This window comes from Podarcis pityusensis (assembly GCF_964106645.2).
Source record: "Podarcis pityusensis genome assembly, chromosome: 9".
Classification (NCBI taxonomy): Eukaryota; Metazoa; Chordata; class Lepidosauria; order Squamata; family Lacertidae; genus Podarcis; species Podarcis pityusensis.
In genome coordinates this window covers 51,203,884-51,275,517 of record NC_138034.1, presented here as the reverse complement: position 1 = coordinate 51,275,517, position 71,634 = coordinate 51,203,884, and the positions used below count along the sequence as shown (strand labels likewise).

At 43.7% G+C, this 71,634-nt stretch overlaps 1 protein-coding gene and 2 long non-coding RNA genes across 11 annotated transcripts; 1 reads left to right on the top strand and 2 right to left on the bottom strand.

Moving 5' to 3' along the window:
• Window positions 1-13,352: 13,352 nt before the first annotated feature.
• LOC308485917 lies at window positions 13,353-32,137 on the bottom strand. 3 transcript variants are annotated; one of them, XR_013990857.1, is made up of 3 exons: window positions 31,971-32,137; window positions 21,367-21,468; window positions 13,353-13,916 (listed from the first exon to the last, which is right to left on the bottom strand). It is a non-coding gene; the product is annotated as an uncharacterized lncRNA (long non-coding RNA). The 3 variants fall into 3 exon arrangements; XR_013990858.1 differs by lacking the exon at window positions 31,971-32,137 and adding an exon at window positions 21,702-21,877; XR_013990859.1 differs by lacking the exons at window positions 13,353-13,916; window positions 31,971-32,137 and adding exons at window positions 19,523-20,235; window positions 21,702-21,877.
• A 213-nt stretch (window positions 32,138-32,350) lies between these two features.
• UGT8 (UDP glycosyltransferase 8) lies at window positions 32,351-67,551 on the top strand. Of its 4 annotated transcripts, none has more exons than XM_081021988.1 (6): window positions 32,351-32,880; window positions 51,501-52,324; window positions 63,723-63,865; window positions 65,575-65,651; window positions 66,523-66,742; window positions 67,071-67,551. In XM_081021988.1, exons 2-6 carry the CDS (start codon window positions 51,503-51,505, stop codon window positions 67,432-67,434), a joined length of 1,626 nt encoding a protein of 541 aa, XP_080878114.1. In that variant the 5' UTR covers window positions 32,351-32,880; window positions 51,501-51,502; the 3' UTR covers window positions 67,435-67,551. The 4 variants fall into 4 exon arrangements, with proteins under 4 accessions (XP_080878114.1, XP_080878115.1, XP_080878112.1 ...); XM_081021989.1 differs by lacking the exon at window positions 32,351-32,880 and adding an exon at window positions 42,100-42,180; XM_081021986.1 differs by lacking the exon at window positions 32,351-32,880 and adding an exon at window positions 42,254-42,388.
• Window positions 39,924-44,941, bottom strand: LOC308485895. 4 transcript variants are annotated; one of them, XR_013990828.1, is made up of 3 exons: window positions 44,765-44,922; window positions 41,996-42,380; window positions 39,924-40,158 (listed from the first exon to the last, which is right to left on the bottom strand). It is a non-coding gene; the product is annotated as an uncharacterized lncRNA (long non-coding RNA). The 4 variants fall into 4 exon arrangements; XR_013990829.1 differs by having other exon boundaries at window positions 44,786-44,922; XR_013990830.1 differs by having other exon boundaries at window positions 41,996-42,372; window positions 44,786-44,920.
• Window positions 67,552-71,634: the final 4,083 nt, after the last annotated feature.

Here is a 71,634-nt window from a genome sequence, read left to right as displayed (position 1 = left end):
TCTCACTGCCTCCATTTCTTCCCCTTCTATTTGCCAGGAGGTGATGGGACCAGTGGCCATGATCTTCGTTTTTTTGATGTTGAGCTTCAGACCATATTTTGCGCTCTCCTCTTTCACCCTCAATAAAAGGTTCTTTAATTCCTCCTCACTTTCTGCCATCAAGGTTGTGTCATCTGCATATCTGAGGTTGTTGATATTTCTTCCGGCAATCTTAATTCCGGCTAGGGATTCATCCAGCCCAGCCTTTCGCATGATGAATTCTGCATATAAGTTAAATAAGCAGGGAGACAATATACAGCCTTGTCATACTCCTTTCCCAATTTTGAACCAATCAGTTGTTTCTTGTCCCACATAGAGATTTCTCAGGAGACAGATGAGGTGATCAGGCACTCCCATTTCTTTAAGAACTTGCCATAGTTTGCTGTAGTCGACACAGTCAAAGGCTTTTGCATAGTCAATGAAGCAGAAGTAGATGTCTTTCTGGAACTCTCTAGCTTTCTCCATAATCCAGCGCATGTTTGCAATTTGGTCTCTGGTTCCTCTGCCTCTTCTAAATCCAGCTGGCACTTCTGGGAGTTCTCGGTCCACATACTGCTTGAGCCTTCCTTGTAGAATTTTAAGCATAGCCTTGCTAGCATGTGAAATGAGTGCAATTGTGCGGTAGTTGGAGCATTCTTTGGCACTGCCCTTCTTTGGGATTGGGATGTAGACTGATCTTCTCCAATCCTCTGGCCACTGCTGAGTTTTCCAAACTTGCGGGCATATTGAGTGTAGCACCTTAACAGCATCATCTTTTAAAATTTTAAATAGCTCAGCTGTAATACCATCACTTCCACTGGCCTTGTTATTTGCAGTGCTTTCTAAGGCCCATTTGACTTCACTCTCCAGGATGTCTGGCTCAAGGTCAGCAACCACACTACCTGGGGTGTACGAGCCATCCATATCTTTCTGGTATAATTCCTATGTGTATTCTTGCCACCGCTTCTTGATGTCTTCGCTTCTGTTAGGTCCTTACCACTTTTGTCCTTTATTATGGTAATCTTTGTACGAAATGTTCCTTTCATATCTCCAATTTTCTTGAACAGATCTCTGGTTCTTCCCATTCTGTTGTTTTCCTCTATTTCTTTGCATTGCTCGTTTAAGAAGGCCTTCTTGTCTCTCCTTGCTATTTTTTGGAAATCGGCATTCAATTTCCTGTATCTTTCACTATCTCCCTCGCATTTTGCTTGCCTTCCCTCCCCTGCTATTTGTAAGGCCTCGTTGGACAGGCACTTTGCTTTCTTGCATTTCCTTTTCGTTGGGATGGTTTTTGTTGCTGCCTCCTGTATAATGTTGCGAGCCTCCACCCATAGTTCTTCAGGCGCACTGTCCAGCAAATCTAAATCCTTAAACCTGTCCCTCACTTCCACTGTGTATTCATAAGAGATTTGGTTTAGATTGTATTTTACCGGCCCAGTGGTTTTTCCTACTTTCTTCAGTTTAACCTTGAATTTTGCTATAAGAAGCTGATGATCTAAGCCACAGTCAGCTCCAGGTCTTGTTTTTGCTGACTGTATAGAGCTTCTCCATCTTTTGCTGCAGAGAATATAATCAATCTGATTTCGATACTGCCCATCTGGTGATGTCCATGTGTAGAGTCGTCTCTTGTGTTGTTGGAAAAGAATGTTTGTGATGACCAGCTTGTTCTCTTGACAGAACTCTATTAGCCTTTGCCATGCTTCGTTTGATCTCCAAGGCCAAACTTGCCAGTTGTTCCTTTTATCTCTTGATTCCCTACTTTAGCATTCCAATCCCCTATAATGAGAGGAACACCCTTCTTTGGTGTCACTTCTATAAGGTCTTGTAAGTCTTCATAGAATTGGTCGGTTTCAGTTTCTTCAGCACCAGTAGTTGGTGCATAAACATGGATTACTGTGATGTTAAAAGGTCTGCCTTGGATTCGTATCGAGATCATTCTATCATTTTTGAGATTGCATCCCAGTACAGCTTTTGCCACTCTTTTGTTGACTATGAGGGCCACTCCATTCCTTTTACGGGTTTCTTGCCCACAGTAGTAGATATGATGGTCATCCGAACTGAATTCGCCCATTCCCGTCCATTTTAGTTCACTGATGCCCAGGATGTCAATATTTATTCTTGCCATCTCATATTTGACCACATCCAACTTACCCAGGTTCATGGTTCTTACATTCCAGGTTCCTATGCAATATTTTTCTTTACAGCATTGGACTTTCCTTTCGCTTCCAGGCATATCCGCAACTGAGCGTCCTTTTGGCTTTGGCCCAGCCGCTTCATCAGCTCTGGATCTACTTGTACTTGTCCTCCGCTCTTCCCCAGTAGCATGTTGAACGCCTTCCGACCTGAGGGGCTCATCTTCCAGCATCATAACTTTTTTATCAGTCCTAAATAGAAGGCCCATATTGTTAGATCTGCACTTAAGAAGACCCAGCCCATACAGCTGTTCTTTTTGAACTGATCTCCTTTAAATTTCCCTTATTGGTTTTATTCATCCATTACCTATACTTAACCAACTATTCTGTGTATATGTTTTAATCTACGTTTGGTTCTTGTTCCCAATTAATTTAATAATTATCCACTTAGAGATATTGTGATGCTATTTATTTAGATGTTTTGTTTATGCTGGTCTGTGACCATAATAAAGTAAATTCATTCATTCATATGAGCAGACATGTTTAGGATTGCAGAGTCGTTCACGACTGGACCTAATGGTCAGGGGTACCTTTACCTTTATTGATTACATAGGGGTTTGTCCACACTTCCACTTGTCCTGCTGCTTTTCCTTGGGATAAGTGGAAGTGTGGACAAGCCCTAAATAAAGGTCAAAGCTGACCTGTTGTGTTAATTAAACATACATGTGTTGGTTTGGTTATAAAATGGGGGAAATGTCATTTTTTTGAGGTTAAATGGAGCATGCAGTCTATTTAGCATAACCCCAACTCTTATTTTATACCCAAACCAGTGCATGTGTGCAAGAAAGTTGTGTATATATGCTTTGATTCTAATATTGCAGTACACAGTCTAGACTTCAACATGATAATCATTTGTAAGGAAGAGGCTGAAGTTCCATGGTACAGCAACAGGTTCCATCCCCAGCATCTCCTGCTAAGGCTGGGAATGTTCTCTGCTCCCATAGAATCATAGAATCATAGAGCTGGAAGAGACCACAAGGGCCATCGAGTCCAACCCCCTGCCAAGCAGGAAACACCATCAGAGCACTCCTGACATATGGTTGTCAAGCCTCTGCTTAAAGACCTCCAAAGAAGGAGACTCCACCACACTCCTTGGCAGCAAATTCCACTGTCGAACAGCTCTTACTGTCAGGAAGTTCTTCCTAATGTTTAGGTGGAATCTTCTTTCTTGTAGTCAGTCAGCATAGACTAGTTAGAGTATTTGTCCTTTCAGATGTTGTTGAACTACAACTCTCATCATCCTTGACCATTAGCCATGCTTGCTAGGGTTGATGGGAACTGTAGTTCAGTAACATCCAGAGGGTCAAAGGTTCCCCATACCTGGTGGAGACATTGAGCTAGATAGACTAATGCTCTGACTCAATAAAGGCAGCTGCCTATGCTCCTGTTTAATCACTTGAATACTAGCAGTAGACATCATGTTGCAGGTGGAGTCTCTTTTACACAATACAAAGATGTGTAAATTATATAATCATAATCTTAATAGTTATATAATCTTAATCTTAATAGTATAATCTTCTGCAAATGTGTTAATCCTAAATATAGATCTCATAATCTTCTGCAAATGTGTTTATCCTAATAAACACATAAGGTCAGTTATTATTAGGAAGAGAAATATTCAGATACTGCAGCCCAGACATCTTGATGACAAACTTCATTAGGCATGACAGTAGCTGAAACTAAACACTTAATGCGGGTAGGAAGTTTGATAACATCCACCACCTAGGCCAGCAATGGCCAAACTTGGCCCTCCAGCTGTTTTGGGGCTACAACACCCATCATCCCTAGCTAATAGGACCAGTGGTCAGGGATGATGGGAACTGTAGTCCCAAAACAGCTGGAGGGCCAAGTTTGGTCATGCCTGACTGTCAGGGAACTGACATCGGAGCGAGAGGCGAAGGGGAGACTCCTAGATGATGCTGGAGAAGGACCCAGCAGCAGGGGGAGAAATAGCTCAGTGGAGGGGGAAGCATTTAAGCGCAACACCAGGGATAAAGGTGGGCAGATGGGGGAATCGGAGAGAGGGCTCCAGGACTCTTCACTGGAACTCAGTGAGGAGGGGACAGGTCCTCCGCTACCCACGCCCTCCCTGCGCAGAAGACTCCCGCGCAGTGAGAGGAGGAGGAGACTGGGTGTCAGACAACTTTTATGTTGGAAGAGGTTCAAGAAACGCCCACTGACGGATTCTGCCAGTGACTGATGCAGTCACAATTAGAAAGGGCTGTGCAGTCAGAAAGGTTTAACAAGGCAAATTAGCCTAGAGAGGCACCAGTTTACGCACGAGTAACTCATACTCATCACAGCAAGCCGTCAGTCCCTGAAAGTTGCTCGTGCGCAGCAGCAGGCAGGCAGCATCATGAGCAAACCCGGAGAAGCCAGCACCCAGGGGGGAGCAGCTGGAGGGCAAACGCTGGTGGAGAGGAACCGAGAGTTGGAGCAGCATGTGGCCATTCTGACGGCGCGGCTGGACAAAAGGCGGTCTCAAGATGCACAGGTCAGACCCACCCCCATAGCAAGGAAGGTACCAGGGCTGGTGCACAAATTTGGGGGAAGGCGCAGGAATATAGTGCGTTTCGAACGGAAATAGAGTATGCATTGGAATTGCAGCATGACGATTTTGAAGACGACGCGGCGCGGATGGCATATATTGTGGGTCACCTGCAGGACGGGGCCAGGGAATGGGTCAGGCCCCTTATGGCGACGCAGAATGCTGCCATGCAGGACCTGAGGAAATTCTTCCAAGCAATGGACGCAATGTTTTCCAGTGATGTACAAAAAAGTGTGACAAAGCGGGAACTGATGAACTGTAAACAGGGGAGCCAGTCAGTTAGGGACTACTGGTCGCGCTTTGCCATGATAGTTCACCGCCTCGGGTGGCAACTGGACTCTGAACCCATACAAATGTTATTCGAGGAGGGGTTGTCCCCAACAGTTAAGGATGAACTTTCCCGCGCACCCCGCCCACAGGGGATGGATCAGCTGACCAAGGCTGTGCTTGCGATTGGTGTGTGGCAGGAAGCGCGGGCCCAGGAGAGGCGGGAAGGGAGAGAGCAACGTTGCCATGACTACCGCATTCCTGAAATACCAAGGCAGCCTTCCCCGCCAGCAGAGCCAATGGAAATAGATGGGGCACGCGCGCGGGAAGTTTCAAGCGCCAGCGAAGGGCGCAAAAGGGAGGGAAAGGATTGGAAAACCTCCAAGAAGTGTTTCCTTTGCCAGCGGCCAGGACATTTTGCCAGAGCCTGCCCTCAAAGAAAGGCCTGGCAAGGAATGGTGGGAGCCGCAGGGGGTGAGGAGGAGGTGGTAAAGGAACAGGAACAGGGAAACGGGAACGCTTGCCTGCCAATCAAGGGGCACAGCAGCCAGGCCAGCCACCAGTAAAAGTGCCCCAACCAGACCCCCCCAAGGCGGCAATAGCCATCGAAGTGGTGCTAGAACTCCCGAACGGGCACCCAGTCAAGGTGAAAGGGATGCTGGATTCAGGCAGCTCATGTAATTTCTTCAGCAAAGACTTTGCATTAGAGCACCAGCTCCACTTACTGCCTTTGGATTTTCCCTTGCAAGTGACCACCATTGATGGCAGGGAGCTTCTAGGAGGGGAAGTGGCACACCAGACCCCACCAATGAGAATGAGGGTGTCCAGGCACTCGGAGACCATCGCCTTTCACGTCACCTCACTAGCAGGGCCCTCAATAATATAGGGATGAGCTGGCTAGCACAACATGATCCAGTGGTGGCGTGGCATCAGAGGACAGTCACCTTTGGGTCAGCTTACTGCCTGGAGCACTGTCTAGGGGGGGAAGCCCCAAGAATGACCGTGGCCAGGGTGGCTGGGGTGGCTGTGGAGCGGAAAGGGGAGGTGCCGCCGCAATACGCAGATCTGCGGGAGGTCTTCAGCGAGAAGGAGGCAGATAGACTGCCACCCCATAGGCCCTTTGACTGCCAGATCAACTTGCTTCCGGGGGCTCAGCTGCCAGTGGGTAAGCTGTATGCCATGTCTGACAGGGAGATGAAGGAGTTGCGAGAATTTATTGACAAGAACCTGAAAAGAGGCTTCATAAGTGAATCAAAGGCGGTGGGGGGCAGTCCGGTGTTCTTTGTGGACAAAAAGGACACAAATAAACCCAGGCTCGTAGTGGACTATAGGGCTGTCAATTTGGTGTCAGAACCCGTGACCTTCCCAATGCCCAGGATTGACGACATTTTAATGCGAGTGAGGAAAGGCAAAATTTTTACCAAGCTGGACCTCAGGGGCGCATACAATTTGATCAGGATGAGGGAGGGGGACGAATGGAAGACCACAATGTTCACACCCCTAGGTGCCTTTGAGTACTTAGTTATGCCTTTTGGATTACAGTCGGGCTCCGCCTGTTTTCAAGCTTTCATGCACCACGTGTTGGGGTCTCTGCTGTACCAGAACTGCGTAGCCTTCTTGGGCGACGTCTTAATTTATTCGGACAATGAGGAGCAACATGTTAGAGACGTCAGGGAAGTGTTACAACGACTGCAGAAGCACCAGTTGTGGGTCAAGCTGGAAAAATGTCAGTTTCACGCCAGAGAAGTCGAGTTTATGGGGTACAAGTTGTCTGACAAAGGCTTAGCGATGGACCCAAGCAAGGTGCAGGCAGTGCTGGAGTGGAAGGCTCCCAAAACACGGAAGGACGTACAGAGGTTCCTAGGGTTCAGCAACTTCTACAGGAAGTTCATCAAGAACTTCGCCCACTTGACAGCGCCCATCACGGATTGTCTCAGTAGCAAAAAGAAGTTTGTGTGGACAGAAGAGGCCCAGCAATCCTTCGAAAAACTGAAGAAGGCGTTCGCATCGGAAGAGCAACTCCTGCACGTAGATCTGGAGAAACCCCTGAGGCTAGAGACCGATGCGTCCGACAGAGCCGTAGGGGCGGTCCTTTTGCAGCCAGGGAGGGGCAAGCAGGAATGGAAACCGTGTGCCTTTTTCTCGAGAAAACTGAGCAAGTCGGAGCAAAACTATACAGTGTATGACCGCGAACTGCTGGCAATCTACGCGGCCTTTCGTCGTTGGCGTCATCTACTGATAGGGGCGCAACAACAGATCCAGGTTTGCACAGATCACAAGAACTTGGAGTACTGGAGAACCGCACGAGTACTCAACCAAAGACAGATTCGATGGGCACAGGAGTTCTCCAAGTTTTTATTTGAAATCCGATACTTGCCTGGAGAGGAAAACGTAAGAGCACATGCTCGCTCGCGTAAACCGGAGTACCTGGAAGGAGAGGGGCCGCCGGAGAAACGACACGTGATCCCCGAGGACCGATGGGTGTGTGGGGGAACTTTGGTGGGGAAACGAGAACTAGCCGGGCTGACCAGAAACGACGTGTTCGCTCAAACTAAAATCCGGGAACTACGAGACGGAAGAGGGACCCAAGAAGGGTTTGAGGAGAAGGAAGGGGTACTGTACTATAGGGGAGCGCTGTACGTACCGGGGGAGACCCTGAGGGGAAAGGTACTCAAACAACTCCACGACAACCCCACAGCAGGGCACTTTGGACAGCACAAAACCATGATGCTCGTGACCAGGCAGTTCTGGTGGCCCAGGGTGAGGGAGGATGTACGGGAATATGTATGGGGGTGCGACCGCTGCCAAAGGGCAAAGGGGGAGCGGGCTGCCCCCACAGGATTACTGGAACCCTTACCCACGCCGGGGAAACCCTGGGAGGTGGTATCCATTGATTTTATGACAGATTTGCCCAAGTCCCGGGGAAAGACAGCAGTCATGGTAGTGGTCGACCTACTGACAAAAATGTGCCATGCTCACATGCTATAACGGCAGAGGAAACAGCCCGGTTGTTTGTGGAGCACATATTCCGGCTGCATGGCGCCCCCTTGAGGGTTATCTCCGACCGCGGAAAACAATTTACTTCCCGGTTCTGGAGGAAGCTCATGAGCTTGCTGCAGGTGGAGGTGGGTTTCTCGACGGCGAGACACCCAGAGACCAACGGGCAAGCAGAAAGAGCGAACAGTATACTCCAGCAATACCTACACTGCTACGTCAGCGAGAGGCAGAACGATTGGGTAGAAAAACTAGCGCTGGCTGAATTCGCGTACAACGCAGAACACGTGTCCACGGGAATGAGCCCATTCATGGCCAACCATGGGTGTCATCCCAGGGCCTTCCCGGGGAGTGGGGAGGAAAGCTGGAGCGTACCCGCTGCAGAGCAGTTTGTGGAAGAAATGGAGGCCCTACACCAGCAACTTAAGATGAACTTGGAGCGGGCCAAGGAAACTTACAAGAGGCAGGCAGACAAGCACCGCAGGGAAGGGGAGACCATACGGGTGGGGGACCGGGTGTGGTTGTCCACCCAAGGGCTACCTTTCAAAGGGGGGTGCAAGAAGTTGCAGCCCAGACGGCTGGGACCTTTTGAGGTAACACAGCAAGTTAATCCCGTGGCATTTAAGCTCAAGTTGCCTGATAGCATGAAAATACACCCGGTTTTCCACAGGTCCCTGCTCTCACCGCATAGGGAAGGGCGGGAATTCCAGGGGCAAGAGGGAGAAGTCACCACACACCCACAGGTAGAAGAAAGGGAACACCACCACAGGGCCACGGAAATACTGGACTCAAGGTGGCAAGGGCACCGGGTGGAGTATTTGGTAGCATGGGAAGGGGAACCCAGGTCCGAAAACACGTGGGTCCCCACGGAAGCCTTCGAGGACAGGTATCTGGTGGAGGTGTTCCACCGCCGGTTCCCGGACAAACCCAAACCCCTGGAGAGATTCTGGGAGGAGCAATTTGGAACCACAGATGAGGAAGAGGTTTTTGAGGGATTTTCTGACTCCGAGGAGGAGGGAGGAGAGATTTCGGAGGAAGAAGAATCAGACTGGGAGGACCACCCCGTTGGCAGGTGTAAGAGCGGGTGGGAAGTGGGTTTCGAATCCACAGAAGATGGTGACAGTTCCTTCCGGGGGTTCCCCGCCTCGTCGGCCGATGAAGGGCACGAAGTTGGTCCCACAGGTCGGTCCAGGGGTGGAGGGGATTCTGGGGGGGAGGTGGATGTCAGCGAACTGACATCGGAGCGAGAGACGAAGGGGAGACTCCTAGATGATGCTGGAGAAGGACCCAGCAGCAGGGGGAGAAATAGCTCAGTGGAGGGGGAAGCATTTAAGCGCAACACCAGGGATAAAGGTGGGCAGATGGGGGAATCGGAGAGAGGGCTCCAGGACTCTTCACTGGAACTCAGTGAGGAGGGGACAGGTCCTCCGCTACCCACGCCCTCCCTGCGCAGAAGACTCCCGCGCAGTGAGAGGAGGAGGAGACTGGGTGTCAGACAACTTTTATGTTGGAAGAGGTTCAAGAAACGCCCACTGACGGATTCTGCCAGTGACTGATGCAGTCACAATTAGAAAGGGCTGTGCAGTCAGAAAGGTTTAACAAGGCAAATTAGCCTAGAGAGGCACCAGTTTACGCACGAGTAACTCATACTCATCACACTGACCTAGGCAAAGCATAGAATCCAGACCATTCTAGGGTGTGACTTTGTAAACATATTTTATCTGGTAGATGTGGAAGATTAAGTATTCCAGCTAAGTGTTTTTCAGGACACTATGTTGTCCTGATGAAGGAGTCATTCCAAGGCCCTATTATAGTTGAAGGGAAACTTTCAAGGGAATTATTTGATCTCAACTTGGGGAAAAATTCCATTTCTTTCAGCCGCTTGCAATAAATTCCTCAGAAAGACATAGTAGAGTTCAGTGAAGCAGGCACATAGTCCTTGAAAACTAGGAGCTTGATGGAACTATATCGATTCCCCAATATGCACCAGAGCAGGGCCTATGTCTAATTCAGGGGTAGCAAATGTGGTGCCCTCCAGACTACAACACCCATCAGCCCCAGCCAACACAACACATGGTCAGGTTTGATTGGAGTTTTTGTTCAACAACATCTGGAGGGCACCACACTGGCTACTCGTCTGATTCATATAGCACTGGAAATCCACTGTGACATGGTAGCCATTCCAGATTACACAGTGTTTTTATGTAAGCAAGGAATATGGAGGGGGGGGGGGAGTGCATGCAGCACAACTGCAACATAGTGATGCAGCTGGGCACCAGTCTAAGCTGATAGAAGGCACTCTGCACCACCAAGGCCACTGTGAGATTAATATGGTTTTGATACCCTACAGTCTGCCAAGCCATAGTATGAGTATGTGACTGAGGAATCAGGTTTGTATATAGTCTCACTTCTTCCTGCTTCAATTCAGTATTAGCCTTCCTTACCTTCTTTCACATTCCTTGGATGCTTTTAAAGTTGCAAAGAACACAATAAGGGATGCGAGTGGGAATGAACATGAGGAACTCATTGCTAACAAAATTAAGAGCAACCACACAATTTTCTTTGAATACATCAGAACCTGGGAGGAGGGTAGACCATTAGATGATGAGCAGATTAAAGCTACATGAAAGCACTGCAGAGGCTACAGAAAAGCTATTAAAAAACATAGCCTTGTGTTTGAACCATGGAAGATGTGAGACAGATCTTATTATAATTATTGGCTTCCGCCCTGTGGAACGCCCTCCCACCAGATGTCAAATAGAAAAACAACTATCAGACTTTTAGAAGACATCTGAAGGCAGCCTTGTTTAGGGAAGCTTTTAATGTTTAATAGGTTATTGTATTTTAATATTCTGTTGGAAGCCGCCCAGAGTGTCTGGGGAAACCCAGCCAGATGGGCGGGGTATAAATAAATTATTATTAATAATAATAATAATAATATTATTACAGATACCCAAGCGTGAACTGACAGTTTCCAGCAAGGGGAATATACGAAGAATGGAGCAAACAGTAGTGACAAGGAATGAAGTGCTTCATCTTACTGAACTGACAAATAAAAAATTAACAAATCACCAAGTCCAGATGATATATAGCTATGAGTTCTTAAAGAACTCAAATGTGAAATTGCTGGTCACGTGAGACAAATTACTATTATTTATTTATTTCATATAATTTATATACCACTTGATAATAGAGGAAGCCTCAAAGAGGTTTGCAAATAAGATAAAACAATAAAATTATCACACACCAGAATTACATTCGCAATTTAAAGCATACAGAAGGTTAAAACCACTAAGACAGATTAAAAGGAAGGAACATTTTATCATATGTGGTGGGAATACTGGAAGATGGAAGAAATACCATCAAAGGAACAATGGAAAGAAAAGCTGGTGAACTATGCAGAATTGGCTAAGCTAACAGACAAACTATGAGAGAAGGACAAAAAGGATTCAAAAGAGTCTGGGAACCATTTACAGTTTATATGCAGAAACAACAGAATGGACTGGATTCACTGGCAGGATTTGAATAAACTTCACAATTTCATTTGAGTAACAGTGGTTTTTGCAACAGGCATCTGAAACAGAGATTGCCAGGGTGATGGGGAGGATGCTGGAAGCGGGAGGGGAGGATTTGTTTTCTGCAAAGGCTGCTACCGCAAAGGAGGAGGAAGTAGGCAGGACTTGGGAGAGGCTGCACAGAGAGAGGGGGGCGTGATACTCTTGGGGTGTAATGTTCTGCACCCCCTCCAATGAAGGTTTCAGGTGTAATATGTGTAAAATAAACTATTTCTTAAAAACACTAGTCTCTGCTGTGCCTCATTCCAAAGGAACATAAACTCAGATTAAGTGCCAAGATTCCAGAGGTTTTGGGCACTTAATCTGAGTTTGCGTGGCGATTCCCGCCCCCTCCCACAGATGGAATAAATAAAGACACAGGACACCAGAATTTAGGTTAATGGGTGAAAAATGGCCACAACTTTATTGATTACAGGTAAGAGCGGTATTGGCTTTAGGCATTGGCCCTATCAGACTAAGCGGTATAACCGGGAAGGGTTAAGCACCAACAGGGGGAGCCCCCAAGATGCACATCCCTAGGCGCTCCCCGAGGGGTTACCGCTCGGAAGCGCGCTTTAGGCCCTAGCCTCCGTAGGTTTCGGACGAGGCGACGCCCCCCGGAGTCCTTTAACAAACTACCCTTCAACATTTGGGGGAGGTGATGGCGTTCCTCCCCCCCAACTCATTTGCATAATAACCCTGCCAATGCCTAACCGCCACACGAGCCAGGCTCGCCGCCAATACTCTCAGACCTGTAACCAATCCCTGATCCCTTGGAAAATGTCAGCAAGCCAAATATCGTTACCAGCATCGGAGAGATGCACGCCATCCCCGCGGTAGAGGGCCTCCTCGCTAAAATGGATGCCAGGGTGCTCAATGACCCGCCCACCCATCGCGGCCACTCTACGTGCTCCAGGATCCTCCTGGCTCTATTCACAGCCACAGGGTTTTTGGAATCCCTCCGCACGCGCCTCTCAAGCAAATATGACCAGATAATTGTTAGATTCGGATAGGAGGCCCGCAACTCCCCCAGGTCATTGAGAATATGCCACATTAAGTCCACCCCCTTTCTGTAAGCTAGGTCGTTCTCGTCCAGTTGGATGACCACCGCCTCCAGTGGGCCTTCAACAGCAATTCTTTTAGTAACTGCTGGGAAGAATTCTTCCCAACGCATTCCACGACACGTGATCCAGGAAACTTCAACATTGTTTGGAAGCTGCAGGTCGCACCAGCCCCTGGTAACCACACGCACTCTTGCCCAGTGGACAATGCTGTGCCCAATGATCCACAGACGAACCGTCCCGACACCTGAAAATAAAAAGAGCAAGAGAACCGGGTCAGGGGGGCCGATGGGGGAAGGAACGTTAGCATGTCTTCCGGATGTATTCCCTGTAAGCGTTCGACTTCCACCGCTCCATGTCCATTATCCTCTCCGCCGGTAAACCCATGTGCACAGCGGTGGTCGCAGCCCCGATGCGGAAGGAATGTGCAGCGTAGTCCTCAGATGGGAGCCCAATGGCAGCGATTGCCTTGCGCATAACCCTCGTGAACTGGTGCTTTGACAGGCAAGAGCCATCTGCGTGTATGAAGAAAGGGCCACAGGCTTTAGGTCTTAAACACAGGAACTTTATTGCGTCCTTTACTGGGCAAGGGCCAGCCTTCTGAGTAGCCTGCAGGCGGATTAGGGCCCCTCTACCAAGCTGATCAGTCTTTGAGCTGCGAATTTTCAAGATTACCTCAGAGCTAGACAAGGTCACGTCCTCCAAGAGGAGCCCCTGTTATTTTTATCTGGTTGGTCCTCACAGACCACCTTGCCTATGCGCAAGGTGCCAAAGAAGGCGAATGAAAAAGCTGTGGAAAATAACCTGGCCTCATACCTAGACCAGCAGATGACCCTGAGCTTCTTACGCATTTGCATGAGTATGTCATAAGTTATGGGTCTTCTGCTATCAGAGCTAGGAGGTTGTGACCTACGTCAGCCCTCCAGAAACTTCCGTACCACAAAGTGTTCGCAGGGGTCGACTGAGAACAGAGCTTTGGAGAAGAACGATATTGCTGCGGAATGAATATTGAGGGTTTTGGGAGCCCGCCCTAAGTCGCGGAGGCACACTAGATATTCTAAAACCTCCGACTTGGCCGGGGGCCTGCCTGGCTTAAATAGGCCTTTCTTCTGGCGAAATGATGTGAAATCTGACCACGCCTTATTATAGGATCTTAGGGTTGAGGGAGCAACTGCTGACAATACTCCCTTTATCACTTCTTGTTGCCAATACTCCAGAGGTGCTCCGGAAACGGCTGAGGCAGCTGCTGCGCATCTGGTGCCAATGAGCGAAAGCGATCCATCTGGAAACGAGGCAGAGCATCCGCAATGTTGTTATCAATACCCAGTACAAATTTGGCTGATGCATATAAGTTTAGCCGAAGGCAGGAAAGGACAAAATACCGTAAAAGCGACGCTACTCTAGGCGAACGAGAAGATTGCTTCTTTAAAACAGACACCACTGCTTGGTTGTCTGTCCAAAAGCAGACCCTGTGGTCTTTAAATTGCTCGGCCCATAGATGAATTGCAACTACTATAGGGAAGAATTCTAAGAATGTTAAATCGAGAAGTATGGGTTTTCCCTGCCATGAAGAGGGTCATCGCTGTGCGCACCACTGCCCTCTAAAGTAGACGCTGAAACCCAGAGAACCTGCTGCGTCTGAATGCACCTGGAAATTGGATTGCAGGGCCATGCTATCCTGCCAAAGTGATATTCAGTTATAGTCGTCTAAGAATTGCAGCCACACCCCGAGATCCGATTTTACTGCCTTCAAGAGACGCACCCTATGATGTGGCAACCTTAAACCTGCTGACAATTTTGCCAGTCGTCCACAAAAGGGATGACCGGGGGAAACCACTTGGCACGCGAAGTTAAGGTGACCCAAGAGTGATTGAATTTGCTTGAGGGTAACCTTCCTTAATGGCAATAGCTGTGAAACAAGCTCCTTTAGGGCAACCAACTTCTCAGTAGGTAGACGAGATGTTTGGGCAATTGTGTCAAGCTCAATGCCCAGGTAAGTCATAGTGACTGGGCCCTTGGTCTTTTCGTTTGCTAAAGGGACGCCCAGCTTCTCAGCCATAGACTTGAAGGCCTGCAGCAAGGCCAAACAGTCATTTGCATTACTTGCGACCAGAATAAAGTCATCCAAGTAATGCCCCACCCCTTTGGAACCAGTTTTGAACTTCAGCGCCCAGTCCAGGAAGGTGCTGAAAGTCTCGAAGGCAGCGCAGGCAACTGAACACCCCATGGGCATCGCTTTATCGATGAAATAAGCACCCTGGAATTTAAAGCCTAACCAGCGATAGTCCTCAGGGTGGACTGGGAGAAGGCAAAAAGCGGATTCGATGTCACATTTTGCCAGGAAGGCGCCCCTACCGAAACCCCGGACCAACTTCACTGCTTGATCAAAGGATGCATACTTCACCGTGCACAGCTCCTGGGGGATAGCATCGTTAACAGAAGCGCCCTTGGGGTAAGAAAGGTTATGAATCATACGGAATTCCCCCGGGGCCTTTTTGGGGACGATGCCAAGCGGTGAAATATGCAGCTGATCAATGGGAGGTTCTGCAAATGGACCAGCCACCCTGCCGGCCAAAATTTCCTTCTGAATCTTTTTCATGGCAATGTCTGGTCTCTCCAAAACTGACTTTTGATTGGGGGGGCTACTGGAATTGGGGATGAAGGCGACTGGAATTCTGAACCCTTGGGAAAACCCTTCCCACAGAAGAAGGGCGGCTTGCCTATTGGGATATAGATTTAAGAGTGTTTTTAAGGGATGGAGTTTAATAGGAGAGTGAGCTAGGTCGAGGGACAAATTAGTAGCGGTTCCCCACTGTGCCGCGGGAGGGTCCTGACGCGCCTGAGGGGGCACCCCAGTTTCCCTGGTGGAAGTGACCCCTGCCGCCCCAAAAGGGCTGCTGCTTATTCTTGTAGCAGGTCGTTGCAGGGTGGCCACCTAAACACATCTCACACAACTTTTTAATTAAACCTATGAATTATTTAAAGGCGAAGACAGCTCCTTCAGCAATAACCCCTGAATGAATTATTGGTATCAGGCAGCAAGATGATATAATTTGTCTCGGCCCCATAAAGAATTATTAATGCTTCAAGCAACGCCAAGGAATTAAATGGCTCCAGCAGCACAATGAATGAAGGAGTAACGCTATGATCAAGAAAGCAAAGGTACCTTGTGACAACTAAGCAATTTAAACTGATCAGAATTGCAGGAACTGCCAGCAGCTGCTGAAAGAAAAGAAAGGGGCGAGCGTGGGCTGCCCCGACCTTAAATGCCCTCTACAAGTCCCACCCCCGCCGCCAGCCAGTTGGCTGGCACGGTGAATGATGAATCCTAATGAATCCCGGGATTCCCCAAGTCCCGCGGGGCTGCAGCCAGCCCCGCAAGGGTGTGAATGGGGCGTGCGCCCACAACCCCTCCCCTCCGGATGTCGGGAGTGGCTTTGTGTCCTATAACAATACAGTAAAGGTAAAGGTAAAAGTACCCCTGACCGTTAGTGTACTTAGCAAACTGGAGCACGTTTCTTCAGTGCCTGGACTCAGCACTTGAGTAGATATAACAATACTAATACAAAAGAGAGTATATCTGAGCATGGGTTTCTACTCTGTACTCAAACACAACTGGAAAGGGTCTGGCTTCCACCATAGCATTTATTATTATTTTTAAAGTAATTCCTTCAGATTATAAAAACACCCAGGATTAGATCAATTTGATGTTGCCATCACCGTTCAATGTTTTCACCAGGAACTATACTATCTATCTCACTGTTTATGATGACAGCTCGATAGATTTGTGGCAAACGTGCATTGCCCTTTAACAGAACGTAGCTGTATGTTGCCCTTTAAGAAACCACAGTAAGTCCAGTGAAATTAATTGGCATAACAACAGAAATAGGGGGAGAAAAATAGCTAATGAAATTCATGATTTTGAATTTTGCTCTTCTTCATACATATTTTATCCAGGAAAATTTTCTTCAATTTTGTTAAAACTACTGACTATGTGGGCTGAAATCCCCCACACATTTACCTGGTCTAGGGATGACTCCTATTGACTGAGACTTACTTATGAGCAGACACTGGGCAGGAGGAAACAACGGAGCATGCCCTTCTTTATTGCGAGTATTACACAGATATTCGAACTAGGTTTATCCACCCCATCCTATAGACGTTCCCTGGGTGTTCAGAACGTCTCCCTATTATTACAGGACAAAAGCCCAGAAGTCACATATTTAGTTGCCTGATTTTCATCGAAGGATGGTTTATGCTACAAATCAGTCCTAAATAGAAGGCCCACATTGTTAGATCCGCACTTCGGAAGACCCACCCCATACAGCTGTTCTTTTTGAACTGATCTCCTTTAAATTTTCCTTATCAGTTTTATTCATCCATTACCTATGCTTAATCAGGTATTCTATGTATATGTTTTAATCTACGTTTGGTTCTTGTTCCCAATTAATTTAATAATTATCCACTTAGAGATATTGTGATGCTATTTATTTAGATGTTTTGTTTATGCTGGTCTGTGACCATAATAAAGTAAATTCATTCATTCATATGAGCAGACATGTTTAGGATTGCAGAGTCGTTCACGACTGGACCTAATGGTCAGGGGTACCTTTACCTTTATTGATTACATAGGGGTTTGTCCACACTTCCACTTGTCCTGCTGCTTTTCCTTGGGATAAGTGGAAGTGTGGACAAGCCCTAAATAAAGGTCAAAGCTGACCTGTTGTGTTAATTAAACATACATGTGTTGGTTTGGTTATAAAATGGGGGAAATGTCATTTTTTTGAGGTTAAATGGAGCATGCAGTCTATTTAGCATAACCCCAACTCTAATTTTACAGCCAAACCAGTGCATGTGTGCAAGAAAGTTGTGTATATATGCTTTGAGTCTAATATTCCAGTACATAGTCTAGACTTCAACATGATAATCATTTGTAAGGAAGAGGCTGAAGTTCCATGGTACAGCATCAGGTTCCATCCCCAGCATCTCCTGCTAAGGCTGGGAATGTTCCCTACTCCCAGTCAGCATAGACTAGTTAGAGTGTTTGTCCTTTCAGATGTTGCTGAACTACAACTCCCATCATCCTTGACCATTAGTCATGCTTGCTAGGGTTGATGGGAACTGTAGTTCAGTAACATCCAGAGGGTCAAAGGTTCCCCATACCTGGTGGAGACATTGAGCTAAATGGACTAATGCTCTGACTCAATAAAGGCAGCTGCCTATGCTCCTGTTTAACCACTTGAATACTAGCAGTAGACATCCTGTTGCAGGTGAAGATCTCTTTTACACAATACAAAGATGTGGCAACAGTTATACAATCTTAATCGTATAATCTTCTGCAAATGTGTTTATCCTAAGAAACACATACGGTCAGTTATTATTAGGAAGAGAAATATTCAGATACTGCAGCCCAGACATCTTGACGACAAACTTCATTAGGTATGACAGTAGCTGAAACTAAACACTTAATGTGGGTAGGAAGTTTTATAACATCCACCACCTAGGCCAGCAATGGCCAAACTTGGCCCTCCAGCTGTTTTGGGGCTACAACTCCCATCATCCCTAGCTAATAGGACCAGTGGTCAGGGATGATGGGAACTGTAGTCCCAAAACAGCTGGAGGGCCAAGTTTGGTCATGCCTGACCTAGGCAAAGCATAGAATCCAGACCATTCTAGGGTGTGACTTTGTAAACATATTTTATCTGGTAGATGTGGAAGATTAAGTATTCCAGCTAAGTGTTTTTCAGGACACTATGTTGTCCTGATGAAGGAGTCATACCAAGGCCCTATTATAGTTGAAGGGAAACTTTCAAGGGAATTATTCGGTCTCAACTTGGGGGAAAATTCCATTTCTTTCAGCCGCTTGCAATAAGTTCCTCAGAAAGACATAGTTCAGTGAAGCAGGCACACAGTCCTTGAAAACTAGGAGCTTGATGGATCTGTATTGATTTCCCAATATGCACCAGAGCAGGGCCTATGTCTAATTCAGGGGTAGCAAATGTGGTGCCCTCCAGACTACAACACCCATCAGCCCCAGCTAACACAACACATGGTCAGGTTTGATTGGAGTTTTTGTTCTACAACATCTGGAGGGCACCACACTGGCTACTCCTTGTCTGATTCATATAGCACTGGAAATCCACTGTGACATGGTAGCCATTCCAGATTACACAGTGTTTTTATGTAAGCAAGGAATATGGGGGGGGGGGGAGTGCATGCAGCACAACTGCAACATAGTGGTGCAGCTGGGCACCAGCCGAACCTGATAGAAGGCACTCTGCACCACTGGCAGGATTTGAATAAACTTCACAATTTCACTTGAGTAACAGATATTTCAGAGAAATGATAAGGGATTTTATTTTTGTGTAGGAAAAGCAGGATACGATAAATAAAACCAAATAACTCAGCACAGGGGGAGTTGAGGTAGGTCCAGAAGAGGGGAGGGAGAATAATTGTAAATAACTTGATGAATGAGATTTGTATCATCAATTGTTATAAAATTAAAAAAAAAATCTAAATAAATAAATAAAACTCATCCAAACTTCCAAGCATCTGGGTAGGCTTGTCTAAATAATAATGTATTCTTATGGTAACTTGTCCCTCATGGGTGTGGGTATGTGGCCTCCTTACCAGAGGACTGGAAAGCACTCCATGTAACACCAGATCCATAGTTAAAATACAATCTTTGCTAGTGCAAAACATGGTGTTGGACATCAAATTAAGATGGCTCTAAAGGTAGATTGGACAAATTCATGGAGAATAAGGCCATCAATCATTATGAGTTATGAAAAGCATATTGCTGTCTCAAGGATCAGAAGTAGCTTGCACCTGAACATCAGGGACTGAGGAACAATGGTCGGAGGATTCCACTGTCCTCGTGTTTCAGCTTTTGCACTTCAAATAAGCATCTGGTTGGCCACTAAAGGAAAAAGCACACTGAACTAGATAAAAGCCAAGAAGTCTTTTAAAAAAACCAATCATGAGATCCAGCAAAGTAACAATGGTGGGTTTTTTAAATTACGCGTTTTGTGTTGTCATTTTGTATTTTTATGTTGTGAACCACCCTGTGATCTTCAGATGAAGAGCACAATACAAATTTAATTAAACAACAACAACAAGTATGATCTCAAAAACATAACCACCAAAAATCTGGGTAAACAAAATGTTTCAACCTCAGGGGCGACCAGTCCTATTCCCCATCTGAGGTAAAATGGGAAGATGCTCTTCCCTGCTGCAGCTGCACTTGCTTGGGTCACATAGCTGCTTCCAGCGAGATCTTACTGCAAGCCACCATTGTGCAACCCTGGCAGTAGCAGGCAAGGCACTCGCAGGGGCATTGCTCCAAAGGATTCTGCCACCTGAGGTGACTGCTTCAATCTGCCAGCCCTGCTCAGCCTGGTGCTTAAAAACTGACCGTGGTATGCCAGGCATGTTTCCTCATAGAGAGCATTTGTCAAATGTGGAGGCAGAAAGACACCACTGAAAAAGCCTGTTCTTGTGTTGCTCTGCTCTGCTTATCCCTTGGATGCGGCATATGGAGAAAGGCTTCTGATGAACTTCAGGTTCATGTAAGGAAAAGCAGATCTTGAAATTCTGGTGTCCTAAACCACACAATATTTACCAGTCACACCATAAAGTTGTATATAATATGAATAAGCCATTAAAAATGTAATTGTTACTTAGCTTTGCTTTTCACCCAAGCATTTCCTTGTTATGGTAATTATTACATAGGTACTAATTGCACATGTGAAACAAGCCTTAAGGCTCAGATAATTAAGAGTTCTCTATTCTCAGCAAATATATAATCATTCTGAATGATATAATCATTTTTTAAAACAAGGAAACCAGGAAAAAACAGTAGCAACAGTAAATGAAGTGCTGCTTATTTTGTTGAGAATAATATCAGAGAATAAGCTTGTAACCGTCTTCTTATTGGCACAAGCTGGGGATCTGGGCGCCATAAACCTTACAAAATGCACAATTCACTTGTGATGCTCACTGTCTAAAAATATAAATTGATGCCCAAGAATCTCCATGCTAAACAGAATCTCTGTGAAATTAGATTGGATTGACATTCCCTGAAAATGATGCATACTTTGATACACAAATAAAGCTCTAATAGACATTATTATTTAATAAATAATCTTCTCCACATACATCATTATGTGATTGTCACCAACAGGGTAGATTTTCATATAAAATAGTGGAGGATCAGATATTTGAGTTTTCAAAATTAGGATGTTTTTAAAGAAGTTTGATTTTTGTTAGGACTGAAATAAGCATCATTTACATCTTGATTATTAATATTTTTGGGAAATGCAGAACTATTAGTTATCACAGAATATATTTCTCTGTGTTTGCTGATTGAGTGGCTCATCATAGATATGCAACAGATGTTCTTTTGACAAATTATGGATTTATTTATTTTTTAAAAAAACCTTTGTCATCACTTCTGTTGCTTTATCGTTTCGGATCATGAACATCACCATACAGCTAGAAGTCTAAGTGTGGATTTTCACTTTACCTCTTTTACTCAAGTACAAAATACTCATGCACAACCCATCAAGTGTGAAGGACACAGCAGCCATGAACAGATCAGGTTTCTACGTCCAATTTTTAAAGAGAGACAGACAACTAATTCAACACACGCACATTCTTCACACTTGGTGGGGCATGTTTATAACTTTTGCACTTAGGCACAAAACAGAGTAAGAATGGAAAGTTGGACTCACTGTGAAGTGTTCTTCTGATCAGTAGAGAATGCAGCAAACAGAAAAAAGTTAACTCCACCAGGTAGAAGGCAGGACCAACAAGAAAATACATTTTTGCCATTCCTAGAGAGAAAGAAACATGAAGTTACAGAATTTGACTTCATTACAGAAATAACTTACAAACAAAATACCATTAGCAGATTAACATTTATCAATTACAGATAAATACATTGGGACAAGATATATGAGCCCTGTGGTGTCCTGTCAGAAGAGACATGTGAAGAAGAGATGCACAAACTACCCTCTAGAATTTGGGTGCTCGAATATAGTGTGGATGGACCTGTATGTTCTGTTACCTGATGACCAGAAAAACATTTCCACAGCTTCCTTTGGCCAAGACTTATAAACCTGGGAGATAGTGCCACTTTAATACCTGAGGCCTCAGCTTGACTAGGCCATCTTTTTAGTAGTAATCACAACTTTTTAAACTAGTGCCAGGCCCATTCCCTACAGCAAGGGTGGGGAACCTCCAGCCCACGGCCCTACTTAGGGTTGCCGGGGGTCCCAGTTTGGCCCACAAGGACAGTTTCCTCACATCCAACCCGCCTGCCCCACACCTGATGTCATGCAACATTAAATGTGGCATGTGGAGCAGATACATACAACTTTTAGAAGACACCTGAAGGCAGCCCTTTATTGGGTACAGTGGTACCCCGCAAGACGAATGCCTCGCAAGACGGAAAACCCGCAAGATGAAAGGGTTTTCTGTTTTGGAGGCGCTTCGCAAGACGAATTTCCCTATGGGCTTGCTTCGCAAGACGAAAGCCCATAGGGAAATCTCCGGGGACCTCTTTTAAATGCTGGTGGTGGGGAGCAAAGCCTTTCCCCCCCTCCGGCCTGCTCCCCCCTGCCTGCCCTCCCGGGAGAGCTTTTGAAGGCAGGCGGGGGGGCAAAGACTTTCGCCCCCCGCCCGCCTTCAGAAGAGGTCCCTCTTCTGAAGGCGGGCGGGGGGCGAAAGTCTTTGTTCCCCCCTGCCTGCCTTCCCGAACGGCTTTTGAAGGCAGGCGGGGGGGCCAAAGACTTTTGCCCCCCGCCCGCCTTCAGAAGAGGTCCAGGACCTCTTCTGAAGGCGGGCGGGGGGCAAAAGTCTTTGTCCCCCCCTGCCTGCCTTCCCAGGGGCTTTTACATCGCCCCGGACAGCGGAGAAGTCCTCCGCTGTCCCGGGCGATTTTAAAATGCCGCCCGCCAGCATTTTAAGATCGCCCCGGACAGCGGAGAAGTCCTCCGCTGTCCCGGGGTTTTTTAAAATGCTGGGGGTGGGAAGAAAAGCCCTTGTCCCCCCCCCCCAGCCTTCAGAAGAGGTCGGGGGACAGACTGTCCCCGGACCTGGTCTGAAGGCGGTTTCCTTAGGAACGCATTAATTGATTTTCAATGCATTCCTATGGGAAACCGTGCATCGCAAGACGAAAAACTCGCAAGAAGAAAAAACTTGCGGAACGAATTAATTTCGTCTTGCGAGGCACCACTGTAGTTTTTAATGTCTGACATTTTATTATGTTTTTATATGTACTGGAAGCTGCCCAGAGTGGCTGAGGAAACCCAGCCAGATGGGCTGGGTATGAATAATAAAAATTATTATAATTACTATTATTCTAGAGAGAGCTGGTCTCAAGGAAAGAAGGGCATTAACCCAATCATGTTGGAAAGCAGTTGCACACAAAACAATATCCCCTATAAAGAACCCTTTCAAAACCTTAGTAAGGAACAGCAATCCTTATACCAGAGATAAATCCTTGCACTTGTAGAGAAGCCCTTATAGGGCAGTAGTGGTAGTGCTGGCATGCTGAAGGGAATGATAGTCAGCTGCTTAGGAGACAACGATACCTGGAAGTAGTCGCTCCCCTCCATTTTGTTCTTACCTGAAAACTAGGCCTTTGTGATGCCATTCGGCTCCTGCCACACTCCAGCCCTGCACCTCATCTGGGAGTGGGGCGGGGCAAGGAGGAAGGCGTTTGCTCAGAAGGAAAAACACACCACCGCTCTTCTTCTCCATTTTGTTGTTACTTGAAAAGTTGAGCCTCAGTGCAGCCATTAATCTTTTGTCACACTCCAACTCTGAACCTCGTGATAGGAAGGGGGTAAAGGTAGCTCTGCCTTCTCAGAACAGGGAGGTGTGGCTGGACTTGCTCTCCAATCAGTACTGAAGTGCACTTCCAGCTTTCACCAACAAAGAGACAATAGCTTCTTAAGGAGGACCAGTTATTTATTCCACATGCAAAGCTATTTAGGCCTACAGCCCTTCATTCCAACCGGCCACAATGAGTGCTGTCACCTCAGGGCAGCCAATCAGGTCACATGCTACTAGGAGGCAGAAGGGCCTCCATCAAATATTAACCTTCCACTCCAATGGGCAGTTTGCAGGTTCTTAACAAAACTTGCTAGTCCTCAGTATATCGATTAGGCCATTTCCGTGGGGAAGGAGACTAATTGCTTCAAGAAAAGAGTGAGAGCAAACACATGCTTCTTCTGCCTCAGAGACCTTGAACGGAAAAGGCAGTCCACATAATAAAATGCCAGGAGGAGAGGACCCAGGAAACCCTTTTGGTTCATACCTTCATAGCTTCTCCATAGCTTGCTTGGCATCCGTGAGCTACAATGACTGCCAGGCAGCCACTTAATGGCTCTTTCAAAATAGTGCAGAATGCCATGGGGCAAGGGCAGTCAACATGGTGCCCTCCAGATGTTGCTGGATTTAAATGATGGTGTCCAAAGATCAGGGAGAAGGCGCTACCAGTCAGTCAAGCCATAGTGGCTGAGTAGCCCCTTCACCACACTTCTAGGCCTGAATTCATGGAAGAAAGAGGTGCTGCTGAACAGGGGCCCTCAACTGCTTCAATGTCAGTTGCTTTCTGGCTCTGAGGGTTTGAAAGTGGGGGTGAGACACAGGATATAAACCCAGGAAAACTATGTAAGGAGTCGAATGTCATCTCTGTTCAGGAGCTCTTCCGACTTTGGGGTCAGTGTAGCCAAAACTCATAGCTGCAACCTATCTGAAATAGTGGGGGTGCTGAAAAGCAGAGCTCCCTCCATTGACTCTGCTATGACCGGCCAGCTCTGTCAGGCCTCATTTCCCATCAGGGGTCACCTCAGGGCAGCCATTGCATCAGACTGCCTCAATACAGAGCTCATTTCATCAGCTTTGCTGGAGGCCCAGCTTCACCAGAAACCTCCTACCCCTGGATATGCTAGCTGGTTAATTGTAGGTGAGGCATAATTACCTTTCTTCCGCCCTTTCCAGGTATGATCTGTGCTTTAAAGCTCTGTGTCTGAGCACCCTTTTTATTTTTTCCTCTGGACCTTTTCTCATGATAACTTGCTCTTTAAAGCTCAATTGGAGCAAACAGCGATGCGCTTAAGATCTCAATTGACATTTGTGCTGACTTAGCGTTAAAGACCACATATTAAGATTAATATATTAAACTGAAGAATCACCTACAGATAGGTAGCCGTGTTGGTCTGCCATAGTCAAAATAAAAAAAATCCTTCCAGTAGCACCTTTAAGACCAACTAAGTTAGTTCTTGGTATGAGCTTTCGTGTGCAAGCACACTTCTTCAGATACACTGAAACAGAAGTTGCCAGATCCTTCTATATAGTGAGAAGGTGGGGAGGGGTATTACTCAGAAGGGTGGTGGGAATGGGAGATTGGCAGATAGCTGGGATGAGCCTGCTGACGACTCTTAACGACTGTAATGGGTCTTACAGGAAAAGGCAAGGGGTGAGAAGGTGAGAAATGGCTTAGTCATGTATAATGGGATAAGAATCCAATGTCTTTGTTCAAACCAGGTTTCTCCATGGTTTTAAGTTTGGTAATGAGTTGCAATTCAGCAGCTTCTCTTTCCAGTCTATTTCTGAAATTCCTTTGTAGTAAAACAGCTACTTTGAGATCTTGTATAGAATGTCCTGGGAGATTAAAGTGTTCTCCTACTGGTTTCTCTGTTTTGTGATTCTTGATGTCAGATTTATGTCCATTTATTCTTTGGCGTAAGGTTTGGCCTGTTTGTCCAATATAGAGAGCTGAAGGACACTGTTGGCATTTGATGCCATACACAATGTTAGATGATGAGCAGTTGAATAGTCCCGAGATGGTATGTATGATGTTGTTGGGGCCAGTAATGGTGTTGTCCGGGTGTATGTGGCAGCAAAGTTGGCATCTGGGTTTATTGCAGGCTCTGGTGCCAGTGTCCGTGTTAAGTCTGGTTGTAGTATTATTGTGGGTTAGGAGTTGTTTAAGATTGGGTGGCTGTCTGTAGGCAATGAAAGGTCTTCCTCCCAGAGCTTGAGAAAGAGAACTGTCATTGTCCAGGAGAGGTTGTAGATCTCTGATGATGCGTTGTACTGTTTTAACTTGGGAGCTGTATGTGATGACTAGAGGTGTTCTGTTATTTTCTTTTTTGGGTCTGTCTTGCAGCAAGTTCTCTCTGGGTATAAGTCTGGCTCTGTTGATCTGTTGTCTAACTTCATCTGCTGGGTATTTTAGTTCTGAAAAGGTTTGCTGTAGATCTCTTAGGTGAGAGTCTCTGTCTGTAGAATTGGAACAGATGCGGCTGTAACATAGTGCCTGGCTATATACAATGGACTGTTTGGTATGTTTGGGATGGTAGCTAGAGGCATGTAGATATGTTTGTCGGTCAGTTGGTTTACGGTATAAGGTGGTGTCCATGCGCCCATCCTGTATTTTTATAGTAGTGTCCAAAAAATGTATTTCTTGCATAGATTGATTCATTGTAAGGTTGATTGTGGGGTGAAAATCATTACATTTCTGGTGAAAGGTGTTCAGGGTCTGTTGACCATGTGTCCAGATGATAAAAATATCGTCAATGTATCGCAGATACAAGAGAGGTTTGAGTGGGTAGGAGTTTAGGAAACGTTGTTCTAAATCTGCCATGAAGATGTTGGCATACTGTGGGGCCATGCGGGTGCCCATTGCTGTGCCGCTGATCTGAAGGAACAGGTCATCACCGAATTTGAAGTTGTTGTGGGTAAGGACAAATTGGCAGAGTTTGGTGGCAAGGTCCGCTGTGGTTTTATCTGAAATGGTGTTCCTTATAGCTTGTAAACCATCGTTGTGTGGGATGTTGGTATACAGAGATTCCACATCCATAGTAGCTAGTATAGTATTGTTGGGAAGATTATTTAAAGATTGTATTTTCCTCAGAAAATCTGTGGTGTCACGTACATAGCTGGGAGCACTGATGGCATATGGTTTCAGAACAGAGTCCATATAACCGGAGACACCCACTGTAATAGTGCCAATACCTGAAATGATGGGGCGTCCTGGATTTCCTGGTTTGTGTATTTTAGGTAGAAGATAGAAAGTTCCTGGTCGAGGTTCTGTTGGTGTGTTGGTGAGGATCTGTTCTTGGATGTGTGGGGGTAGCTCCTTAACAATCTTGTTCAGTTCTTTCTTGTATTCTTGTGTGGGGTCTGAGTCCAATTTTGTGTAAAAGGCGGTATTGGAAAGTTGTCTGTAAGCCTCCTGAATGTAGTCAGTTTTGTTCATGATGACGACAGCTCCACCTTTGTCTGCTTCTTTAATTATAATGTCTGGGTTGTTTCTGAGATTATCTATGGCTCTCCTTTCAGCATGGTTTAGGTTTTGTTGTAAGCGATGGTGTTTTCTGGTCACATCTGTTTGGATTCTGTGGCGGAAGCAGTCAATGTACAAGTCCAGTGTGGTATTGCGTCCATCAGGAGGGGTCCATGTGGAGTCCCTTTTTGTGTAACACTTTTTCGGAGGTAGTTGGTGGTCAGTGTTCTGTTGGGAGGGTGGTTGTTGTTCTCCAGTGGGTTGAGAGGTGTTGTGTTGTGAAGTTGTTGTTTGTTCTGATTGGTCTTGTTGTTGTGTGTGTTGAAAATACTCCTTCAGGCGTAAACGGCGGAAAAATGCTTCCAAGTCCCCGTAGAACTGAATCATGTGTGGGGATTTGGCAGGGCAGAATGACAGTCCACGTGAAAGGACTGATTCCTCGGCTGGGCTGAGTGCTTGCTGTGAGAGATTGACAATATTGTTGATCTTGTTTTGATTAGTAGCCTGTAGGTTGGAAAGGTTAGAGAGTTTCTTGTTTTTCTGTTTTTTCAGTAGCTCCAGTTGAGAGTGGTAAATGTTTTGTTTTTCCTTTTGGAACTCTTGCCAAGCTTGGTGGTTCCTGATAGAGTTGTCTAATACAAGGAGTTCCTCCTTTATTAGCTTCTGTTTAGAGTAGAGAACGCTGATCAGATGTTTGAGCATCTACAACCTCTCCTGGACAATGACAGTTCTCTTTCTCAAGCTCTGGGAGGAAGACCTTTCATTGCCTACAGACAGCCACCCAATCTTAAACAACTCCTAACCCACAATAATACTACAACCAGACTTAACACGGACACTGGCACCAGAGCCTGCAATAAACCCAGATGCCAACTTTGCTGCCACATACACCCGGACAACACCATTACTGGCCCCAACAACATCACACATACCATCTCGGGACTTTTCAATTCCTCATCATCTAACATTGTGTATGGCATCAAATGCCAACAGTGTCCTTCAGCTCTCTATATTGGACAAACAGGCCAAACCTTACGCCAAAGAATAAATGGACATAAATCTGACATCAAGAATCACAAAACAGAGAAACCAGTAGGAGAACACTTTAATCTCCCAGGACATTCTATACAAGATCTCAAAGTAGCTGTTTTACTACAAAGGAATTTCAGAAATAGACTGGAAAGAGAAGCTGCTGAATTGCAACTCATTACCAAACTTAAAACCATGGAGAAACCTGGTTTGAACAAAGACATTGGATTCTTATCCCATTATACATGACAAAGCCATTTCTCACCTTCTCACCCCTTGCCTTTTCCTGTAAGACCCATTACAGTCGTTAAGAGTCGTCAGCAGGCTCATCCCAGCTATCTGCCAATCTCCCATTCCCACCACCCTTCTGAGTAATACCCCTCCCCACCTTCTCACTATATAGAAGGATCTGGCAACTTCTGTTTCAGTGTATCTGAAGAAGTGTGCTTGCACACGAAAGCTCATACCAAGAACTAACTTAGTTGGTCTTAAAGGTGCTACTGGAAGGATTTTTTTTTATTTTGAAGAATCACCATTACCATATATTTTATTGTACTTTGCTTTTTTAAAAAACAAAACAAAACTTGATTTACGTTCTTAGAATTTCTGCTTCATGTAATTTAGGATAGTTTTAATTTTTTTAAACTAAAAGTGTGGGCTGACTCCATTATCCTCTTTGTTATTTTTGCGGGGAAAGCTCTGGGGGAACATGCTCACACACAAAAGACCATGCTCAGACACAGAGCTTTTAAGCATGCACCTGTGCCTGGAAAGAGTGGGGCAGAAGGTAATTGTGAATAATTTTGATTTTCCTCTTTCCTCCATGTCCCTTTTCCCTTTTGTGTTGTGGGATTAAGATGGTAAGTGTTATGTACTGAAGTTCTCACCCTGGGCCAGCAGGGGGATACTGTAGATAGTTATGTAAATGAAGTATCGAAAGTGACGTTCAGTGATTGGATAGTTTTAGAAAGTTGTTACAGTAACAAGGTACTGGAGCTCTATATAAGCAGGCTGACTGAGCCCTTCAGCTCAGTTCAGTTCTGGCCTCAGAATAAAGAAGAGCTGTTTGAAGAATCGCTGTGTCGTCTGATATGTTCGCCCACAACCTAACAGTAACCCTCCAGGTAGGACCTGTCTTGTTTGTTTGATCATATTTAAGCTGCTCTGGAATTCGTTTTGGCTGAAGCAAAAGATGCTAATGCTGTAATTAAATAAATGAATAAATAAATAAATAAAAATCTTTAAACAACATTGCAACAGCTTAGAAATGAGTAAAGCCAAAGGCTTGTTATTGCTAAGCAGCCAGTGCTCAGGTGGGTGCTGTGAAGAAAATTCTCTTTTGTGACAACTTACATTGGTGAAACGGAAGAGGCTATGATAACTGTCCTCTGAAGGTTTTAGGAGGAGAGATTCTGCCGCTTGCCTCCTCCTTGGCTTCCCCTGCCATTTTGCAAGACAGTAATGCGACTGAATTAGTGCTGCTCAAAATGGTTGCTCTCCTGAGCTGAGTTCTGGCATCCTGTAGAGCTACCCAGTGGCGTTGCAAGGTGTGGGGAGGGCATGGTGCACCCCGGGTTCTGTGTTGGGAGGGTGACAAGAAGGCACCCCATGGGGTGCTTGCCCTGCCGCCCCAGCTTTAGTGTGGCGGTGTGAGCAGCCATTGCACCTCCGCGGCCGCATGTGGAGGATCCTCTGTTCGCGGCTGCAGCAGCGAGCAGAAGATCCCACCGTCCGTACGGCGTTTGAGTGGCGCCGGCAGCAAACCGTTACGTACAACATATGTGCGGTGTCAAACGCATGCGCTGTACGCAGCAACGCCGCCCATGCGCTGTACATAGCGGTTTACCGCCAGCGTCACCCGAGCACCGTACAGACAGCGGTGGGATGCCGCCGTTGCCACTACAGCCACACGCAGAGGATCCCACGGCCACCAGTGCAGCCACGAGCAGAGGATCCCACCACCATCCGTACGGCTCTTGGGCAGCGCCAACAGCAAACCACTACGTACAACACATAGGCGGTGTCGCATGCATGCGTGGTGCGTAGCGACACTGCACATGCGCTGTACATAGTGGTTTGCCACTGGCGCCGCTGGACCGCCATACGGATGGCGGTGGGACACCCCCCCCCCCGCTGCCAGCAGGAGCTCGGGGTACTTGGGGGTTGCAGGGGTCAGGCACAGAGGTATAGGAAGGGGGGCGACTCCCAAGCCTACCCCAAGCTGTCGATGTGTGCGGGGGGGGGGTGACAAAAAAAATTCTGCACCGGGTACCACCTGGGCTTGCTACGCCTCTCGATGTGATGGCCTGGGAATCTGATTCAGAGGCTGGACCTGAGGAATCCCAGCCTGCACAGGAGTCCCCACCTCCAGGGCCGGCTGAGCTGGGGCAGGGGCTTGAACCTGAAGGGCCCTCACCTGTGCCGGATCCTCAAGAGCAGACACCAGCTGAATCCGCTCTGGCTCCGGAGGTGATCGAGGACCCATTGCCTGCAGGTGCTCCTCTCCCAGCCCTGTCAGGGGAAGGTGAGGTTGCCTCTGGGTCCAGTAACCTTCCAGCCTCTCCTGAGCTGCAGAGGCTCAGGGCAGAGAGGTGGCGGTAACTAAGTTCTCGCAGGAGGAGTGCTCGCCTCCAGGCCAGGAGAGGTGAGTCACCTGTGGACCGCCCTATGGGCCGCCCATAGGTCACCTGTGGGCCGCCCTATGCCTCAGAAGAGATAAAGGCCAGCCAGCCCAGCCCCAGGTTGCGGTTACCTGTTCCTGCCGGCACCCTGTCCTGCTTTCTGCCAGAGTTCCTGACCACGCCCGACTCCCTGCCCTGGACCCCGCTTCAGCCTCAGACCGGACACGGACCACGCCACGCGGTACCCCCCCGGACCAGCACACTCGAGCTACCCACAATCCTTCCCAGTAGGTTTTGCCCCAGTGAAGTTATTGCAAGGATTGAAGGTCTCCGCCTTCCCACCGCTCTCTAAGGCTCATCCCCCAGTTCCTTCCCCAGCAGCCAAAAGCTTCATCTCTTGTTCTCATTGCTCTTCCCTCTTTATTTCTCTGCATGTTCTGGGAGGGTGGGGGGAGGACTGGTTGCAGCAGGGGGGGGGGGAGACTCCCTGGGTTCTTCAGCAGCCTGCCTCATCTGTGTCTCCTAGTCCAGCTCCTCTCCTGCCACAGCCTCTTCCAGCTCACTAACCCTTATTGCCTCTTCAGCTTCCAGTACCCCATCCTCCCAGTCTGCCCCCCTTTCCTTTTCTGACCACACATTGTCATCCCACCACCAATTTTCTGCCTCTGAGCCTTCATCCCCTGGGGGTTCTCCAACTGGTGCCCCCCCCCCCGCAGCGAGTCCATGACAAGAATCCACCTTTGAAGAATATTAGAAGGGCCTGCTTCATAGCAGTTCAGAACATTGATCCATCTAGTTCAATATTGTCAGCACTGACTGGCAGCAGCTTTCCAGCATTTCAGACTCTTTCCCAGCGCTACCTGGAGATGCTAGGGAAAGTGGGACTTTTTGCATGCAAAGGATGCTGATTTTGCAGATTGAGTGATGTGATGCAAGTTCTAGGGTTTGGATTTACTGGAATGATGTACCATATTTTTCCGTGTAAGATTTTTTTACTTTTAAAAAATTTGTAAAAAATTTGGAGTCTTATACACTGATGGTGCTAACCTGTGGACAGAAAACCATTTTAAAATTCAAACTTGCATTCTAGCCAACTTCAATTTCACGTTGCAAAGGGATCAAACGCGAGCAGCATTGGGGTGTTGTAGACCGAACACCCTGCGTTTACTCGGAAGCGGACCTAGCGCCGTCTCCTCTCACTCTGAGCCTCGCTGGAGCCAGAAGGATGCAGGACAACGCTGCATCCTTTTGCTTGTAGTGCTGCTGCTGCACCAAGATGCTGGGCTGCTCGGCGAGATGCAATCGACACTTTCGCTAATACTTTGGGACCAGTGAATCAGGCGAACCCGCCCCTCCCATTTATTTGCACCCCGCTTTGTTCGATCACCTTTTCGGTGCTGCAGCGATGGGACAGCCCACCCCACCAAGACGTCAGCCCCGTGCAGCGTCTGGAAGCAGCTGCGTGGTGGTGTCCTTTTTCGCCCGAGTCCCGATCCCTAGCCCCGCTGACACCTCCTCCTGCCCGAGAGCGCCCCTCTGTAAGTGGCCAGGCGCCTTGGAGAGGGAGGGAGGCTCGGTCCCGCCCGCTGGGAGGTGGGAATAGGGGCTGCCCCATGGAGCGGTCCCTGCTGCTGCTGCTGCACTGGGAGCCGGGGTCAGTGCATGCCATCGGAAGGTGCCCGGGGGGCCACTGAGAGCGGCTGTCGGCGTGGAAGGAGGGGGAGGGGAAACGGATCTCCTCCTTCCTGGAGAGACCTGGACCCGGTGGCGGCGGCAGTAGCAGTAGCTGCCTGACCTTCCCGTCTCTCTCCAGGGACCTTTCGCTGGTGCAGCGCGCGGCTGTGCTTGGGAGGTGCGCTCTCAATGTCACGAGCGGTCCATGCGCGCAGCTGATACTGAGGGCCCAGCTCTGAAGCCCGGGGGCGATCAGCAGCAGGAGGAGGAGGAGGAGGAGGAAGATCAAGGGGACGCCCAAGTGATGAGAAGTTGAGGGAACCCTGAAGTTGCACCCCCTTGCTTGCTTCCTCCTCCAGCCCGGAGGCAGCAGCCGAGCTCCGCATCAGGTACAGCGGCTGATAGCGGAAGAGACACCAAGGGGAGCGAAGGGAATCTGCTGCTTCTCCCGGACCGGCAGCCGCCTCCGCAGCGGATTTGGAAAAGAGCAGCAAACGCCCATTGCGTTTAAAGGGGACGGGCGGAACATCGCCGCGGGCTAGACGCTCCCCAACCCTCTCTGACGCTTCCTCTTCTCGCCCCCATTTCCGAGGCAAAGGCAGGGGATCAGGTCCTGCAGTGAGGTAAGGAAGCGGAGGACCTTTGCAGGAAACCGCGACGGCGGCTGCCTCTTGGCGCTGGCAAGAGAAGGGGGTGCTGAAGGTGAAACAGGCGTCGCTGCTGGAGAAGAGGGGTTGGGCAGGTGGGAAAGTTGGCCGGCGGGGCGGGCGCACGCCCGGGGAGCGGGTTGTGTGTGCGCGCGCGCGCCTGGGGAGGGTCGCCGAGGGCTGGGGAGGGTCGCCGAGGGGAGACGGAGGCAAGGGTGGAGTCGACGCCGCGCTGGGAAACTGAAGGGCGCGGGTAGCTTAGGAACCGCAGGTGGAGACAGAGCATCACGTGTGTGCTGTGGAGGGAGAAGGGGTGGGTGGGAGTTGTGGACACACAGCTTAGTATCCCAGTCCGGGGGGTGTGTATGTGTGTGTTTTGCTCTCTCTCCCTATGTGTGTGTGTAGAGAGAGGGGGGAGCGCGCGCGCGCGCGCCCAGGCAAGAGTTTGTATCTATTAGGTGTCCCCGCGCGCGTCTGTCTCCTTCCACTCCGGGAGTTTGTGTATACAGTATATGTACAGTATGTATATATATGCGCGCGCGTGTCTCGAGCGAGGAAGTTAGCCGGAGGGCGCCGAGGAGGACTAGGAGAGGGCTGCTTCTGAGAGGAGCCTCGTCCAAATCCTCGCCCGCTCTTTTCTTCCTCCTGCAGAAACTTTCAACTCATTTCCCCAGCCGCAGACTCCTTCTCCCCACGCAACTGAACTCCCGGCTGCCCTTGGCTGGCGGGACGGTGCCCGACCCCCCGTTGGGGGCTGGCGACCTTCCCTGAGGGAGGAGCCTGAGGCGCAGCGAGAGGGGTTAAGCCCGGGGCCCCGTGGGAAGGAGGCATCAAGGATAGGGGGTCGTGGGGGTGGGAAGGGGGAAGGGGTTGCTTCCAGAAAAAAGGGGTTTTTGTGTCTGGGGAAGTAAGTTGGAAGTTTCTGGAGGAGGAAGAAAAGAACGGGTGAGGATTTGGACGAAAGAGTACATTAAGGGAAGTAGAGGCAGGCTGTGCACATGGCTGCAGGAGGGCAGGCTTTATGTGTTTTGGGGGGGGCAGAATTGAGCTATCTGCCATGTGGTTGGCTAGTTAAGTATTTATTTGTTCGTTTGTTTGATGGGGGGGGGAGCAGCTGCCCTCCCCGCCCCCTTTGGTTATGCCCATGGTTGTGCATCCAACAGCCCGCTGGAGGGGGGGGTGAGGGGCTTTGTTTTAAAAAGTGCTTCAGTATCATTGGGGAGGGAAAGAGGCTGGTCTCCCAGGAACAACAACAAAACTTAGTGCCATTGCCATGAACAGATGGGGTGGAGCTCCTAGACCTGGAAGTAGAGCTTATTTCTAGGGCCTCTATACGTTGTGTTTGGGATATGTAATGCCAGTAGAAGAAGAAAGAAAGAGGGTGTGGGGAGCCTCTCTTGGGCAGCAGGCCAAGCAGGCTTGTATGGAAGTGAGATCAGTAGCTCAGAAGCATGGTGGGGTGGACTAGAGGGCTTATTTGAACTTGCTAGGAGCAGGTCCAGTATTGCAGGCAGGAGTTGAAAGTGTTCTGGGGGGATTATAGACAGTTGTCATTGGAGGGGATATGCATACAGAAAGGTCATAGGTAGTGCTATTTCTCTAGAAAAAGAAGTGCCGGAACTCACTATGAATGCCTCCCTTGTTGTCTTACAATGGTAATGGCTCCCACCTGAGAGGTGCCAGAACTGAGTTCTGGCTGAAAAAAGCCCTGGGCATTGGAATATAGGGAATTAACTAGTGCTGAGCTGCGCTGCTCCCCTGATCTGATTAAGAAGGGTAGAATGGAAGGTGTATCTGAAAAAAACTGAATGGCACAAACTCAAATGTGTATTGTTAGGCTGAACACACCTGGCTTGTAGAGAGAGAGATGATGCTTCATGTGGGAACCGATGATGGGTCCTTGACAAAATGCTAGTGGAGTCTCAGCTATATACGGTATTTGGAAAAGGAACAGACTGTGTGGAATAATAATAATACAGGACAGGTACCATCTAGATACAGTCAACTCTAAAGAAGAAGAATAGTGTGTTGCAAAGGCTTTAGGAGAACTAAAATCCCAGGTACAGCTTGACTTTGCTCATTTGCTTCTGCTGCACCACTGCAGTAAGCACCTCCTCTCCATCTGTTCCAATGCTACCGCTTCTTCACATTATTTGTCCTTCTTAGAACCGTAATGCCACAATCCTTGCCAGTCATGCAAAGCGTTCATTATTTTTGTATAGGAGCTGTGAAACTGAAGTATTTAAATGACAAAATGCCTTTTAATACAATATGCCTACTTGTACTTTTATCACTGTTTAAAAACTAATTTTGTGTAGATATTGGTAGATACAGATTCATTTTGTTGTGACATTGAAAGTGAAGTATTCAATTTTGTTTGAATATATTTAGGCACTGGCATAAAAATGAATACAGTAAATAGCCAAAGAAATAATTAAATACAGTAGGAACATATAGCTCTTCAATTTGCTTAAGCAATCTTTTTTTCTGATTAAAATATTTTGGCTGCTAACTTGTCCTTCCATACAGTACGCAATTAAGTTCAACCAAAACTATCTCACAAATAAAAAAGGATTGCGGATTTCTTGATAGACCCCTCCAGTGATGGTTGCTAGACATTACTGGATTATGATTTGTTTAAAAAATTGGAATTTATATTAGTCAAAATAGAAATAGTGGCATAACATAATCATTTATTTTTAATGTACCACATTCGTATCCTCTATCTTTCCTCCAAAGATACTGCCAAATGCTATCTTGACAAGCACCCTGTGCGGTTGCATAGCCTGAGAAATAGTGACTGGCACAAGGTCAATTTGTGGCTATCTGGAATTACATCTCTCCAGTCCTACAGAACAATGCTAACCACGCCCTGAGGGATGATGAGAGTTGCAGATCCACTGCCACACCTGAATCCCTTCTGGCTTCTGCTGTTCAGGGTAGACCGTGGGACAGGCTATTCTCTTGAGATTTTGCTGTACCAGTTTCAGGCTGGCACAGTAGAGAATATTTTTATATATGATCAACCACATATAAAGGGGAGGTAGATATCACTTCAAGGAAAAGTAAACATTCTTCTTGACTCATCCTGATGTTTGAGCAGATAAATAGGCACAGAATGCGACAGATTTGCCAGTTACCTTGTTTTAGTGGTGCAGCCAGGAAAAATGAAACTAAGCTTGAGATAATAATGTGTATTTATTCCTATACTTGATAATGTGGTGAACCAGTCATGCTGCATGGGGGAGGGCATGCACGTTTTGCTGGATAGGACTAGGAACTTCTGCCCAAAGTCCTGCCCTGAAGGCACCACTGCCCTACACCAGCACTTTGGGTAGAGGTTATGCATTTCTGTACATTAATGGAGCTCCCTCTTCCAAACCTTGATGAAGGTTAATGTTTTACTCAAGCTATGCAATCCAGAGAAATAGCAGTAAGCCATAGCACGGCTTGACAAAGGACGCTGGCATAAATTAGCAAAATAAGGTGACATTGAATTGGGAGAATTTGTTTCGGGACAAGTCTGGTGGAAGTCAAGGAGCGGTGTTTGGTAATGGGGCTTGGTTAAAATGGAAGAAATGCTGGGGGTGAATGACGTTTGGGGAGGCGAATGAGGTTTGGGCTAAGTGAGAATGGGGGGGGGGAGTGAAGGGGAGAAGGCCATGCTGTTGGAAATACTGGGGTGCCATAAAAGGAAAAGGTTATTGGTCCTACCTTTTGCCTTTTAGCTCACATGTGACTGCTCCTCAGGAGCTCAGAGTTTCAGCTATATATACATTTTAAATGGGTCTGTGTAAGTAGGCCAGAAGTCATGAAGGTTCAATAGTTGTTACGAGATTTTTTTTAAAAAAAACCAGCTATACTAGTCACAACAAATGTTCTAGCCACAATTTATAGTCATACCTCGAGTTGAATGTGCTTCGGGTTGAGTGTGTTTGAGTTGCGTGTTACTTCCGGGTTTCGCTGCTCGCGCAGATGCTCAAAATCATGTCATGCGCGTGCGCGGAAGTGGTGAAACGCAGCACGTGCAGACGCATCGTCGCGTCTTGCGTTCCATTCGGGATGCGAACGGGGCTCCGGAACGGATCCCGTTCGCATCCCAAGGTACCACTGTATTGAAATCTGAAGAGGTGAAGCAATTTCTTTATTCTTGCACACAATCCTTCATACTCACTGATGATACCCACAACTCTAAAATGTGAAATGACACTGCTGATAAAGTGAGAAACAGTGATTGGGTGGGTGCCTCAAGTGAGGAAAAATGAAGGGGCTGAGTTGTATAATAAAAATTGGGAAAGAGGCATGGAAAGAAAGGTGTAGAAATAGGATTACAGATTTATCAGGCTTCTTGAGGAGTGCCCATCATCTTCATGCAAAATGGAAGTGGGAAGAAGCCAGGGGATTTGGAAAGAGCAAATAATTTTTTATTGCTTAACTATGCGTGGTGTAAACAAATGCCTGTACATTTCTAAACAGCCTCCCATCCAATTGTGATAATGAGCATCTCCAAACACAAAATGAGGGGGTGGCTGATTTTTGGGGTTATGAAATGCAGCAAGTTGTTAGGTAAGTAAGTATTATTGTAATATTACTACCTGGGGCAAGTACTTGTGGGATTTGGGGGGCGGGTACCATGTACCTGGGACGCGGGTGGCACTGTGGGTTAAACCATAGAGCCTAGGACTTGCCGATCAGAAGGTCAATGGTTCGAATCCCCTCGACGGGGTGAGCTCCCGTTGCTTGGTCCCTGCTCCTGCCAACCCAGCAGTTCGAAAGCACGTCAAAGTGCAAGTAGATAAATAGGTACCACTCTGGTGGGAAGGTAAACGGCGTTTCCGTGCGCTGCTCTGGTTTGCCAGAAGCAGCTTAGTCATGCTGGCCACATGACCTGGAAGCTGTATGCCGGCTCCCTCGGCCAGTAAAGCGAGATGAGCGCCGCAACCCCAGAGTCGGCCACGACTGGACCTTTACCTTACCATGTACCTTGACTTGAGTGGTGGGATCAGCATTTGCTGTTTTGCCTCAGATATCATCATGTCTTCGGCTGGGCCTGACTAGACAGGACAAAGCTTTACAAAAGTTAAATCTGCCTAATTTGGAGCCACAAATTATTATTAGATATATAAGCAATCAGCCTAGTAATTTTTTTCCACAGACTAGTAAATTTTGCATACTTATTGACAAGTCATATGTCAACTTTATATGTTCTGAAGCTACTTTCAGTGGTCACCAGTTTAGCAGAGAGGGTCAGATTTGATGAAGTGAACATGCGTGGGGGTCGACCGAAGTTGCTGAGCTTTTTTAAGGATTTTACCTCAGGACATATACTGCCATGGGGCCTGGATTAAATCGACTGGTGGGCCGGATTAGGCCCCCCAAAATGGACTTTGAACATGCCCAGCATAAGGCTGTCAGTCATAATGGTTATGCAACTGTCTGCAGAGGCAGCATGTTGCTGTATACCAGTTGCTATTGCATTAATACCCTGATTTTGGGCTTCTCATAGGGGCCACGGTTGGAAACAACATGCTGGATTAAGCAGGTTTTTGATCTGCCAGGAGGGCTCTCCTTATTTAATTTGTGTTAACAAATTCTCATATACAGCAAAACCTTGACTTGTGTGCATTTATGGTAATTTGTATGAATTTAGCTTTACACGTGTGGCAAATATTTGAAAAAAATAAAAATAACAAGGGTATGGAAATGGGACAGGGTTCCAGGAAAAATTACTTTGGTAATCCCACCTGTCATTAAACCCAATGTGTTTTGGCTATACGCAATTTTGGCTTTAGGTGGTATCCCTGGAGCATAACCCCCACTTAAGTTGTAGCCTTAGTGTACTAAAATTTGGACTGTTTTTATTCTTTCCACATTGTTTATGGATCTATCTAACACAGCCCCATTAGTCACTCTTTTTCTTATGAGAAAGTTTCTCCAAACCCTTGACCATTTAAATTGTCCATTTGGTACCAATTTTCAGCTATATTCCAGTGCCTCTTTCTGGCTATGGTGCTGGTTTGTGAGCTACAGGCAGTGCTGGGCAGAGCTTACTTGGCTACAATACTCCATGCTCTCTTTTTTTTAAATATAATTTTTATTGAACTTTCACTTTAAACAATAAACAATAATTTCCAATATGCGCCTACCAATCTCATTCCCTACTTCTCTGCCAAGTTTATGACTTCCCTCCATCCCGCCAACAAGCTTTCCCTTTTCAAATCTATATCTCACAGTTTAGTCTTATATTATAAAGTCTACATCGTAGGATTTATTTCAATCCTGCTAGTGTCTTCAAACTTCTACAGTTATTATTTATATAGTCAATAAATTTACTCCAGTCTCTATGGAATTTTAGATCCATACTCCATACTCTTTTAACTTCCAGGCTGGACTGCTGCAAGGCACTCTATGTGTGGCTGCCCTTGATGACTGGGAAATCTGGCCCAAAATGCAGTGACTGTGTCACTGATCAGGTAGACTGTTTGAAGCACATATAATTGGGTTTTAAAACAGCTGCTCTGGTTGCCAGTTTGTTTCCAGGCCTAATTCAAGATGTTCATATTGATGTTTAAAGCTATAAACAACTTAGGCCTCAAATGTCTGAAATGCGCCATCTATTCCAACAGACCCCATCAGGTGTTAAAAACAGGAAAGAAGCTCTCTTGATAGGTTCCACCACCCTCTGAAGTGTGGTGAATGGCAATGCAGGAGAAGGCTTTCTTTGTGGTAACTCCTAAATTGTGGAACTCCTTTCGCCACAGACATGTGCCTAGCAGTTTCATTATACAGCTTCCATTGTATGCGGGGGTCATGTGTCTTTACCTTGGCCTTTGGCAGTTGAGGAATCTTTGTGGGACCCACCTCTTCTGTTTTGTTTAATCTATACAGAGCTGCTTTTGTCTGGTTTTGCTTTACAATTGTATAAGCTGTTTAACTTGCTTTTAAAGGATATGAAATTTTACGATCAGATAACTTAATAAGTATGACTGTGTAAGCAGAACTGCAAACAATACTTTAAATATGTCTGCACAATAAATTTATTTAGCTGCAGTATGATACTTTTTCTGATATTCTTCCTAATAATTTCTGACCTAGAGTTTCTTTTTTCGGTCTTTCAACAACCTGATGTTCATTTGTATATTCCTGTAGAGTTAGTGTCAAGAGGGTCACTTTCTCTTGTCTTTTCCCCCCTTGCAGCTCTGGTAAAATCTAGATCAGAGTTTGTGAGCATCATTCAGGTGGTCTGCGGCATGTCTGTGGAAATACAATTAAAAATCATACAGAATTTAACGCAGCACATTACAATAAAATCCTAGGCAATTTTCAAGTAGTCTGGTGGAGGGAGGGGGGGAGTTTAGGAACCACTCGTCTAGATGAAGGAACCACAGGGGGAAAAAATGCTGTTCTTCAAGGGCATCATCCATGTGGGGCTGTGGGGGCTGAGCCCCCCAATTTTAAATGAGGGGGCTGGCCCCCCTCAGTATTCAATAGCCCACACCATGAAAGGAGGCCTGATGGGGCATGTCATGCCCTCCAAATGGCCTGCTGTGGCTGTGATGGGCTATGTCGGCCCCTCCTACTGAAGCGGAGCCTGTCACAGCCGCAGGAGGGCCCGTCAGGCCTCTTTCCACAGTGTGAAGTCATGTGCGTGCCAGGCCCCCACAATGTTAGACAGAACCCTGTGCATCTGGTGTTCTTTATCACACAAATGTCACATTCCGTTTTGGGGCAAATTCGCAAGGAAGTTGTTCCCACCGAACTGGAGTAAAGTATCAATCCACCTAAAAAAACCTGGTCGATTTTTGAATTAACTCTCCTTAACCATTTTTTATCTTGTCCCCCACATTGAGTACATGGGAGGTTTAGTATATGTATTTCTAATATATCCTGATCCAGACATTTGTCAGCACCTGTCTGTTTAAACTTTAAAAGCTTCTCTATACTTTTTTTGACATCAAGTGCTCTCAGTCTGTGTCAATATAGTTCAGGTGGAGACTTCTTTGCTTCATAAATTACTTTGAGGTTTGTTTATTTTTACAATCAAGCATTATATAAATTTTATGAAGTAAAATAAATATAACGCATTTCTTATTATTGGACAAATCTAAATTATTCCTTCTAATACGTTTACACAGGCATCCCCAAACTCGGCCCTCCAGGTGTTTAGGGACTACAACTCCCATCACCCCTAGGTAACGAGACCAGTGGTCAGGGATGATGGGAATTGTAGTCCCAAAACATCTGGAGGGCCGAGTTTGGGGATGCCTGCGTTTACACATCCATGCAAAGTTTTCAGAAACCCCCCTTATCACCTACATGTGTTATCTTTCTGCAAGCTGAGATAGTAGAGCAGGCTTCCTCAACTTCAGCCCTCCAGATGTTATGAGGCTACACTTCCCATCATCCCTGACCACTGGTCCTGCTAGCTAGGGATCATGGAAGTTGTAGGCCAAAAACAACAGCAACCAGACTTTTAGAAGCCATCTGAAGGCAGCCCTGTTTAGGGAAGCTTTTAATGTTTGATGTATTAGAGTATTTTAATTTATTTATTTTTTGAAGCTGCCCAGAGTGGCTGAGGAAGCCCAGCCAGATGGGCGGGGTACAAATAATAAATAATAATAATAATAATAATAATAATAATAATAATCTTTTTGCGTAGAATTGTTTGTGGTTATCCTTCAGTAGATGCCCCCACCCACAGATGCTATGGTTTAAAACACGCTTCCTCAACCTCGGCCCTCGATATGTTTTTGGCCTACAACTCCCATGAGCCCTAGCTAGCAGGACCAGTGGTCAGGGATGATGGGAATTGTAGTCTCAAAACATCTGGAGGGCCGAGTTTGAGGAAGCCTGGTTTAAAATTAGGAAATTTAATTCATACTGTCCACTGGTTTGTATCACATGGAATCATACTGAAGAGCTTGACGCTTCCTTTTATAAGGTTGGAAAGACTTTTAACCACAAGCCTGTCGTGCTTCCACCTGTCAATGTTTCGTGAGAAATATTGCCTTGGAACTCTGCGTTATAAGAGACAGTATAAATTAGCAGTAAAAAGATGAAGCCGGCAAGATTAACTCTTAAAATATGTTACCTTCTCAAGTAATCTGAGATTCAAGTCCTCCGGCCCTCTAGAGGGAGATGAAGCATGCATGCCTTTATCTGCAGTTTTTCCTCATTTTAACATGACAGTTTGTCAGCCTGCCCTAGATGGAAATCTGTAAAGGCCTTAGGTAGGCCTTCATCTTTCTGAAGCCCTGGAGTGTCCTGTTCATTTATGTATGTTTCTTCTCCTCTGGAACCTTCAGCGCAAGCTGATTGCTTTCCATTTCTTCACTATTTCTGGTTGTATATTTGCTTACAGACTGCATGTTAGATGGTTCCTTTGTCTCCCTCTCCTGTACCGGATATTCTCTCAGAGGGATTTTCTATTAGGGATCTGTTCCTCCGGCAATGCTGCTTTGTAACACACTGCAGGCCTCAGCAGGTAAAAAGATGGTGATTATGCTCATACGTTTTCCATTCAACTTTCAGATTATGCTTGTTCTACTCTTTAGGAAACCGTGAATTGAAGTCTGCGGCCAGTTTATTTAAGAAAGATAGCTGAAATGCTTTGATGGTAGCGATATAAGAAAAATTTTATATAACCACATATTGGGCAAAATTGATGTTAGTGGAAAATAATAGTAAACTCAAGTAAGCTCTCAAGTGAGATAAAAGGGGGGAGGGTATTCCTGTTCCTTTGTATTTCTTATGATTTTTAAAAACTCATCTATAAGAAACTGCATTCAAGATTAAGTTCTTTGATTTCTTTAGAAAGACCTATTAATGGAGACATTTCAAAAGTTCAGATATTCAAAAAGACACTGCTGTGGAAATATAGGAATAAGTAAATGTTATTAGCTATAGGGTTTATGGTGCCATAAGCTTTGTCAGATGTATATATGAAGGGTAATAGGGAGGATTATATAATTTCATTGTGTGATTAACTGTCTTTTGGAAAACGAAGGAAATCAGGTTTTTAGACATTCAGCAATGAAAAAAAAAATATATTACTCCTGACTTGTGTTCAAAGAGGTATATTGCTCTATAATTTAGAGCAGGATTACTAATGTTTAAAATACCGCATGGCTTATGTTGTTGTTTTTTCTCATCCTAAAAAGTGACCTTCAGTGTCAGCACTAGTGCAGATTCATATGCTAATTTATTGTGGACTCTTGACTGCACTTGGATAAAACAGAATGCTTGGCAAAACTTCTTGCTGCAGTCCTGGGCTTATTTTATACAAATGTATAATAAGGTTAATTGTGCAGTACAGATATGTGCTGTATGTTTAAGTGGCAAAACTGATAAAAGTTGTGTTACATAGGTGTATAGGCTACTGGGAGAATCATTTAGCAATATATCTCTGATTTCCCCCAAATGTTTTCCACAGTAATTTTTTTATTATCAAATCAGTGAAATTTATTATTTACTTTGAAACTTAGATCAACTTTGATTTTTACATTGTGGATTATGATGAAGCAGGAAAATCAGAAAATGCCTTATACCAGATCAGACCATTGACCCATCCAGCTGGCTATTGTTTACACTGAGTAGCAATTGCTCCCCAGGGTTTCGGTAAAAGGTAACGGTACCCCGACCATTAGGTCCAGTTGTGGCCGACTCTGGGGTTGCGGCGCTCATCTCGCTTTATTGGCCGAGGGAGCCGGTGTACAGCTTCCGGGTCATGTGGCCAGCATGACTAAGCCGCTTCTGGCGAACCACAGCAGCACACGGAAATGCCGTTTACCTTCCCTCTGGAGTGGTACCTATTTATCTACTTGCACTTTGATGTGCTTTCGAACTGCAAGGTTGGCAGGAGCAGGGACCGAGCAACGGGAGCTCATCCCGTCGCGGGAATTCGAACCGCTGACCTTCTGATCAGCAAGTCCTAGGCTCTGTGGTTTAACCCACAGCACCACCCGTGTCCCCCAGGGTTTCGGGGGGGTGCATAAATATGGGATATTTCGTGTGCATAGCATATGCTCTACTACTGAGTTATCACCCATAAAAGTGAGAGGGAATGCACAGAGCAAGCAGTGTAAGAACATTCCTACAGAAGAAACTGCAACTTGCAATATAGACCCCTGGTTTTGCAAATACTCATATTTTTATTTCATGAAAAAAACCTTTTGAAATCAGTTGAATTCCTAACAGTAGCACAGTAAGGCTGTTTTATAATATTAGGCATACCATTTGTAAAAATGAGTGATTCTGCAATATATTTATTAACTTCAGTTCTAGTCTGCCCATCTATGTAGATCATAGGGCAGAGTAAGAGTTCAAGTAGTATATATTTTTATGTGGCCAGGAACAGTATGTAAAACCCTAAGTGTTTCCACCCACAAAGTTGTGTTCTGCAAGTTCACTGCTTTAACTAAACTGCATAGAATTCTTAATCAGTCAGACAGCAGAAGACATGTTTACAATTATGTATGGAACAGAGTAGTCTACAAATGCAAATATTTTTGCTCTTCTCTCAAAAACCCTATTCAGATGACCAATGAATAAACAGAAGGGGGGTTGAATCAGCATCCATGTCTGTGGGGTCACTGTCACCTCTTCTAATGTTCTTTATAGAGTGTCTCTGTGTTGTTCAAGTTACACAACAACTTTGGCAAAACGAACAAACCAGTTAGACCAATGTTCATTATGTCGAATACCTTACGTAATTCGGCTTTCTGCTTATCATACACTATATTAGTAGCCTAGATTGCTTTCTATGTAGCCAGGAATAAAGGACTCTTAAACTCTTCCTTATGGAAAGCTCTGTGTAATTCAAAACAATTATACCAACTGAAGCTGTTCTTCCAAAACTTACTGTTGTGCCTATTTTATATACCTTGGAGGCAAAACATGATCAGGATGTTCCCTGCAGAACAATTTGAAATCACTGCCTGAGTTCATAAAGGCCCTGGAGCATCATAAATGGCACATTTGGCTAATCACCTTCCTCTTTCTCTGACCTAATTGCATAACTGAAGCCTATTGGCTGGAACTGTTCAGAAATGGCTTTCTTGATTTCAAACCACCACATTCTAACTGAAATTCCAACACAAACAGGGGATGGTCTCTTGATTGAGGGAACTTGATAATTGAGCTGGCTCTTGGGTCAGACGGGGGTCTTTCTGGAGAACTATCAAGATCTTTATTTCGCAGGCAAAGAAAGTAAAGTAAAAGGAGTAGGATAGAAAGTAAACAGTTGTTGGTGTGTGTGGCACTGTCTCTGAGGTGGTGGTACCTATAACTTTGTATGCCTTACTTACAGCTTCAGGGATGTTTCCATAGCACAGTCGTCAGTGTCTGACAATGAAGTAGAGTCGCTAAACTATTATAACTAATTAACTGCTTATTTGGATTGGAATGGCGATTTCAAGAGGTTAAAGACATATGAATTAAGCAGATAATGTGCTAAGAGTCCTGCCCTGCTTTGCTATCTCTTATGATGTAACAAGTAATTTAAAACCTCCTGGTAACATGATGAGTGAGACTGAGGCTGTAAAGATTGCTGAGCTGCTGGCACTAAAGTGCTGCTAATTGGTTTGAAGAGCCTCTCTTTAGCCATGACTTTTTCTTCTTGCTGAAGAGACTTAAACTGCTCAGGAAGGAGCGAAGTGAACTGAACAAAGAAAGATATGAGGTAACGTGTTTAACAGTGTTTTCCCTATTTCCCTGGACTTTTTCACCTGTGGCTGAAATATCAGAGAGATTAATGTCATATATTGTAATTTGGTCAATTCTTCTATTGAGATTAGAGATATTTAATGATTGGCAGAAATGCAGGTCATACCTATCTGAGTTTACTTGGAAGTAAGTCCCACTGGTTTCAGTGGGGCTTATATAGAGAGAAGTGTGTAAAGGACTGCTGTTTATTTTTGATGTTTCTAGTATTTTCTGAGTTCATAAAGGAGTTTTTAAACACTTCACCTTATTAAAGTTACTGTAGGTAAAATGTACCCCATAGAGAGAGGTAGTAAAAATTGAGTATGTTTAAATGACCAGCTTCTGATTGGTATGAGAATTGAGCTTTAGCATGTTAGAAATAATGGGTTGTAAAGCTGTGTTTATCCATTTTGCTTTCCAGTACTGATTTGCTTTAACATCTCATTTAGGGAAGGGGGGGTGCGAATTAGATGCAAGAGCCACTGTTTCATTTTTATAAGCATGTGGAACTTTCCTCATCCACAGAAGAGTTGAATTTTAAAATGAAAAAGGGTGTATGGGCAAGGAGGGTAGAACCCTCTCCCTGCAGACAGCTGAAATCCCATTCTGGAATTGTTATCTGGGTGAAAAGAGGCAATGGGGACATTAGTTGTAGGATTGGTTCTGTCTGCCCTGCTTGCTTTTAAAGTAGTTTCATAGTTCTGGGGCTACAGACCGTAATGACTATCTGGAGAATCAGTAAGACCTATAGATGATATTGTTAAGGATGCACTCATTGGAAAGCTGGCTTGCTTTAGAATTATCTCTACAATCTACAAACCCTATGTGTTGTGCTGACATAATTCCGTGTCCAGTATCAGCACAAACAAACTGCTAGCCAGCTCTCGCAAATTCTAAGCAATCCTAGAAGCCATGGCCTGGAAAAACCACAGGCCAGTCACAGAGCCTCTGCCATGAGCTGCAATAATGTAATACCCACATTCCACTCAAAACTAAGGACAGCTCAGGGCCAACCCATTTCTATCAGCAGGAGGGTAATAGGTAGATTTTGCACAGTGTTTAGGCCATGCAGTAGTTTGGCTCATAGTTGTGCCTGTGATTGCAAGGGATAGGTTGCTTGAGTGTTTTGGAAACGTGTATACCTGCGGTGCAATTGTAAAACACGCTGTAAAAAGTGTACCTTTTCTTCTCTTACATTATAGGCTTTAAGCTCTACTTCATAAATACCATAAAATCTTTGGTTTCTATACAGAGCTTGCCTATATTAGTTAACTATGTTTGAATGTTCAGCTTGAATGTACAGGTTTAACAGCATAAGCTGTGTAAAGTGGGTGTCCTTGGACATTGTGCTTGCATGAATCTTGTTGCATCTGTTTGAACGAGGTCACAGCTAAAAATGTAAGACAAACCTGCTTGATTAGGCCAATGGCCTATCTAGCCCAACATCTTGGTTGACCAGATGCCTGTGGGAAGCCCCCAAGTGGGACATGAGTGAAAAGCATTCTGTGTGCCTTCAATTCCAAGAAACTGGTATTTAGGGGCATACTGCCTCTGACATTGGAAGCAGTACATGGCCATCATGGCTAGTAGCCATCATAGCCTTGTCTATGACTGTATCCATGCCATGCATAATTTTATAAACCTTTATCATGTTTCCTCTCCACTCACTTTTGCTTTAAATGAAAAAGACCCAAATGCTGCAATCTTTCCTCATGGTAGAGTTGTTTCATCCCTTTGCTCATTTTGGTTGCCCTTTACTGAACCTTTTCCAACTCTCTTCTTAAGTCTTACAGTTCATGGTAAGACTTAAAGGAGAAACTTGTGCAAGCGTGGACGTGCAGATTAGCCTATAGGACAGCCCTTATGGAAGGTTACATGTTGACCCAACTGGTCTGCCTTTTCTTTCCCCTGCTGTTTTTTTCTTTTGGAGCAGGGAAGAGGATTGCCAGTACCAGGCAAGTTCATCTTCCATTTATGGTTTTTAATAAATAGATTTAATTCTGAATGCTTAAAAAAAAGTGAATTACAAGTATTTATACCACACCCCTTAAGCCTAAAATGGTTTCCAGGGTGTCTTACAATGTAAAAACCAACAGCTAAAACAGAGGTGGGTCACTTTTTCTTGAGAGCTGCATTCCTGGCCATAATCTATGGCCCCAACCAATAATATACTAGTGGGGCCATAGATGGCCAGGGACAAGCTGGAAGATAAATAATGTTTTTATGGGGGTTTTATGGGGTTTGACTGCTGGCCCTGTCTCCACTTTAATAGTTTTGTGCTGTTTCTATGAAATCATGATTATCATAAGTGGAAGAAATCATATTCCAAAGACAGTGGCAGATAGGGCCACCTCATATTTTTCTTTCTTTCTCTCGATCCCTTCCCTTCCCAACATAAATTATGTTCCTGCACAGCATGTAGGCTTAGAAAACCCTTTCCACTTGCTGCAACTCCCCCCCCAAATTTCCTGCTGGATAGCATGCATAGTGGGAGTGGGGGTGGGGGTAAAAGGTCACATTGGCACCACTGAGAGCGTCTTCTGCCCCCCCCCCACCCCGGCAATCCTACTTGGTGGGAAAGCAAGACTGAGATTTCTAGATTTTTTTGTAGTGTAGGGACAGTTTCTATAACTCTGCAAGGTCTCAGCCAAAGCAACATGCTGAACTAAATCTCTGTTATTCTTTTATTTGGCTTCTTATGTTTTAACTGTTTGTTGAGCCCTGCCCTGCAGAGCTAAAGCAGAAGCTTAGTTTATTTGATAGGCTGTTAGAATGGTTAAAGTTTAACTATATGGTGTTTACACAGTTTTGTTTTTGTTTCCACAGCCATTATGCATTCTATCTTGTACTAGTATGAGCTTGTATCTATACATAGCTAAGTTTTGCTCTAGGTGTGTTTTGTCTAATATAAGTGGTTATGGACCAAGCCTGCCCTATGGGTCTCCTCCCACATGCATACCACAATCCCAATACATAGCAGTCATGAAATACATCTCCTTCATCCCATGCAAATCATGAAAGAAAAGCTTCTGTTTTCATTCTGAGAGTACATTTTCTGCATTTTTGAAATAACATTACAGTATGGCTCCACTGGGTCTTTTTTGCTGTACCTTAAACATACACTGTTTTTGCAGTTTTTGTTTAACATAATAGCCAGCCTGAGAAAGAGTCCTTCAAAGCTATTTTATAACCTTTTGGTTAAAAAAAGGTGTTATCCTGTTGCTGTTTTTTTAAAAAATTATTCTAGTGGATGAGCACAGCTGGAAGCATTTCATAAATAGATCAGTTCTGTCTTAAGCCTTATTTTTTTAATCTTCATCATTAAAAAATCATGAATTATTTCCCCAAAGTCATTTTCTCCAGGTGGCTTAACTTTTCTGGCACCCTGGAAGTGCGGCGTATACTTCACTGAAAGTTGTGCAGTTGATTTTTTTTTTAAAAAGTGTAATAAGATAAGCAGTAGTACTTCATACTTTTCCAAAGCATTTATATATATATTTTCGGATGCAACACTTGACAAAGATTTTTTTTCTGATGTTGTGTTGTGAAGTAAGCATTTGATCTCATATACATTTTGCTTCTGCACATTCTTCAAGCAGCGCTGGCTCCTACTGTCCCTGAGATAAAGATTTCCTTGACCATTATGGTGTTTGTCCATATCACTTGCTCTCTTACCCTTCTGCTTTTATCACATATCAAATTACAAGTTCCACTTTAACTGCAAATGCACACTGCCTCATCCAGAAACTCAGAATGTTGCTTCTGCTTTAACACTTCAAAAAAATCTCCCAGAATTTGTATAATAAGTATAAACATGCAAGGAAGTAAGTTTCAAGCACGCTCTCAGCAAAGGAATAGGCAGTGTGGTGCCTGTGGGTACCTTTGCACCTGCCAGTAGCTCCTATAGCTCCTTTGAGAATGTTTCAGTTCAGAAGGGACACATAGGTAATCTTGAAAGGGTTGCCCATCTTTTAGTTCCAGCACTGTCTGCAGACCATGGTGTGAGATCTGTGACGTACATTACACTAAATTTAATGAATTAATATGTTTCAAGGGAAGTGCATGACTCTTCCTATTGATTTTAATTGATGTGATAATAAGGGAGTGGCTGCTTACTTACACTGTAATCACACATAATATCTTCTACCCAGTGGAGTTCTTCTGAATGAGAGGAAGCACTATTACAGAAGGCGTTATGGCCAATTAAAATGATGGAGGCTTTCTGGGAAATATGTAACAATTGGGTGCTTGCATAAAATGTTGGGTTTGTTACTATTGAGGGCTTTCTTGGAAGTTGCGCCCTCCCTGTGGAACGCCTTCCCGTTACATGTAAAGGAAATAACTATGTTTTTAATTACTGGAATTTTTAATTATTGGAACATTATTGACTAATGTTTCTAATTATTGGAAGCTGGCCCAGAGTGGCTGGGGCAACCCAGTCATATGGGAGGCATGTAAATAATAATTCTTCTTCTTCTTCTTCTTCTTCTTCTTCTTCTTCTTCTTCTTCTTCTTCCCTGGGCTGCTTTCTACAGATTTGTGCTTATGTTAATTTTAGGAATAAAAAATGAGGGTTGAAAAGTTTAATTTGTGTTTTAAATAATGAAATGTATGATTAATTGATCATAGGGGCAGTTGTAACTAGAAAATATACATATTCTGGTTTGTTTGTAATACTATACTATTTTTCATATAATTTGAATTAGGTTAAAAGACAAAATTATGACACCACTTGGAGCAAATTATGTTATTTATAGAGGCAGTAGTTGCTAATACAGTTTTTATTAACTGAGGATCATATTAATTATGTGTTAATAGAATGTGCTATATTATGCATATAATTTTATTAATGCACTGAATTTTCATTTTAATATTTTTCTACAATTTGCCTATTCAGAGATGAGTTTTATCTTGTGGTCTGTTGAAATAGCCTCTATTGTGTTGTGCTATGAGTTCACACGGTTCTTAACTGCAGCAGCGGTGGGTAGTATTTTGGTACCATACAGGTGACTGCAAACTCATGGTTCTGGGCAGTTTTCAGACTTGATACTTATGTGTTGTATTTAAGCTGATTGCATTGACTGACATTAACTATTAATACTTTCTGTGATTCTCCCATCTATTTATCTCTTGAAAGTTGCACTTAGTGTTAAATAAGATGGAGCAGGCCCTGTGAAATCATACGTGACTGATGTTGGAGTGACTTGTGCCCCATAAAATGACTTGTGAAATCTTGTGACTTTGTGGTGCAGAGTCCAGAAAAGTTCTGATGGAGAGTGAAACAAATGCTCCACCAAAATTCCAGAGGACAGGGAAGCATCCAGAAGGGATTCTACAATTTACTCTTGCTGTATGAAAGGAGCCTAGCACAGCATGTAGTTTTGCAGTGTGCTCAGAGGACAGTGAAATTGGCCATCTCCTAATTCTTGGCTGTGGAGAAGTCAATGGGAGGCCTAGTGCATCAGAAGTTCTTCAGTGACTGCACCCGGCATGCAGGGAGCCTTGGAAAAGACAAGAGGAGTCCTGGGATGTCTCCCAGGCAGCACTTGGGCTCACTTCATCTGTTGAGGTTTATTTCATGTCAAGCAAGCAGCTACATTGAGCACTGGCCATTTTGTGGTCTGAAGACCTCCAGGCATAGTGGGGAGATGTAATTCTGGAATGGGCCAAAAAGCGTCAAGTCTTGGGTCCTCTCTGGAAAGGCATCTAACCCAATTGGGTAACTAGAACTTTGCCCCATCTCTTGTTCAGGGTACATTGTTTACATGATATAATAATGAACAATGTGATGTTGGAGTTTAAAATATCAGACAGTTCACATTGTTACTGGGCAGTGTTTATTTTTTATGTTCTGAATAACATGTTGAAGTAATTCTTTTTGTTTGTCATTTCAGCTATGAAGTCTTACATTCCATTTTTCATTCTTCTTTGGAGCGCTGTCGGAATCTCAAGGGCTGCCAAAATCGTTATTGTGCCGCCAATTATGTTTGAAAGCCATCTGTATATTTTCAAGACCCTGGCCTCAGCCTTGCACGAGCAAGGCCACCAAACAGTTTTCCTTCTGTCTGAGGGCAGAGACATCCCTCCATCTAATCACTATAGACTGCAGCGTTACCCAGGAATCTTTAATACCAGCACCTCAGATGAGTTTCTTCAATCCAAAATGAGGAGTATCTTTTCTGGGAGACTAACAGCCCTGGAACTGTTTGACATTCTGGAACACTATTCCAAGAATTGTGACATGATTGTAGGCAACAAGAAGCTCCTGCATGCCCTGAAACAGGAAAAATTCGACCTGCTGCTAGTGGATCCTAATGAAATGTGTGGATTTGTTATTGCTCATCTTTTAGGGATTAAATACGCGGTTTTTTCCACTGGACTTTGGTATCCAGCAGAAGTAGGTGCTCCATCACCTTTAGCATATGTTCCAGAATTTAATTCACTTCTCACAGATCATATGAACTTGCTAGAGAGGCTTAAGAACACTGTTGTATACCTGGTTTCAAGATTTGGAGTCAACTTTTTGGTTCTGCCAAAATACGAAAGGATAATGCAGAAGTACAATGTACAGCCAGCAAGGTCCATGTATGACTTGGTTCATGATTCTAGCCTGTGGATGCTGTGTACTGATGTAGCACTAGAGTTTCCAAGACCCACCCTTCCAAATGTTGTGTATGTGGGAGGAATCCTTACCAGACCAGCCAATCCTCTACCAGAAGTAAGGTTTGCAAAGTTTTTTTGTTTTTGTTTTTTACCTTTATGTATGATGATTTCGTATAATTACTGTTTTATACTCTGTTTTTAAACTTACTAATATTTTTCTGTGGCTTCTCAAGATCACAGAACGGGCGTATTTTGTAATAAGGTTTCATATGCTCACTTATTTCTAGGACTAGTGCACAGATTGCTAGACTTTTTCAGCCTGAGGGCTGCATTCAAGGTTAGTCAACCCTTTTAAGGGCTGCATAGGGGGCACATACAAATAGCACACATACAGCACATGCACTCACACAAATTTACTGGCACACAGTGTTCCATTTTTACGTTCTGAGCATGATTTAAATTCACTGACTTGAAAGTATTTGCATTGCCTTTCTAGAATCAGGTCTGTGAAACCGATTCTAGATGAAAGCCAACAGCTTTAAATTAAGAAAAAGCTAAGCAACCATTTTAATTATCTGGTAGAGGCAAGTAGTGGTTGCTTAAGTCAATATTGCAGAGGGCCTTTTCAGTAGTGGCGCCCACCCTGTGGAACGCCCTCCCACCAGATGTCAAAGAGATAAACAACTTCCTGACATTTAGAAGACATCTGAAGGCAGCCCTGTTCAGGGAAGTTTTAAATGTGTGACATTTTGATGTATTTTTAATCCTTGTTGGAAGCCGCCCAGAGTGGCTGGGGAAGCCAGATGGGTGGGGTACAAATAATAACTTCTTATTATTATTATACAGATGACTATTTCCCTTCATCTTCAGACTTCTACTTCTGATGTAGATTAAATACTTCTGACTCTACGAAGTTGCTAATTCTTTTTGGTACTTATTTTTAATTAAGGAATTATGTCAGTTTAATCTCCTAAGTGAGAAACTAGCCAACATCCAGGTATACAGCAGAAATGTGCAATCTTGTCTCTGAGGCTGCAGATGGCAGAGCCTGGTGGATTGGGGACTGCATAGATAGAAATGCATGCACACAGGCAGGCAGAGTGCACAAAATGCCTATTTCCGTTCTGATTAGCAGCAAAGGAACGGATATTTTCTCCGCTGCCCAGCTGATGGCTCATTGGCTGGGTAGTGGGGAAAGATGGGCATGGATCCCCAAGGCTTTGTGGAGCATACAGAGAGCAGCAGCAGCAGGGTTTGGATAGCCTACATAGGTAGACAGTGAGTCTATGACAGAGTAGTGATTTAAATGCCACAGTCCACAGTTACTTTAGCTGTACACAAGGGTTTGCATGCTCCCAAATGGACTTGAGGTTTTTGAACTAAAGAATTCAACATCTTAAATTCCCAAAAGGGTTTGAGAACTAATTCGAGTTGGTTCAGGCTTGCAAAAACATTTTCAAGGGGCTATCCTGTCCTGTTCTGTTCATTGTACACACTCTTCTTCTCTCCAATCTGAATGATTCTTCATTGTTCCCCCCACCCCACCCGCCAATATGCCTGTCCTCTTTATCATGTGTACTTTATTCCTTTCTCCATCCCATCTGAATGGCAGCTGCTGGTCTTCTGCCCTCTGATTCTTCAGGTATTATTAGTGGTGGTTTCCCACTGCGTATTTTGTTCCAATTTTATCTTGGGGAAGTTTTGTTATTTGGTAATACTGCTCTTTAGGGAGAGTTTTGGGTTTTGTGACTGTGTAATGCATTGTACACGTTATCCCTTGAGAGTCCTGATTTAAACATTTAGTGCTAGTATAATCTGTGGAACCCAGAGTAAATAGGAATACTCTTGTAGATAATTCTCACAATTCTCATTATGTATTTATCTTTTATTTCATAAAATTTATACCCTCTTTAATTGTAGAAAAAACCTCAAAGCAGGTTATGAAAATAAAAGAATAAAATTATCACCAAAAAATTTACACCCATAATTTGAAATATGCGGAAAGTTAAAACCACAGCAGATTAGACTAAAACAAATGAACAAATTTGTTACTAACAAATTCATACTAACTTTCTAAGCATCTGGGTAGGCTTGTCTAAATAAGAATGTTTCCAGCAGGCACCAAAATAGAATGTTAAAATTATGATTAGGAAAAGTAGAAAAGAGGCATAAAGAATGAAGGAAAATGCAGCCACCTATCTCTACGTACATGGTAGTAAGCCTCATTGAACTTGGTCATAGAAAGAGTATCAGTGTGTTCAGCATTATTCTCAGCATCAACTCACTCATTTTTAATAGGATATTTTGGTATGAAACATTTTAGTTGAATAATCTTTATGCATATGCATAAAAAGCTATTTTTGTTCAGTTTAAGTAATATGTAGAGTTGCTCAGATTTGTTCTGTACGTGATGGTTGTTCTGTTCATCTTGCCTTCTGAATTAAGTACAGTGATCAATTTTCAGTGGGGTTTTTTCCTTAAAAAATTGCATGTTATGAATGCAAGCCTAATGAAATCACACACACATACATTTGTGCTGTAACTTTATATGCATTTGCACTCGTGTGAATTGGTGACCTGTAAGAGAGAAAATAGTTTAAATTGAAAACTGACAAATCTCCGCCCTTTCTCAAAGTCTGGAAGTCATGAACTGAGGATTGAAGCATTGCTTGCCGGTAGTGCATATGAGTATGTATGCACCTGTGGACGAAGTCCAGCTCAGGCATGAGAGAGACTCTCTTGCTTCCTTCTTCATTCTCCTTGTATGAAAGAAGAGTCATTTTAAGACAGTACTAGCAGCTGTCTCCCAGAAAAAGTTTTCAGGAAGGAACAGAAAGTACCACTTCTTTCCTCTCAAGAAAACATGGTAAGAAAGGAGAAAGTGCTTCCCCTCTCCCCCTGTTTGTGCATTTATAGGACGTTGCAGTAGTGACACACTACTTGTATGTTCTGCAAAATGGCAAATATCTCTCCATTCCCTGAGACCTCTGCAAATGCAGAGGACTTGGACTTTAGAGAAGGTGTCAGTAGTGACCACAATAATGAGTTTTGATAGGAAGCAAAGTGAAAATTTGTGGTATTCTGTGGATTAACTGAGCACTATCACTTTGCAAAGAAGATTAAATTATTTTGTAACCTTTCATAATGCTTTCAGCTTGGTAAAAACTGCCTTGCCAAACGTTTTTGCATAAATAAAGGCGTGAGTTTTATGCAGCTAAATCTATTCAGATGCCTATTTATGTTGTTTATCACTGCAATTAAACTTGTAAAAATGTTTGGAAGATGCCTGTTCTGAGTTTCTTCAACAGAATTATACTTAAATAACATAGTTACACAGGTAGGTAGCCATGTTGGTCTGCCGTAGTCGAAACAAACAAACAAAAAAATTCCTTCCAGCAGCACCTTAAGAAATGTGCTTAAGAAATGTGCTTAAGAAATGTGCTTAAGAAATGTGAAATGTTTCTTGTTAGATAGTCAGTTTTTCTTTTTCTCAAAAATCCTGGTGATTAGGTTATCTGGTAGAATTTCATAGATGGAAGTTCATAGATGGAAAGCATTTACAGGGATAATGAGAACTGTCTTTTACTGAGCCAGGCTCAGTTTTCTCTTGGTCAGTATTGTGTACCCTGACTGGAAATGGCTTTTCCAAATGGGGCCTTTCCTACTTGGAGATGCTGTGGATTGAACCTGAGATCTTTTGCAAGGAAAGCATGTGTGCTCTGCCACTGATCTACAGCCATTCTGCCTACCCCATTGCAGCTCAGGGAGAATAAGTTGTAATGTTGAGTAATGAAATGTAATTTTAATTGTTATTGTTGTATCATGAACAATAATTTAAGAACCTGTAGTTCATTCCTCCCTGACTTTAAACTAATCTCCTTCATTTCTAAGGGGAGGAGCTCTTACTATTGTATCACTGCTTTGAATGAAATGCATATTTCATATTGGTAGTGATGCTTCTTTTGAGCTAAGAACTGCCAGTTTTAGGTAGAGAATGCGACAGAATGCTCCCCCAAATAAGAAGCTATTTGCATGTAGAAAAATGAATGTTGGGGATTCAAGTAGGGATTTCTGTTACCAGTGAACAATACAATTCTGAGTAGTTTTGGAATTAGTTTTACCGCATGAAGAGCCACTGATCTGTATTTGGCTCAATTCATGCAAATTTAAAGTGATGATATGAAATTTGGAAATATTGCCCAAACTATTGTGAATTGGTTTTCAGGTGTTTGTGAATTAATCCTTGATCTAATTTCACTAGCTGCTGGTGTTTAGAATTTGGGCAGTCAGGTTTCTTTTTCCGCTGATGGTTATACTTGTAACAGCTATACAGTGGTCCCTCGGGTTAAGAACTTAATTCGTTCCGGAGGTCCATTCTTAACCTGAAACTGTTCTTAACCTGAAGCACCACTTTAACTAATGGGGCCTCCCGCTGCCGCTGTGCTGCCGCCGCACAATTTCTGTTCTCATCCTGAAGCAAAGTTCTTAACCCGAGGTACTATTTCTGGGTTAGCGGAGTCTGTAACCTGAAGCATCTGTAACCTGAAGCGTCTAACCCAAGGTACCACTGTAGTAGATTTGGGACACACTGTGCAGAGGTTAGCAGGGAGGAGGCTGTGCTGTCCTACACCTCTCTCCTTGCTTTCTCCAGCAATGGTGGTCTCACAGTTAGAGGCTGACCCAGAAATGGGGCACTCTCGCCATTTGGCAAGTGAAGGGAGCAAGGAAGGCGGGGGGTTAGCTCACTTCTTCTTTGACAGCACTGCAAATTGGAGCGGCACTCGCTGTTTCTTCTGGCAGGCACAGTATGTGCACGAGAGTTCTAAATATGAGTAGAGGACATCAGTTATTGGAAGACATTGAAGCAGCCATTTTCAGATAAATTCTGTATCTCAATTCAGAGTTGCATTTTCGTGCATTGCTTCCATTGTCAACTATAACTAGCAATGTGGAAAGTCACTCATACACACTTTTTAAAAAGAAGTACTTTCTCTCCCCCCCCCCCCAAAGTTAAGTCTAGATTGCATTTTTGACAGTGTCAGACCTAGTTCAAGGAGGTGTTTCTTAAAATTGGTTATACTCCATATTGATGCTAGGGCTAGGGCTGAAGGAGGCTAGATATTTGGATTAAAGCAAAATGTGGGGAAACTTTTCATAGAGGTGCTGATAAAGTTCTCCAGGCTTGGACGCCTAACACAGGATTTTACAAGCTCTCTGAGGCTCATCTTAAAAGGGAGGTGAGCTTTATGAACTCCAAAATTATTTTCTGTGAGATTAAGAGATTCCTAGTTTACTCACCCAGTGATTTCCCAAACCCATTCCCATCTTTTTATTTAAATTACATTTAATGGGGTGGCTAGAAAGGAGCACCAGTGATGATTAGCCGGAATGTAATGAATGATATTTTGTATTAAGGAGAGAGGTAAGGGACTCCCCCCCCCCCATTTTTTCTGGTGTACTGCTAGCATGCTGTTGAAGCCACTGTGCCCTTCCATCCTATCACTTGAGCAGTTTGCCAGAGGGAATGGAAGAAGTGATCTGATTCCCCTTTTTACCTTTAGTTTATCTCTGACATGCTTCTTGACAAGAGCAACTTTAAAAGGAAAGGGTTGCGGGGCTGCTGATTTATTAATTTATTGTAAAAAAAAACCCTCAAAGTGGTTTTCAAAAAGACAAAACAATAAAATGCAGAATAGTTGAATGATTTCCAAAGTTAGATTGCCTTGAAAAATTAGCTTCTTATTGGTGCGGTATTAAGAACTGTGAGGTTGTCACTTCAGACAGTGCCAGGATTATTATTTTTATATTTTCTGTTTCTGTTTCTTATATGCTTTCCTGATCATGGGTTTTCTATTTGGAAATGGACGCGCACATGTTTCTAAGATTTGTAATGTAAGAAGAAGTAGACTATTTGTTAGACCCTAATTTTGAGAGCACATCCTTCTTAGATAAAAGTTGTAGCAGCAACATGTACCATCATGTTGAGGTGCTTTGAAACTCCATTGCTCATACAAATGTTACAGACATTGGATAGACTTAGTATATATTCTCATACTGATTTAAGAATTATTTTTATAGATTTATGTGAAACATTGCATCTAAAAATTATTATTTTTAAGCAAATGCATTCTCCTAGAATATCCTCCACTGATTTTCCAGAAAGCATTTATGATGGGGTAAAAGCTTTTTAAATGTAGCCTTTTATATAGTATTTGTAACAAAACTTCAATAAACTTAATTTTACCCACTAATAAGGTAGCTCATCTTTCAGTTTTTTTCTAAATAATTATTTTATAAATTATGTATTCATGGCTTGTACAGTAACATCATCAAGATATATTTTTGTGAATTGATGATTGCTCACAAAAGTCTTGGGCAAATAGGCGCTGATGCTTCTGCATATTTGATTCCAACAGCTGAACAGGGAGAGAGCTGCAGACACTGAAACCAAGTTATGTTTGTATTTATGTGTTTTGTTTATCTGAAACAAAGCTCAGTATTAGGCACCACTGGTTACTGCCAGCTGGGACCTCACACTATAGTCACAGCTGTGCAGAATAGCTAGCTAGAAAAACCAAAGAGAACAAAGATCACACAGTACTGTAAATACAATACCATATCTGTCTGATATCTTGTATTTTTTATATAAATACTAAAATGGTTAAAGCAAAACTGCAGGGAGCACTTTAGTAGTGCTAATTCACACGCTTGAAACCCTCTCCTAGAGTGTATGACCTTCCATAAGAATATGAATTCATGTGATTTGACATAATGTTTTGTCCTTGCAACAGTTTCCTAAATGGAACCTGATTTTTTGGAAATGTAGCTGAAGTTTAGGTTTAAAATATAGCTAATACTCATTTCCAGATTAGAACCTGCTCTGAAGAAAGATCTGTGTATGCAGAATGGTACTAACTTGATAGCCCATGTTTCTGTTTCGTTAGTGAAATGTTATCAGTGTTAGGAGGCATGTCCACTAACTTAACTCAGTTCCATTGCTGATAGGGATAAAATATAGTTTGATATGATTCTTACCTTAGAACAATATTCTGGATTTTAATTCAAATGACTTTGATGGAAGTTTTGACCAGGGCAACATCCACATTTCCCTTCTTTCCCTTCTTTGTGGTACCCTTTCAAATCCAGTTCAGATTTATGAGACCAGTTCTGATGGGCACGATTGAAACAAAAATGTCAGGTAGGTAATATAGATGTAAAAGTGCCAATAACTAGGCCTTTGGTTGGTCTGTTTGACATCCTATATCCTTTTAAAATGTGGCTCTTTTTTGGGGGTGTGTGTGTTATTTGGTTGTTGTTTTTATTCTGATTATATATGTTGTGATCTTTTCTGTGAACTGCCCTGAGACCTCCGGGTATAGGGTGTTATATAAACTCAATAAATTGGTAATAATAATACTAATAATAATAAGGCATGAAAAGGAATATAAGTTGCCTTCATACTGCCCTGGGCTTTCTGAAGTGAAGACTAAAATAAAGATCAAAGGCCTGCAGCCAAAGATTTGACTGAGAAGTTCCATCAGTATATGAAATTGAGTCCCCATTAGGAGCAGTCACTTCTTAGGATTCCCTGGGCCCAGCCACCAACCTACAAAATTTCCCTCACAGGGAGGTGGGGTTTGGGATGGGTTGATTGGGTGGAGGAACTTGTAAGGCCACAGTTCACCTCCAGTCTTCACAGGAGCAAGTTGCCCACTTGAAGCTTTCCGTGGTGCTGTCCTGCATCATGAGTACATGCTATAGGCATTCGGAATATCTAGCCTTGTACTACACTGTTAGAGAAAGATGAGCACGTGCCAGTCAGTTCTGCCTTCTAGCTGTCATCATACATATCCCGTTGGTTACAAGGTTTCACTTACATAAATACAATACATTTTAGATGGACCTCACCTGTGATTTTACAATTGGAGTTTTTATATAGTGCTTCTGCTGTGTAAGGTGCTTTGCAGAGTGCAGGAGGGCAGTTCCTGCCCTATAATTTGACACAGGAGAGTGGTAAGGAGTGGCAAGTTGGTGGAAAAGGAGAAGCAAATGTCATTTGAAGACATGTACAGGGAAATCAGAATGAGGAGAGGAGGATGTAAGGCTGTGGAGGACTTTCAGCATAAGAACAAGAAATTTGTGCTGGATTCAGGAGTGGGCAGGAAGTCAGTATAGAGATTTGAAAAGGGGCAGAACAGGCATCATGGCTAGTATCCATGAAAGAGGTGAATGGTTTTGTCTGTAAAGTGCTGGGGGGGGGGGGACACGGAGAAGCCTCCAATAAGTCAACGGAAGATCATAAAAGCAAATATTGTAGAATTTAGTTCAAGAGCTGACTGTAATATGAACTGGAGTTTTCACCAAGGGAATAGAGAGGAAGGGCCAAATTTTTGCCATGCTGTAAACACAGAAGCATTGTGACTTCACAGCAAAATATAGGGGAGAAAAGAGACAGATAAAAGGTTTGTGTCTATACAGCAGGGTGACAGGAGACATTGTCGACTAATAAGTAGAAAGTACAATGAGAGAAGGGCATGGGTGGAAAAACCAGAAATTCAGAGTTGGCTATGCTAAGACATTAAAGCATTCAAGGAGAAATATCAGTTGGGGATACAGAAGTGGATGAAGGCGTAAAAGTATCAGGTAGAGAGATGTGAAACTGGATATTGTCATTGTAATGGGATGGGATTTGATAAGGTCTCACAGAGACTGTGTGAAGAGAGAAAGGCCAAGAATATATGGCTCTCCAGTGGAGAGAGGAAGCACTTCCACTGTGGAAATACTGAAGGAATAAGGTTGGAGTGGAATCAGCTTAGGATAAATTCATGGCTAAAGAAATCAAGTGTATGGAAGGCAGCAGTGAATTGAAGATGGATGAGACAGAGGCATTCTGATGTGTAAGTGATTTTAATGAGGGTGATTTCAGTGACCTGCAGAGGGTGGAAGCCAGACTGGAGACAGTCAAGATCCAAGTAGTCTGAAGAAGAAGTTAATGCAACATGCTCTAGTAATTGAAGGATAGGCCAAACAACAGTTTCTTGAGGAAAGGGGAGAGAGTACTGTTTTTGAATACTGCAGGAAACAATCAAGAAGGGGTTGATAATATGACAAAGAGGAAGAATAGGCGGGGGGGGGTGTATACAATTTGGAGTTGGTAGGAAAATAATAAAAGGTGCACATGGAAGGGTTAGATGAGTCAATTCAAGGGAGATGGGGATGTTGCAGGAGGTGTAGGAATATGGAAACCTCAAAGATTTCTATCCTTATATTAGAAAATATGTTGACTTCACTAAGGGCTTGTGAAAATTCTAGGACCAAAAAACCCCCAATCTGCCTCAGATGAAGTGTCAGTCAGTAAGTGAAAAACATTCTGTAACTTTCAGATATTTGGGTTCTTTTAGCATTATTTTATTCTTGGTTACTGATTTACCTCAAAAGGTCTTTCCTTGTGTGATGCGCTAATCTTTGCTATGAATAAAGTAAATAAAGTTTACGTTCTGCAAGCATATAATTAATCACTTATTCTACTGGCATTACCCCAAAGTTTCAAGTGTGTACAGTATTGTTGCATCAGATCTCCTATGAGTGATTTGGCTGACTTTGTGCTGGAATATGAGAGGCAAAGTTCACGTCTTGGGGTTTTCCAATTACATGTAAAAATGTGTGGGCCTTGTATTATTCTAGTGATTGTAATATTCTGGATTATATTTGTACTATTTTAAAAAACTGCTCAGAGTGCTGGAAATTTAAAAGTCTTCAGGAACAATCTATGTAAATTTGTATTACCTCCAAAGTTCAGGCTGTAGATGAAAAGCTAAGAAAGAGTCGCTTGCCTAGTGCTTCCAATTAACTTAATGGCTAAGGCCTTCTGGGTCATAGCTCATGTATTTCATTGTCCTGCCACATCCGTCCACAAGATGGCCCACACTGCAAGACTTAGAGGTTGCAATCATACATATGGCCAAGAGTAGCAGTCCCTGCTATGACTGCATCTCCCTCAAGACTTCTTCAGCCAGGCACAGGGGTGCCAATTTGAATAAAATATTAGAGGGGCACATGTAAGCCCTGCCCCACATAATAGATCATCATGGTACGATGCATGCACACAATTTGAATGGCAATGCCCATAAACTTGGGTGGGGCTCCTCCCTCAAATATTTTATGGGGGGGCTGAAGACCCCTCCTATAGGAGTTGGCTCCTATGGCCAAGCATGTGTCTCTTGGCCCCCATCTTTGCAAACTGCCAACCTGCCTGCTTTCCCTGTAAAAAAGGGCTGCTTCCTCTTTCAGCTGGAGAAAAAGTGGAGAGGAAAAGGGGTTGATCCTGAATTGCTTGGCGATTGAGTCACCATTTGACCACAGCCACACAGCTGAGACATTCTTGGCTCAATTTACACTCTCCTTATGAAACAGTGTTTTTTTTACAGTTACAGACAATAAACTGTGATTCAGCAGTTGAATCCATTCCTGAAAGTCATAGTGGTATTTGCATGTTAGAAGTGACTTTCAGAACTGTAAGACTCATTTGATTATTAAAAGATAGATTAAGACATAGGGCTTTTGCATTAAGTGCATTAGGCACAATCTATACATTACCCTGCATACCAAGATAGTGTATGAATCCTTGGTGCAACTGATCAGCCCCGGGAGGATGCTCAGATGTCCGGTGTATATGCCAGTTTGTGGTTCCATTTCCACCTTAGTCATGAGATGCCTCGAGCTATGGGCAGCAATAGGAGAGCCTCAAAAAAAGTCTAGTATGCTCATGGTTTTGATTGTGCAGGATCCTCCTGACTTATGGGATGAGGAGGAAGGACTTAACTAGTGACATGCTCAGGCTACTTGATTAAAAAAAAGGTAAAGGTACCCCTGCCCGTACGGGCCAGTCTTGCCAGACTCTAGGGTTGTGCGCTCATCTCACTCTATAGGCCGGGAGCCAGCACTGTCCGCAGACACTTCCGGGTCACGTGGCCAGCGTGACAAGCTGCATCTGGCGAGCCAGCGCAGCACACGGAACGCCGTTTACCTTCCCGCTGGTAAGCGGTCCCTATTTATCTACTTGCACCCGGGGGTGCTTTCGAACTGCTAGATTGGCAGGCGCTGGGACCGAACAACGGGAGCGCACCCCGCCGCGGGGATTCGAACCGCCGACCATGCGATCGGCAAGTCCTAGGCGCTGAGGTTTTACTCACAGCGCCACCCGCGTCCCTACTTGATTACTTCCTCCTTTTATCCCATCCTTGACTCCCTAAATATCGCATACCCAGTAGGGGGTGATGGAAATCTATTTCCCTTTGAGTATCTAGTAATTCCATGGGCTGGGTTTCAATTCTGCACTTGTTGCATTTGTGCTTTCTGGATTGTACTCACAGTTGTTGTTTTTAATTAATGAAATAATGAATCTTCAACATTTATCATATGGATTTGTTTTGACACTGTTTGATGATAAGGGAGCATTTCCCTTTGTGGCATAGTGTTTGCTAGCCATGACAGCAAGCTCTTTATTTTCTCAGGATCTCCAAACATGGGTGGATGGTGCTAATGAAAAAGGCTTTGTCCTTGTTTCATTTGGAGCAGGAGTCAAATACTTGTCAGAAGATATAGCACATAAATTGGCCCATGCTCTGGCAAGACTTCCTCAACGAGTCATTTGGAGGTATGTATAATAGCACAATAGCTTTGTCAATAGGTTTAAAACATTTATGGATATCCAGGACCAAGTCCAGGCTACATAAACACCATGCATTTAAAGCATATTGAAAGCACATTTCTCGTTCAAACAATCCTGGGAATTGTAATTTGTTTAGGGTTATAGAATTTGTGGTTCTGTGAAGGGTAAATTGCACCTGCCTGCATTTTTTTTGTGGGGTGGGGATGTGCTTTGAATGGATGGTGTTTATGCAGCCCAAGTCTTGTCTAGGAGAGTGCAACACAGGCAGCAAAAAATACAAAGGAGTGGCACCATCTATGCCAGGCGCATTCACCCACCTTTCTGTACTACCTGCCCATAGAACTTTTAAGTTGCAGTTCACAACAGGTGGGAAAGAAATGTAGGCTAAGAAAATAAGGTCCAAATCAAGGGGGGGGTGTGTCTAAAAATGTATTGCAAATATTACATAGTTGTTTAATTTGGATTTTAACAGTCTTATTTATCATCAGTGTGTTACATTGCATGAGCTTTCTTTAACTGAAAACTGACCTGATGTATTTGGCTTTTAGCCTATTTGTGAAACTTTTAAAATCCATCCCCAGTGTACCTCATTTGATGCACCTGATTTTCTGCCCTTGTCCTAACCCAGGGGCAGAGAACCACGGGCCATGTTAAACAATTGGCCTGCCCCAGTCCTGCCAATCAGATGTTTGTGGTGCTTGCAGTGAGCCACTTTGAAATCCTGACAATGAGCTGATGCTTCAAAGCGCCATGCACAGCTATCTGCAAACCACCAGCCAGTGGATCTTCAGGGCTTCCAAAGAGCCACAAGGTCTTTGTGGGCACCATCAACCAGCTGATTGGCAGTGCCTGCAACTCCGAGTTTTTGGTCCAGCCACAACTTCATCTGCCGCACACTTCATGTATTTATTGTATTTATTTCATAAGATTTATGTACCACTCAAAGCGGTTTACAAAAAAGATAAAAAAGTAAAATTATCACTAGAAAATTTACAAAATTACAGAAATTTAAAAATCACAATGGAAGAGAGTAAAACAAATTAAAACTCATACAAACTTTCTAAAAATCTGTGTAGGCTTGTCTAGTTAAGAATATCTTCAGGCACCAAAAAGAATACAGTGAAGGCACCTGCCTAATACCAGTAGGCAGGAAGTTCCAAAGTTTTGGTGCTGCCACACTAAATGATTGACTTCTTACAGGTGCGGTGCAAATATTATGTGGCAACTATAAAATGCCTGTTCCTCCAATTGAAGCAGTTGATTGGGTGCATATGGGGAAAGGGGATCTTATGGGTAAACTGGTGTCAAGTTGTTAAGGGCATTGTATACTAATGGTAACACCGTGAACTCAGCCTTTGAAGTACATCGGTAAGCAGTGCAGACCTCTGAGCACAGGTGTTAACATTCTGAGAAGGCTGCAACATATATGATGCCAGGTATAGGACAGGTGTGTTTCACTTGGCCAAAACAGCCTCTTGGGTAGCCCTGGCAGGTGTATTTTGGCCCGAGGTCCAGAAATTGCCTACCCTTGTCCTAACACATAAGCTATGTGTTTCTATTTTTAATGAATTGCATACTGGATTTTAAATCCTTTGATTTGCAAGTCATTTGCACAGTAGAAAAGGAACTAGCAAATTGTTCTATAGATCTTCCTTAGAATGCATTTTGAAACTGGCTTCTTCTCTCTGTGTTAGGTATTCAGGGAAGAAACCTAGGAACTTGGGTAACAATACAAAACTCATAGAATGGTTACCGCAGAATGACTTACTGGGTAAGTAGAATTGGAAGTGATGTTTAGTTCTTTCTGCTCTTAAACACTAAAATCCCATTTTATCTTATTTGTATAATACATTGGATTTCTAGATTTGGTATTATTAAAAACCAGGGTTCTGATAACTCAAATAGTGTTTCGGAAAGATATGTCCACTTTTTGTATTACTTTTGGTTGTGAATATGGTTTTATTTGTTTATTATTTATCATGTCAGTATACCACCTTTTCCTCCAGGGAGATCAGGGTGGTATACGTGCTTCTCCGCCTCCCCAGTTTATCCTAACAATAACAGCCTTGTGAGGTAGTGACTGCCCCAGGGTCGCCCAGTGGGTTTCATGACTTGAGTGGGGATTTGAACCCTGGTCTCCTAGGTCTTAGTCCAACACACTAACCACTACACCACATTGGCTCTTTTCTTTGCACTACCAAGGTTATACTAATGTTCTTAGTGGTACATCAGCTATATTATCGCTAATAATGTAGTATTTAAGGGAGATTGCCTCTCTTGGCAGTATGTACACCTACTTAGCATCTGCTCTGACCATTGTTTGAAAAGTGAAGCCACTGATGTTTTTATTGCCCACACTTTGAAGCATGAAGACAGAATTTAGATCTCATGTGTAGTTCGAAAAGTGGCTTGGCAAGCAATAGCTTGTTTCTGTGTTCTGCAGCCATGGCAACAACACTTCCACATGCACATGTCACCTGCAGTGAAAAAGCACTTTTCCAAGGGAGATGGGGAAGCCCTCCTATTCCCATTCTAAGTTTATGCAAATGCCTATTTATTAAGTACATAGATACGGTATTTATGATAAGTTAAAGCTAACATGAAACGTTTTCTTCCCTCACCTTTGCCTCTTGCCGCTTTAGGTCACTCTAAGATTAAGGCCTTCCTGAGTCATGGTGGTCTGAACAGCATTTTTGAAACCATGTACCACGGTGTACCTGTGGTGGGAATTCCTCTTTTCGGAGATCATTATGACACTATGACCCGAGTGCAGGCCAAAGGCATGGGAATATTACTAAACTGGAAGACTATTACGGAGGATGAATTATATAAAGCACTAGTGAAAGTTATTAATGATCCCAGGTAAGATTCCTTTGCTAAGCTTCCACTAATGTGGAAAAACAAGTCTATAAAGTAGTTATAGTAGCCATATGCAACTGCCCACTGAGTTTTAATGGTTGATATTTTATAGATATTTATGATTGTGTTGTATAATATCAGATGTATTTTATTTTATATTATAATGCCCTGGGCTCCTTTGAAGGAAGGGCAAAACAGAAATGTAACAATATAATAAATAGATTTCATAGATTCACCTGCAGAAAATTACATTCAGAGGTGATGAAGCAATTAATTGGGGGAATTGCATAGATGCAATATGCTGAATTAGTTCTGTTTTTCCACTTCACAGCTACAGACAAAGGGCCCAGAAGCTGTCTGAAATTCATAAAGACCAACCAGGTCATCCTGTTGATCGAACAGTCTACTGGATTAATTACATCCTTCGTCATAATGGAGCACAGCATCTACGCGCTGCTGTTTTCACAGTCTCTTTATATCAGTATTTCTTATTGGATATTGCCGTTATTGTACTGCTTGGTACTGCCTTACTCTGCTACGTTTTGGTCAGGATAGCAAAATTTATCCGCAAGCAAAGCAAACATCTTTGGTCCACTGATGAACATACTACCATTAATGGACATTACCAAAATGGGATACCAAATGGCAAGTATAGAAGAAATGGCCACATTAAACATGAAAAAAAGGTGAAATGAGCCAACTACCCAATGTACATTAGCAGCGAATCAGTTCTATAATTGAATTTTATAGCTGTAACTTAGTCTAACACCTACTTAAAGCAAAACAATAAACAGTTCTAACGCTCCCCTACAGTATGTAATCTTATGCGATTAAATTTTGCAGAACTAAGGAAAATCTTTAGAAAAATGAAGCACAACCTAAAATGCAAAATGTATTTTATTCTTAATACTGATGCAAAAAGGTTATTCTGGCACTGAAGTTTTTTTAGAAGCCTTAATTCTCTGAAGTAATTCAATAAGTATATTTATGACTTCTCCATTTGTGAATCTACATGTGTGCGTCCCAGATAAGGAAAGGTTCACTCTTACTTGGCAACTATTCTTCCTTTTTTTCATATATTCATTCACATTTTTCCAGAGAGAACTTTGTTTTGATTCCTTGAAGTTTCACTATGTTATCTGGCAATGATGTTAAAGTCATCTTTCCTGGTGTTTGGTATATAGCAGTGAACAAACTGCAGAATCATAATGCAGCCATATAAATCATATTCTTAAACGGCGCTGAAGAATATGATAACAAAACACTAATTTTGATATACGTCTTAACTCTTCCTTTCTCTTCCATTTCTTTAGAGAAAAGGAAATTGCACAAGAGTACCGTAAGCTTTAATTTTATATTTATGTATATTTTATCTTCCTTCTTCACTTTCCACATATCCATTAATTTATGCCATTGTAAGGGTGTTGTTTTATTTTTATAATTACAAGGGCTGTGTGGATAGATTAGATAGATTTAGAAAAACAAATGAAGCAGAGGGGAAAGAAAATCTGCCCCAGGCTCTTTGGAAAAGGTCTTGCCATGTCCCTTGAGCAATGCAGAATCAAACCACCTTTGGGATTTGTTACAAAGTTGAATGTCTTTGCTTTTATATTATTGCAATTAAGTTCCCCACTCGCACCCCAGAGCCATGGTGGTTCCGAGGTTCACTGTCAATAGTTCTATCTGTGTTCCTTCTGCTGGTCTGGGCCACACAATCCATGTTACATAGTTGCCAACATCAATTCTCTGAATAAATTGGAGGCTATCCTTTTTGTCAGTTACTGCTGTCTTTGTAGAGGTTTGATATCATGCATGACATTGAACCTAGGAAACCTAGTTGGAATGTTTGTCTTTGCCCACGCCCATAGCTGCCCTTCTGCACAACACTTTCAATCACTGTAGCCAATACCAGACTTTTCTGGCTTTAAACAGAGAATGGGAACATAGGGCGTTGATCAAATATCAGGACGGTCCTATTGAACCAGTGTTGGCAACTATGAGTTTATTAATTTCCATGTCATTCTGTTTACTTGGAATTTGCACTGCACATGTTGTGAGTGTCCGCTGTATTTATTTGCAGTTTGAAATCCCATGTCTTAACAGCAGGGGGCTGGGGGCGGGAAGTCTCTACTGAGTGTTGTTCACTAACATGGGAAGAGTTCTGAACAAAACAGAATGCTAAAAATCATCTTCATACACAGTGACATGGCATTCCATTATCATCCCATCAGGAGCCTCTATCTTGTAGCAATAAAGTAGCATTGCAAATGTGCTTCTAATATTCAGTACAGGACAGTTGTACTGCCTTTCCAAATACTTGAAGAAAAAATGATATTATCAATAAGTCTGTTAGCTTTATCTTTTTACAATCCTATCAATATGTGGCAACTTAAAGGAACACAAAGAGGCAATGAGTGTTGGGAAAGTGACAGGACCTAGAGTGTATGAATGAGTTGGTTTTAATGTTTTTCTTATTGATGGTACACAAGCACTGACCGGATGATTAAGAATAATTTAATCTCCACTGTGATACAACTTAAGCAATAAACATGGATTTAATATAGAAACAAATGGTTGGAAGCACATCTTTATTCAAACACACTTGTCTGTTTATGTGTATACTTAACAGCTATACCCTTTGTGTGCATGGCTAATATCTGTTAGGTTTTATATTCTTGTGTGCGTATGTTCTGTATATACACTCAGTCACACATTACATAACACAACTGAAAAGAACAAATACTCCTATTTCTTCATGCCTTTGGTCCACTGTCAGTTTAATAAAATGGGCTCACTTAAGCCTGCAACATTGTGTTCTAGTACAGTGCAGTTTTTCATCATATGGAAATTCTTGGACATTGCTCACTGTGTGAAAAATAAAGCAAGAAAAGAATCAGTGTGGTACCAATATTGAAGTTATTTAGATTGAGGAATAGCTAATTTCCAGAAAATCTTCCAGGTATCTCTATCTTGTACCTAGTTTGTATGCTCCCTAACATACCTGACACTTTTTATTCTAGATATGTTTGTAGACCAGACCATTCGAGATATGTTTGTAGAAGTAAATCCCTACTGGGAGTAATGGAAGCTAGGGTTGACTAGTGTAACTATTTAGGAAGAGCTAATTCGACAAAAACTTCCTTGTGTTTATTAGATGTGTCTATGAGGAACACTGTTCATGTGAATTGGCTACCGTGAATATCCCCAAAAGGCACATCATGATCTGTGTGAGAAAATTCACCCAGCTTGTCACGTGCACAGCAGCAACTTGTGCTTTTGGCAACCAGTTGTCACAACTGATTTGCAACAAATATTTTCACATAACCTCAAAGTGGTTGCTGTTAAGTCCTGTTTGCCCCCAAAGTTTTGATGATCTTGTAGTCCTTAGTATTATACCTTCACAATAAATTGGTTGGGAGAGACTCTCATGAGACTGATGTTCCCAGATGATTAATTTCTTAGTACAGTGGTCTCTCGGGTTAAGAACTTAATTCGTTCTGGAGGTCATTCTTAACCTGAAACTGTTCTTAACCTGAGGTACCACTTTAGCTAATGGGGCCTCCTGCCACTGCCACGCAATTTCTGTTCTCATCCTGAAGCAAAGTTCTTAACCCGAGGTACTGTTTCTGGGTTAGTGGAGTCTGTAACCTGAAGCGTCTGTAACCAGAGGTACCACTGTATAGTTAGGAAAGTTAACTTGCCATGTAATTTTCCTGAGTTTGTTTATTATCTGTTATTTTATTTCATAAAAATTATACACCACTTGATTGTTAAAAACCTCAGAGTGGTTACAAAGGGAATAAAACAATGAAAGCTGGATGTTGGCATTTCACCCAGCTGTTTCTTTTTCTCCTCATTTCCCTTCAGGGAAAGATGATCCTTCAGAAACCTCAATGGGAGCAGTTCAGGAACAGCAAATTCATTTGAGCCATTGTCTTTCATATGATTTTTATAAATCAAGATTGCATCATGTCAGCATTGTTGGGTGATAGTGTAAAATTAGCATTGCTTGGTTTGAATAGTGAAGATGGAGTTAATTTTTCTGCTATTCAGTGAATTAAAACCCGTGTTACCTGAGTACTCGGAGAGGTGCTTAAAATAACTGAATAAACAGAAATTATGACACGCATTTAACTAAGCTGCTTTTGTATTGGCTCCAGAAGAACACACAACATTTTAAAACACACACAAACAAACAAATAGTTTAAAACACACAATTCCACATTGACATTGCTGTTTAGCTCAAATGTATCAAATTGTGTCTTTCAAGTTAAAGTTCATTTAGAACTGCGTGTTCTCAGAACGGAGGAATGTGTTCAAAGCAAGTGATTAATTATGTACTTAATGTGAATTTTCATGCCTTGTTTTAAAAGTCAGATTAATGTAGGAATGGGATGAAACAGAATTCTGAGGCCTGTGAAAGCAAAACAAAGCAAAAATAGACTGATCTTTCTATCCCCACCCTGAAGAATAGATTTTTTTGGTCAACTTCATGACAAAAGGCTAAACTTTATATGAATGTCAATTGGTAGTATAGTGTGTGGGCGGGGAGTGTATTTATACATTTACACATGCACATTAGTACTTTTTGGTAATGCTACTCACTGGTACAGAGTTCCATCACTTGGGGGGGAGGTTGTGCTTGTGGCGCTTATATGAAAATGCAAGTACCAGCACCTCATTTTTTAAAACAGAAAATGCACAGAATGTGTGTATGTAAATTTTTGGTCCCCACAGGGTGTGAAGAGGGGAGTTGGTCCATTTATTCAAAAATAAAATACATGCAACTTCCAGTGATATGTTTAGCATCATATGTAGCTTGATCTGCCAATGTGTGCATTTAAAATAGCTGAAGGGAGCTCCAGTACTTGGATATATTGGCATAGTGATGCTCT

Excerpts from the sequence above, each read along its gene's own strand:
- UGT8 (XM_081021986.1), top strand. The coding sequence starts at position 42,355 with ATGCTGCTTTGTAACACACTGCAGGCCTCAGCAG. Across the intron at positions 65,652-66,522 it reads ACCGCAGAATGACTTACTGG|GTCACTCTAAGATTAAGGCC; the intron begins GTAAGTAGAATT and ends TTGCCGCTTTAG. Across the intron at positions 66,743-67,070 it reads AAAGTTATTAATGATCCCAG|CTACAGACAAAGGGCCCAGA; the intron begins GTAAGATTCCTT and ends TCCACTTCACAG.